The 72,089-nt window shown below is 36.3% G+C and overlaps 7 protein-coding genes across 8 annotated transcripts in view; 4 read left to right on the forward strand and 3 right to left on the reverse strand.

The window, feature by feature from the left end:
- The window catches only part of LOC110451710, an 8,160-nt gene extending 2,292 nt beyond the window's left edge, over window positions 1-5,868 (forward strand). Inside the window, exons 3-6 of the mRNA XM_021499850.1 lie at window positions 586-785; window positions 1,260-1,347; window positions 2,186-2,386; window positions 4,436-5,868. Coding sequence (XP_021355525.1) covers window positions 586-785; window positions 1,260-1,347; window positions 2,186-2,386; window positions 4,436-4,599 — 653 coding nt within the window. The 3' untranslated portion in view covers window positions 4,600-5,868. The remainder of the gene's footprint in view (window positions 1-585; window positions 786-1,259; window positions 1,348-2,185; window positions 2,387-4,435) is intronic.
- Window positions 5,869-7,435: 1,567 nt separating this feature from the next.
- On the reverse strand, window positions 7,436-12,887 carry LOC110451711. The gene is made up of 3 exons (XM_021499851.1): window positions 12,768-12,887; window positions 10,733-11,659; window positions 7,436-8,240 (listed from the first exon to the last, which is right to left on the reverse strand). Exons 1-3 carry the CDS (start codon window positions 12,795-12,797, stop codon window positions 8,052-8,054), a joined length of 1,146 nt encoding a protein of 381 aa, XP_021355526.1. The 5' UTR covers window positions 12,798-12,887; the 3' UTR covers window positions 7,436-8,051.
- A 30-nt stretch (window positions 12,888-12,917) lies between these two features.
- LOC110451712 (C-factor-like) lies at window positions 12,918-19,050 on the forward strand. The gene is made up of 4 exons (XM_021499852.1): window positions 12,918-12,976; window positions 14,334-14,729; window positions 15,514-15,691; window positions 17,671-19,050. The coding sequence occupies exons 2-4, from the start codon at window positions 14,403-14,405 to the stop codon at window positions 17,949-17,951; spliced, it is 786 nt and encodes a 261-aa protein (XP_021355527.1). The 5' UTR covers window positions 12,918-12,976; window positions 14,334-14,402; the 3' UTR covers window positions 17,952-19,050.
- Window positions 19,051-23,683: 4,633 nt separating this feature from the next.
- On the reverse strand, window positions 23,684-41,014 carry LOC110451714 (endoplasmic reticulum-Golgi intermediate compartment protein 1-like). Of its 2 annotated transcripts, none has more exons than XM_021499853.1 (9): window positions 40,932-41,014; window positions 35,462-35,596; window positions 32,810-32,901; window positions 32,245-32,375; window positions 31,144-31,263; window positions 30,218-30,272; window positions 29,054-29,154; window positions 25,927-26,049; window positions 23,684-25,478 (listed from the first exon to the last, which is right to left on the reverse strand). In XM_021499853.1, the coding sequence occupies exons 1-9, from the start codon at window positions 40,949-40,951 to the stop codon at window positions 25,371-25,373; spliced, it is 885 nt and encodes a 294-aa protein (XP_021355528.1). In that variant the 5' UTR covers window positions 40,952-41,014; the 3' UTR covers window positions 23,684-25,370. The 2 variants fall into 2 exon arrangements, with proteins under 2 accessions (XP_021355528.1, XP_021355529.1); XM_021499854.1 differs by lacking the exon at window positions 40,932-41,014 and adding an exon at window positions 37,615-37,785.
- A 5,840-nt stretch (window positions 41,015-46,854) lies between these two features.
- Window positions 46,855-52,938, reverse strand: LOC110451752 (beta-1,3-galactosyltransferase brn-like). The gene is made up of 2 exons (XM_021499922.1): window positions 52,255-52,938; window positions 46,855-46,965 (listed from the first exon to the last, which is right to left on the reverse strand). The coding sequence occupies exons 1-2, from the start codon at window positions 52,936-52,938 to the stop codon at window positions 46,855-46,857; spliced, it is 795 nt and encodes a 264-aa protein (XP_021355597.1).
- Window positions 52,939-59,669: 6,731 nt separating this feature from the next.
- LOC110451782 (beta-1,3-galactosyltransferase 5-like) lies at window positions 59,670-61,468 on the forward strand. Its single transcript, XM_021499955.1, has one exon. The coding sequence runs from the start codon at window positions 59,854-59,856 to the stop codon at window positions 61,042-61,044; it is 1,191 nt and encodes a 396-aa protein (XP_021355630.1). The 5' UTR covers window positions 59,670-59,853; the 3' UTR covers window positions 61,045-61,468.
- Window positions 61,469-69,302: 7,834 nt separating this feature from the next.
- LOC110451753 lies at window positions 69,303-71,371 on the forward strand. The gene is made up of 2 exons (XM_021499923.1): window positions 69,303-69,342; window positions 69,765-71,371. Exons 1-2 carry the CDS (start codon window positions 69,303-69,305, stop codon window positions 71,369-71,371), a joined length of 1,647 nt encoding a protein of 548 aa, XP_021355598.1.
- Window positions 71,372-72,089: the final 718 nt, after the last annotated feature.

Consider the following 72,089-nt stretch of genomic DNA (forward strand, 5'->3'; position numbering starts at 1 on the left):
GCAAGAACATCAACATACCCTGTCTCCTATGGAGACACGTCCTTAAATGACCTTTGCTGTTGATAAGACATTGAAAAAAAAAAAAAAAACAAATTGTGAAAGAGCATTTTTTGGTTTACCCACATCATTGCATTTTTTATCTATTCTGGGTTGATATCTTGAATGCCTGAACAGTTTTTTAAACGTAAAGTGTAAAGATGATAAGGAACATGCGGCCAAGTGAAATATTAATTCAGTTGAAATTTTTTAGTTTAAACCTTTTTACACTGACCAATCAGAACAGCATTTATTTTGAGAAAAAAACAATCATCAAAGATTTATGATTTGATGATGAAAATTGTGTGGCCTGACATAAATTGAAGCCCCAAATTATAAAAGAACATTCAATATATAAGTTTTGTCATTTCGGTAACATAACATTCTGCAGCCAAAGTACATGTACCAGACAATTTAAAAAACAATTTTTAGGTTTGAATGTTTTTAATTTTAATTGATATGTACAATTTACAGGTATCAAAAATGTTCTTCAGATCATCTGAGGAAAACCAATACATAAAATGTGTATGAACTATTTATATTTAACAGGTGGCAAAGTTTTCGGAAGTTCTGCACAAAAAAAGTTGGTGACACCCCGGAGAGCTCTAGGTGATGTCAGCAACCGTGGTCTGAGCTTAAACTCCAACTCACAGGGCCTCAAACAACAGAAGCCAGCTTTCAAACCACCATCATCACAACAGAAAAAGGGTTTGAAGCTTCAAGGAAACAAACAGAGTAATGTTTTACAGGTCAGAACATCATCATTGGAACATTTTTCTTCTGGGAATTTGTCGGCGCTATTAAAACAATTCCAAATGATATATTTTTTTGGTCAGTTTGCTTACAATTTGATACAAAAAATATCCAAACAATATCATATTTTTCTGTAAAGAACACAATTACTTTTGTGAAGCTTTGACCTACGTTATCCTCAGAAGATGAAACTTGCTCAGTATTGGCGACTGCTTAGTGTAGAAGACATGAAAATCTCAACCCAGGGAGATATTTACTGTCATAATCAAATCTTTAATTTTTCAAAACTTGGTTGGTTTAGATTTTCCTGTCATCATTAATCGTCTCGCTCTTACATGAAATATTTAGTTAAGTTCTTGTTCAAGATAATCGCCTTGCCAGAAAAAGTATTGTCAACTTATGAAAAAACTGGTAAAGATGTTAGACAGGGTTGTTGTGTTTCTCCAAGTTTATTTACTCTTATTTTACAGACAAAGACTGTGACCAAGGAGAAAGCCGTCCCCATCGAACCTCACTATGACGAGATTGAACACATGCATATTCCAAAGAAAATTGAAGGTAAAGTGTTGATATACTTCCCCTCACCAAGATAAACTGGTTGTGGGTATATAGGAATCTGTCTGCACATACTCGTCCATAATAGCATCACTTCTCTACAGATTTTGTTGCATTGTATATATATCTGATTGTCATGAACCTTCATAACGTTTACAAATATGACCTCTTGCCCAAGTTCACTTCTTGACAATTATGGGTCAAACCAAGGTCACTGTTGCTATGAATTTATTTAAATGAATATGATGATCGAACATTCCTTACGTAGAAAAAAGTGGAAGCGTTCTTGAGCGGATCCGTTGGTGGATTCGCCAGAGCTCCTGACTATAAAAAAAACAATGAAAATAAAGGATACTCAACACCATAAGACTGGTTTGTGATCTCTTCTTCATGTCTACGTGTTTAGGCCTGATATATACATGTGGCCATTATCAGAACAACAATTTGTAATTAGACGAGAAGTAAAGATTACAAACTGCTATTGTGGTGTTGAATATCCTTTATTTTTCATATAAATTATATATATATTTCTGTTGTCATTAATGCAGACTTCATTTCTCATCTGATTGTCATGAAGCTTTGCATGCATGTTCACAAACATCACCCCTTTCCTGAGTAAAGTTTTGATCTTGGGTTAAAAAAAAAGTTTATCTAACTAGAAATAGATTTTTTTGATGTCACTGCTTTAAACACTTCATTTCTTATAAAAAAATTGTCATGAAATCTAAATTACCAGTTTGTCACTGGCCAACCCTTCATGATCTTACCCTAGAGGCATGTTGAATCTCTGATATTTGTAACATGAATATTATATTGAACATAATTATAACTGCATGAACAGATGACGATTTTGAGGACATTTGGCCAAAGTCCGAGAGGATCAGCACATACATTTCACAGCTGATCAGCTGGCGCCCTCCATGTCCATTCAGCCATCTGCCAGAGTCAGGTGACGAAACTGATGAAGAGGAGGAACGAAAGAAACGAATGGAGGATTTATACAATGTCTTGGATAACATGCCAAAACCTCTACCCTCTGTCTGTGAGTAATTCATCCATGTCACTCTAACCAGCATCATATTTATATTTGGAAAATCCAGTGTCATTATGAAAATATCCCAGACAAAACATTATATACATAACAAATTTAACACAGCTAATGCAAACTCCAATAATATGTATAAAATCAGGAATTTTCTTTTTCAAATTGAGAAGACAAAAGTGTGATATATGAAGAATAATTCATATTATATTTTTAATGCCCAACATTGAATGGGCAGAGAAGAGTTCCTGTCCCGATTCAGTGTCATCCTTCCAAAATTCTTCATTTCTTCAGAGATTTTTAAGTCACCGGAGACAAAGTCTCAAGTGACCTATTGCGATCGCCTTTTGTCCGTCGTCGTGCATCCGTAAACAATTTACATTTTCGACTTCTTCTCCAAAACCTCTGAACCAATTTCAATGAAATTTTGCAGAAACCTTCCATGGCCAAAGGTCAACAAAAACAGTTGCCGGTTTGGTCCCCGGCCTCCAGGGGCCTGAGGGGCGGGGCCAAAAAGGGTCAAATTGACTAAAATTTCAAAATTCTTCTCAAGGCCCAGATATGGTAAAATCAAATACTCTTAATAGATGGAAGGGTCTTAAGGTGCTCTACCAAAATTGTGAATTTCATGACCCTTGGGTATCACGTTTCCCACTGGGGAGGGGGTAAACTTTACTATAGTTTATATAGGGAAATCTCATTTTGGACCAACATTTGTTTAATTTCCATTGGAAGTAATTAAATTTAGGTTAGCATTATCAGTATTGGGTAGCAGTTTGATGGTATGCACATATGAGCCCTGACTGACCCCCCGGGGCTGATGGGAGGGGCCAAAAAGGGTCGAATTGACTTAAATTTCAAAAAATTTCTTCTCAAGACCCAGATATGGTAGAATCAAACAGGTGCTCTACCAAAATTGTGAATTTTATGACCCTGGGGTCTCACGTGAACCCCTGGGGAGGGGGTAAACTTTTACTATAGTTTATATAGGGAAATCACATTTTGGACCAACATTTGTTTAATTTTCATTAGAAGTAATTCAATTTGGGTTAGCATTATCAGTATTGGATAGCAGTTTGATGGTATGCACATATAAGCCCTGACTGACCCCCCGGGGCTGATGGGTGGGGTCAAAAAGGGTTGAATTGACTGAAATTTAAAAAAAAATCTTCTCAAATACCCAGATATGGTAGAATGCAACACTCTTTATAGATGGAAGGGTCTTAAGGTTTATGACCCTTGGGTCTCATGTTTCTAACCCCCTGTGTAAGGAGGGGGGGACCCCCCGGGGCTGATGGGTGGGGTCCAAATGATACTTTGAATACATATTACATGTTAATAACTTGATTGGAATTATAACCCTGAGTTGACAGTTTGATACTTTGAAAATTTTGAGCCAGCCCTACCGCTAAGGGCTGTAGGGTGGGGCCCAAAGGAGTCAGTGTGCTAAAATTTCTTCATTTTCCTTGTTTAGAATCAGAGGTGCTAGTTTCAAATACTTTTTAGTCTTAAATCTGTATGCTAGATATTGAATAAGGTGGTTTTATTGTTTTTCTGTCACTGAATAATATTTCTGTTCGTGTTAAAAACAAAATCAACAGGTGACCGTTAATAAGGCCCATGGGCCTCTTGTTACTTAAACAGGGGTAGAATTAAAAAAAAGGTTACTGGCCCAAAGGTTCAGTTGAACTAACATTTCACTGGTCCTGTTTAAATGCACTCGTCCAGAAAACAAGGGCCTGAGCGAGCATCAAAGTAGTTCGGGGGGGGGGGGGGGGGGGGATAGTGAAATTTATGAGCTCTGTGGTGCATTCTGGGCTTAAAACAAAGCTTTTTAAATCTGCTGAAATTTTTGATCATTTACAACACATCTATAGCTACTGGCCTGGCAGGATAGCTTGTTGAAAAACCTTCTTGTCTGCCCGGAAAAACCAGCAGTTAATTCCGCCCCTGCTTAAACTTAATACATTGTTCAACTATGAGAACAGTTGGGATGAGTGTGTTATTCAGGGTTTCACCAGTAATTTCTCCAACATATGTTTTTGATAGGTGATTTACCAGACCTGGATGACGACAACATTTGGGTGCCTGAACCTGTGGAAGCTGTTTCATTCCCGTCTAGTGTGGACTTTTGTGAAATATCTTTACCTTTGGACGATTCCTTGGACATTCTTCCTTATGTTGGAGAGCTCAGATTACATGAGACACCTTGAGTTAGCATCAATTTGATGCGGTTGGTGTTGACTTTAAAACATTTGTTGTGAATCTCTAAGTCAAAGTTTCAGAAGCTAGATTTTTTTTTTTAATTCATCTCATTTAATTTACTGGAATTTGAATGTGAGTGCAAATTTCAAACCAGATTTCACAGATTATATCTCATTTCATCAAGATTCCATTGTCAGAACAAGGTGTTCTATACTACACAAAGTTAAAGTTTGATACTATATATACATAATCATAATGCAAATCATGTACTCCATGCCACAGCAGGACAGCTGCTCAAAATTGAAAGAACCCAAAGGACATACATGTACTCATGAATGTTTTACATAAGAAAATAATTTGATGTACTCTGACTAGCATTATGCATTAAACCCACATATCACTGCAGCACCTCTGTACACAGCAGTTATAAAAAGGTAACTATTACATTGGATTCATTAGCCAATGTTAATATTCTATAATACACTGAATGAAAATAGTTCTAATGTTCTAAAGTTAAAAAAAAAAAGTAAATCTCCCAAAATTGGGGATTATGCAGTTAGATGTAAGAAAAACACACCGAAAAACACACCGAAAACCAAAAGATTTGTAGTAGGTTGTGCAGAAAGTGTGATCTGAGTATACTACTGTCAGTAATGCTTTAAAAATGTTTACTGGGCTTCACAGAAACTTTAATACAAAAGCAGCTACCTATGTACCTTAATGTATTACAAGCTTAGTGTCAGTTACATTTCATTATACTACCTGGTAGGTGTTTACAACAATACTGAATTGTGTTTTCTGATATGGAAACTAGTCTGCATGAAATCCCACTTCACATCAGTAGTGTTGTATACTGTTTTCATTTTTATTTGAAAAAGTTTTTGACTAAAACTTTTCCCATGACTAAATACTGTTTGACAATTATTGATTGTTGAATTGTCAATGAATTTGAATGTACATGTATTTGAAACACTTCTTTCTGTGGAGCAAATTTCTAATAATGCTTTGCGATATCTGCACTATTTTGACCATTGAGAATACATCACATGTTTCAGTTTCCCAGTTTCTTTGATGCAAATTCAGAATTCCATAACAACAAGAAAAGAAATATCTCCAAGGTCAGTTTAAATCGGAATTTTAACACAAGAACATGAGAAAGGTTTAAACGGTGTGGAGTAAAATTGCAAATTTTTTAATAGAGACAAAAGTATAATTGTATAAATTGTGTTGTTTTTTTTCCAATTATTTTCTCTCTCTTTCTCTCTCTTTCTCTCTCTCTTTCGCTCTCTTTTATTCACTTTATTTATACAAAATATTATGAAAAATATAATATAAAAAAACTTTAAAAACAAAACTTTACCATTACATGTACCTGGTAAATAATTCTGTAAGCAGTCTTGAAATATTTACATCTATTTAATGTGATTTCAGTGCATTTTATTTTTATTTTTAAGCATTGTTATCCTGATTTTCATTTAAGGGATTGATAATGGATAAACAAATTAGGGGATGAATATACAATGTAGGATAAGCGGATTGAATTTTGATATGCTCTAAAATCCCATCTCCTTAGAGTAGACAGTTTTTCCAGTTGTAATGTGAATAGGACATATTTTTGTTGCATTCAGGCACTTATGATTTGAATTTTATATTTTCTGGTTAGCATGTTTAAAATTTTGTATATAGCACAGCTTTTATAGAAAGTTAAAAACTAAAACTTCAATGATTCTGGAAAGATATTCATAAGTGGAGTACAAATTAAATGTACTAACTGAAAATTGCAAGACTCTGTCTGTATAGGATAACCTATATTATAGGAACAAACAAAATAAGCTATTAAGATATATGTATATCAAAAAGTTCGTTACAAATGAAGAGGTAATAAAAAAAAACACGCCTTAAAATGGTCCTTTCATCTCTTCTGGGAATTTTTTTTAACGTCTTCTCATTCTGGACATGTAATTCGAAATGCCTTCAGTATCATAGGTATTGGATTAAACATGATGCAGTTAATTTTGTAATACTTATGTACCCTCGGTTGCTTTGGGCATTATTTACAGAGTTATATTTTTTCGAGTGAGAGAGGAAGAGGAAGTAGTCCGTGTGTAGTGAAATAGGTAGAATGTTATGCTGGCTTGTTTGTTTGTTTGAATACCAATCTGTTTGTGAAATTGTTCAACCTGTTATTTTAAATCAGTTGTGTGCATGTCATTTTGTTTTAGTACAGATATTATGTTTATTGTAGTCATATTTTTAAAAGATTTAAATCTGTAAATAAAACTATTGAAAACATTTAGATTGTGGATTACATTTTGTTTCATTTACAATCACGACATATACTAAATACCAGCACATAATAAATGTAGTTCACTTTGGGGTACAAAGGTCAATATCATTTTTCTGGCGTTACTAAGCTTTGATAAACCATTTCTGATAAAAGTAGACCTTCAGGACTTCAAAGAAAAATGATAGATGAAATGAACAAAAAACAATCAACAACAGTGTTTTGATTGTAAAATTATTATCAAATTTAATAGACCAGGATTTGGACCCTGAACCTCAAATTGTTATACTATTGTTATACTGTATAACACTATTGTTATACTGTATAATCCTATTGTTATACTATTGTTATACTGTATAATCCTATTGTTATACTGTATAACACTATTGTTATACTTTTGTTATACTGTATAACACTATTGTTATACTATTGTTATACTGTATAACACTATTGTTATAACCAACTGATCTAGCTAGTCAATGAAAGTGTCTTTGCCCAACTATGCTAGTTATATATATATCAAACAAAATTAGGGTGACATGATATATATGAAACTAGAGTGCAGTGGGACAGGGATCCTCAAACAATGTATTCTGGACTTGAGCTGCGAAATATTTTGACTGCACTTTAAAAAATCCTTTACCATGTAATGGCCTTGGGTTGAAAAATGTTGGGGTAAGTCCGTTCGTCACAGGTGTGTAGCACCTGGTATTCATCTGACAATGAATATCGTAAAGAGCACAGAAAAAAATTCTGTAATGAAGTAATAAAACTTTAATAAATAGAAACAGATTTTACAGGATGTAAACAAGCTAACAAAACAAAAAAGTATGTAAAGAAGAACTCCTTTTCAAACACTCTTGGTCATTTTTCAATACCAAAATATTTTTTAATGTTTTTTACTTTAATGTTTATAAACAAATCTGAAAAATAAATATTGTATTTTATAGCAGAACATGATATTTTCTTCAAGTTTACAAAAATGTATATCTGGAGATTGCTTTTGCTTTGGTTATTCTAGAGAATTTTTGTCAACACCTTAAGTGAGTGACCAGCAAAACAAATTCAACACAATATGATTGTGTGCTCAAATACACAAAATATCAATTTAGATTAGTGTATTCAAATTTTTTCATCCCGAAGAATATATCATTAATCATTACTAAATAGTTAAACTTATGATTCAACTAGGAAAGTTTCATCCTCTGGGTTGAAATGGACAAGAGAATGCTCAATCTGTAGATGGTCAATGAGTTGTGTGAGAGAGGGTTTAGGATCCTGAAGTTTGTTGTGTAGGACAATCAAAGCTTGTTGACTGGTCATCCGCCATTTACTGACCAACACACCCAGGCTGTCCAGGTCATTCTGTATTGAATGAAAAAAAATACATACTTTTTTTACAAGAATATTTTTTAAAGATAGCTGTATGTGATGGGTAATACAACAAGAGGCCCATTGGCCTTAACGGTCACCTAATATATTTATACAGAGAGTTGATTTTTGTTTTAACATGAACAGAAATATTATTCAAAGTAGCAATAAAACCACCTTATTCAATATCTAGCATGCAGATTTAAGACTGAAAAGTATTTGAAACTAGCACCTCTGATTCTAAACAAGGAAAATGAAGAAATTGTATTTTAGCACACAGACTCCATTGGGCCCCACCCTACAGCCCTTGGGGGAAGGGATGGCTCAAAATTTTCAAAGTATCAACTTAGGGTTATAATTCCAATCAAGTTATCAACATGTAATATTCAAAGTATCATTTGCCATTGTTTAATAAACCATAACAAATTTTGCCCCCCTCCTTCCCCAGGGGTAAATGTGAGACCCTAGGGTCATAAAATTCACAATTTTGGTAAAACACCTAAAAACCCTTCCATCTATGAAGAGTATTTGATTCTACCATATCTGGTCTTGAGAAGAAAGTTTTGAAATTTCAGTCAATTCAACCCTTTTTTGCCCCAACCATCAGCCCCGGGGGGTCAGTCAGGGCTGATATGTGCATACCATTAATCTGCTATCCAATACTGATAATGCTAACCCAAATTGAATTACTTCCAATGGCAATTAAACAAATGTTGGTCCAAAATGTGATTTCCCTATATAAACTATAGTAAAGTTTACCCCCTCCCCAGGGTCATGAAATTCACAATTTTGGTAGGGCACCTTAAGACCCTTTCATCTATGAAGAGTATTTGATTCTACCATATCTGCATCTTGAGAAGAAGATTTTTGAAATTTTGGCCATTTTTACCCTTTTTGGCCCCGCCCCTCAGGCCCCTGAGGGCTGGGGACCATATAATTCACAATTTTAGTTGAGCTTTGGCCATGGAAGGTTTCTGCAAAATTTCATTGAAATTGGTTCAGGGGTTTTGGAGAAAAAGTTGAAAATGTAAATTGTTTACGGATGGACGACGGACGCCGCCGGACAAAAGGCGATCGCATAGGTCACTTGAGACTTTGTCTCAGGTGACCTAAAAATATACATAAACATATAAAAAACAAGCTGAAGCCATTGGATACTTTTAGATAACACATAAGTAAATAAAGTCAGCCAAATTTATTGTGCCTACAAAATTTTACTTTTTAGAAACCATTTAGTTACTGTTTTACGGGGTAAAACCTGATGGTCTGGGTTTTTCAGGTTGGAACAATACCAAAAATATGGACAGCAACCTCATAATTTTATTAATTAACAAGTCATTCGGGTGACCTATTGCGATCACTTTTCCATAAACAGTCACATTTTCAACTCAGAAACTGGCAGTCATATGTTGATGAAACTTAGTGGGAACATCAGCCTGAGGTGCAGATCAGAAACTATACTCAAGATTGGACTGACACCCCCAGGGATCTGAGGGGATGGGGCTAAAAGGTCACTTAGACTAGTGCAAAAACCTACAGAAGACTTCCTAGATGGGAAACTCATATGTGGATTTTCACCAAGTTTTCATAAAATAATGCTCAGATGTTCAGGATCAGAATGTATACCCAAGAAGGGGCTGACCCCAAGGTTGGCTCATATGGGGTCGCTTAGTTCAAAACCAGAAACAATCGCTAACAATTACATTTTTGACTTCTCTGGTTCCAGCATGCAGACTTCAATAAAATTTGGTGATATAAAACCATCAGAATAAATATAAGGTGGGGGATTAAAATGTATACTTCAGATGGAGGCTGACCCACCAGGAACATGGCCATAAGGGGTGATGAACTTAAACTCAAGAAGGAGCTGACACCCCATGGGAGATAACTAGGGGTCACTTGGTGCAAAAAATGGAAACAATCATAGTTTTTTACATCTCTTCAAAAAGTCTCTTTTTAATTTCAATAAAACATAACCACAAGGTGGCATACCATATACATCAGTGACAAATTGACATTATGTGTCATTATTCATCATTGACTGATACTTAATTATGTTTCAACATTATTTCAATGATTAAAAAATTACAGCGTGAACTAGCATTTAATTTGCAGAAATCTAATATGTGACCCCATGTCGTGACCTTGACCTTGAGGTTACAGACCTGTGCAATATGAAACACATTTTCTTGTCCAAATACAAATCTCTGAAGATTCACAACACAATACGAAATCATAAGTTACAGCAGTCGACAAACATTTTAGTAATTTGACAGATTTCATCGTCCAGACAAATGGACAAATTTAAAGTTGCCACTGTACAATAGTAACATGTATATATCTACCTTGTTTGCTATAAGAAAAAATGCCAACCTGGGTGTCATAAACTTGATTTTAAGGTCTTTTGGCTCAGATTAACACTATACTTGTGTCGCGATTGATGAAAGATAATCCAATTACCAATAGTTTCAAGCTTAAATTCTCACCTTAGTTCTGTACATTTTGACCATGTTTAATTTCCGCAGTTCTTCTTCCTTCTCTGTCAATGTATTTTTCAGTCTATCATATTTTTCCTGAAGCATTTCTGTATCATCAGTAGAAATAGACTTGGCTCTACTATTTGTCTCTTTTGCAGATGTGATTTGGAATCCAACTTGCTCTGTCGGTTTACAAGCAGCTGAAGAACCCTCGGTATCATTGTCTATATAACTGCTATCAGACATACCAGAGAAATGTAACCTGCTTGGTTTACATGATGACACATTTCTAGACCGGATAGGCGTCCTTTCATATCTTTGTTCAGATATTATTTTATGTCCGCTTACATCTTTTGTGATGTTTTTCTGTACAAGATGTGTTGTATCCGGTGTTAACGAACAGAGTTCTACTTGCCTGACTCCCTGCGATTGTCTTTTATTATAGCTGTTGATCCCATCAGATGCAATTGGGCTAGCTATTATAGAAATTGTTCTACTTATCTCATTACTTGTTGTGTCTCTAGTCTCTGGTGACAAGCTTGAATCTACAGTAGGTGTTTTAAGAGCATGTTTTCTATAGGTTGCTTTGGAAATATTCACCATGTTTGAACATTCAGATGGAGATGTAAATGCGCTGATGTTTTCGCTTTTTGCAGAGGTTGTAGAATCAATTTTCAATTTTTCTGACCTCAGTGGTGTAGAACTTGGGCCATAACTTGTTCCCATTGCCTCATCAGTAAACCCTGCAGCCAACCTTACTGGAGATAAAAGATTGTCTTGACGATTGTCTCCCTTTGCGTTGGTTTCTGTTGATACAGGTGTTTGTGGTAAGGTGCTATCTGGGTAATAGATGCGTTTCTTTGTCGGAGGACCAATGGGAGAAGAATGGTAACGCCCACATCTCTTTAGCCTCTCTTTCAGACTGGAACTTAGCTTCTGTGAATAAAAAAGAATAACTGGTTTATTGTTGCATAGCACATACATCATGCAGACATAAGTTTGCTATATATAGACAAAAGACCTAGATGCATTACATATTGATATTAAATGATATATTGCTAGTATACCGTATAATACGTCTCTGCTATAGATGATTGATAATGTTTCATGAGAATATCAACACATAAATGACTTCTTTATATATTAGCAGGAATTTGCTAAAAGTCATATTCATACTGAGCTAAATTAACGTGTTTTAACGTAAAAATATTTATTTAAATTATAATTTATTAATTTCTTATATTTACAGTTTGAAAATGATAATTAAAATCTTTTCTCAGCTTGAACTGACTATTGGGTAAATATTTTTCCATTACATTTAACTTTGTAGGATAGTATATAAGCCCGAGTTTCCTGTGGCCGTAACACCAGACTTGGACATATAGATGTCTAGCTGCTAGTGTTAGGGCCAGAGGAAACTCGGGCTAGATTACTTCATGTATTACAATTGTTATTGATTTATATTATTTGTCTCTATAATAACACCTTTGTTAATGTTTGACTTCGGTCAGAAAAATGAACTATACCAGTAGACTACAGGGGTTTTAACCCCTGTTAATAGACTGTACATATATATATATGTGAACTGGATTGCCAACTGCTGAACTAGACAAACTTCACAACTGCTTTAGACGTGAAACAATAAACAAAAACAACTATCGATACTATTTCTTTAATGTTATGTAACTGCTGAAGTATGGACAGACACGGGGAACTGTCAAATACATAGACCCAGAAGAAGCAGAATCGTATGTTGCAGTGCCCAGATTGCCCCAACCACAGGTCCCCATTTTTGCCGAAAATGATAAAAATTAAACAAAAGTGCCGAACTGACGACCGAAAAGATGAGAACGCTTGTACTTCTACTTCGAACGAAAAAGTCATACAAATAAAGTAGACGCTTTGAGAAATGCAGACTTATCCGTCAAAACGGGTGATGTTGACCAAACACAATGATGTTGTTTACTGTTATGTGCATCGCATACTGGCACTTAATTACCTAGTTCCAGACCAACCATACATACTTGGGTGCACTTCTACCAACCTTTTGTGCCGAGCTAGCACATGAAGACATTCTATTCCGTTTTCACAACTTTTTCTCCTCCGACATCATTTTGTATTCCCCGCTAATATGGTCAGCGTAGTTTGAACGCTTGTGTTATAATCCCATCCAAAGAATGCGTTTTGGTGATCGAATAATTCGAAACTACTATTCAGGACGAAACCGGACTGTAAAAGTTACACAACAAACAGGTTTGTAAGATATTTCCCATGAAGGAATCCAAGTTATTCTTTAACTTTGTTGCGTATCTTGTATACAAGATTCCTACATCAGTCATTTCAAATACTGCTAATACAGTCGTCAGCAACAGATGAAGCGTATACAGACTAGGGTCTACAGAACCCATTTTCGTTGTAGCTGGCACAGGGGCATGGATGGCTTTACTTGTAATATTTAAAAAAAAGGGTCTCCTATACTAATATGTATATATTAGTATAGGAGACCCTTTTTTTAATATTACAAGTAAAGCGATCCATGCCCCTGTGGTAGCTGGCATTTTATATTGATCTGGTAAGACCCCCAACCCCTCCAAAAAGAGAAGAAAACATGTATGTTACAGGTAACATGAATGACAAAAAAATAGGGTAGATAGTCCGCATTTTTTAAAAACTTTTTTTATGGTTTGGGGCTTATTTGAGAAATTACATAAATCACCAAGCATACATTTTTTAGTTCATTAAAATAATAATATTGGATTGTTAAGATCGGAGTAGCCCGAGTTTCCTCTGGCCCTGACACGTACCAGACTTTAAAGACATTTTGACAGATAGATGTCTGGTTAATCATATACATCTCTTTGAAATCGAGTGCCTCTTATTTAAATACAAATGTTTAATTATATTTCAAATATAAATTTATGTAATTATACAAGAAATAGACTATCCCCAATATTTTGTGAAAGTGTAACATGCGGGCGATCACCAATCCAACTACTGACCATGCTCCACGTTGCTGAACTAGTGAGAGGGTCCTTGGGTTATACTGAAGCAAAAAGCTTACCCGGGGACCCACTCACTAGGTTATTAACGCTGAGCATGATCAGTTGTTGGATGGGTTACCACCTGCACGTTACATTTGGTGGCAGCGGTGGGATTCTGTGTGATCATGTAAGGCCAGTTCCCGGTGGTTAGGGAATGTGCATTGATACACAGGGAGCACTTGCGGGATTCCCCAGACCAAGTCTCTGGACGAGACTTCTCGGAGGGGGGGAATATTGTAAAAGCTTACATATATAAGGGGTAAAAATACTGCCTTACTGGCAAGTTAGCTTTTCCAGTGATGCCCTATATTACCCAAGGACCTGCTCACTAGTTCAGCAACATCTAGCGTGGTCAGTAGTTGGATGGGTGATCACTGTTACAAAAGCTAGGCCACATTGAGTGGACAGTCTCTGGACTTTAGCATCAGGTTAATACTTTTAATGAGTAATGAATTGTATAAAGATGCATTACAAATGGAAATACATGTCAATATTACTTGAAAATACAGAAAAACAGCAGGAACCTTTCTGTGATATTGACCATACACAATGTACCTCCATTGTTTCAGATTTGCAGCTGAGATTCAGATATTTATGTGATCTTTTGTAAAAGCAAGATTGCATGTTTGCCTGGAAGTATGGCTCCGGTTGTATCTCTTGTCCAGGGAGCTAGTCGAGGAATAGGGCTTCAGTTTTGTAAGACCATACTTCAGCGTCACCCAAGCAGTGTTGTCATAGCAACATGTCGTCAACCAAACAATTCCTCAGGACTTCAGGAACTGAAAGCCCAGAATCCAGACAGATTAGATCTGTGTGTGCTAGATGTCACCAAAGATGAACAAATCGAAAATGTGGCAAAGTTCACCAAAGAAAAATATGGAATGTTAGACTTGCTCATCAACAATGCTGGGATGCTTCATACTTCTGGTAAAGGGGAAACAAGTTTAAGGGACGTCTCCCGGAAGGTAATTATATATTCCACCACAGATATCGATACTACCATTGGTTTAATTTGCGCTTCGTCAGTCCTCACACAGTCAGAATGTATCCCTCTGTATAGGACATTATCTTATTATCAGATCTAGAGTGAGTGGCTATTTAGACATGTTGTCAAGTCTGAATAAATATGATAAACTGAATTGTGTTGAAAGTAATATATTATGAATATCGTGTACTGTAATGCCCCTTATGAATTATTTGGAAAATTCCTAAATAAATGGCTTTCATATGGTTTTTTACGTCTGTACATGTAGAAATAAAACTAACTTCATTGATCCTTTTTTTTGTAGAAAGTAGAAATAAAACTAACTTCATTGATCCTTTTTGTTGTAGAAATTTAATATTTAAAAAAAACCACGTCAGCTACCCGGAGACAAGTAAAAAAAATATATGTATAAATCATAGTAGTAACATCACAATCATGATCAGTGTTCTCATTAACTTGGAACCAGCTATTTTTTCACAATGTGTATAGGTCAACTTATAGCATGTGAACAACATTCAACCACCTGTTTCAAAAGTTAGTTTGATAAATTTTGTACTGAAGCAGAATTGTATCTACTTGAAATGCCTTGAAACAGACTGTATCACAAATTTCTGAGTTAACAAAATCATCTGTAGCTATAGTAAATCCTGCAGGTACTATATATATATTGATATTGTACAATGTTATTTTAAAATAAAAATTGCTTTTAATCCCTAGAGAAATTGTTTTCATAACAGTACATGTAAAGTAATTATTATATTCAGGGTCTCCTGGAAACCTTTGATGCAAATACCGTTGGGCCACTATTGATGGCAAAAAGTTTTGGCCCACTCCTCAAATCTGGGACAGGTTATTTTGGAATGAAGTCAGCCGATTCTAAGAAGCAGCACGCCTCAATTCTAGTCAACATGTCTGCCAAAGTTGGATCCATCACTGACAATCGTAAGTAATTCCACAAAGTTAGAATGTTGGATAACAGACACGACTTATATGTTACATTCATTCGGTCAACAAGAATCCTTTACCATATTCATGAAACTGTTCTCATGCTCAAGTATGGATTCTGTGCTCAAACCGGCCCCAGCTTTCTTGTAAACCCCTTAAATCATGTCAAACAATCAAAAGGTCAAATGTAAACATTGAAAACAGTATTCAGCTTTATTAAAAGTATCTTCAATTTTTTTTCCAAATCATTGACAAAATAGAGTTTTTATTAATTTATAACCGAAACAAGAAAATTAAAAAAACAATGCTTGAGCATGAGGACTGTTTAATGAATACGGGCCAAGGATTTGTTTTTTAGCCTGCTACAGGAAAGCTGCAAGAAACCTATCGTATGAGGCGACTAATTTGAGATGCCCTGGAAAATCTGAGGCTTTCTTCTGTTTACTTTGATTAGGGGAGATATCAGAGAGATCACAATCTGATTATAACTTATCATCAGGTTTTTGTTTCAATTATTTCCAGTCACATGATGAGTATCATGTGTCAACAATTTTTAGCCACAGGTTGTACATGACTTGATGTATTAAATATCCAGAAAGTCATAATTTCTGCTTACATTTTATTAGCTCACCTGGCCCGAAGGGCCAAGTGAGCTTATGGCATGGTGTGGCGTCTGTCCGGCGTCCGTCCGGCGTCAACTTTTTACTTTAAACAACTTCTTCTGAATAACCAAGAGGCCTACGATGATATTTGGCCAGTAGCATACTTGGATGAAGGGCCACCAAGTTTGTTCAAATAAATGACCTTGCCTTATATTCAAGGTCACAGGGGTCAAATATGTTAAAATCTTTTAAACAACTTCTTCTGAATAACCGAGAGGCCTAGGGTGATGATATTTGTTCAGTAACATGCTGGGATGAAGGGCTACCAAGTTTGTTGAAATAAATGACCTTGACTTATATTCAAGATTACAGGGGTCAAATATGTTAAAAACATTTAAACAATTTCTTCTGAATAACCAAGAGGCCTAGGGTGATGATAGTTGGCCAGTAACATGCTGGGATGAATGGCTAACAAGTTTGTTCAAATAAATGACCTTGACCCACTTTCAAGGTCACATGGGTCAAATATGTTAAAACCTTTAAACAACTTTTTCTGAATAACCGGATTAACCGAGAGGCCTAGGGTGATGATAGTTGGGCAGTAATATGCTGGGATGAAGGGCTACAAAGTTTGTTCAAATAAATGAACTTGACCCACTTTCAAGGTCACAGGGGTCAAATATGTTAAAACCTTTAAACAACTTCTTCTGAATAACAATTGGCCTAGGGTGATGATATTTGGCTAGTAGCATGCTGGGATGAAGGGCTATAAAGTTTGTTTATATGAATGACCTTCATCTTTTTTCAAGGTCACAGGGTCAAATATGTTCTAAACCTTTAAACAACTTCTTCTGAATAACCAAGAGGCCTAGGATAATGCCAGTAACATGCTGGGATGAAGGACTACCAAGTGAATGACCTTCGCCCATCTTCAAGGTCACAGTGGTCAATATATGTTTAAATGTTTAAGTGATTTGTTCTGTATAACCAAAAGGTCCAGTGTAAATATATTTTTCCAGAAGCATGCTGGGTTGGAAGACTATAAACTCTGTTCAACCTAATATCATAATGTCCTTGTTCGACATTCAAGGTCACAGGTGTCATATGTTTAAATCTTTTAATAGTTTGTTATGAATGAAACACTGATATTTTGCCTGTGGCTGTATTTTAGTCCACTTTTAAGATTACAAGTGTGAGATTAATACCAGGTGAGCGATGCAGGCCCATTGGGCCTCTTGTTTTAACAATTAAATAAGAATGGACTTGGATGATTTGAAGTACTTTTCGACACTTCAGATAAGTTCTGGTTAAAGTGCTGATTAAGTATTAATTTAAATCAGAATTTCAACACAATTATTTTTCAAAACTTTTCAGAGCTTGGTGGATGGTACAGTTATCGCTTGTCCAAAGCGGCCCTGAACATGTGCAGTAAGAACCTCAGTCTAGAACTAGGTCGTGGCAGTAAACCTGTGTTATGTGTTTCGTTACATCCTGGGACTGTTGACACGGATCTGTCACGACCTTACCACAAAAACGTGCCGAAACTGTTCACCACAGAGTACAGCGTCGACTGTCTGCTGGACGTTGTGGAAAGTCTAACAATTTCAGACACTGGAAAGTTTTTCCTCTATGATAGAACTGTCTTTCCTTTTTAGGTTGAAAATATTGCCTAATCCGATACCCTGTCGAACACAATATAAAAGTCAATGAATTAGGCAGGATACCAGAATACACAGGTCTTTCATTTGGTAGTGCTCAATAGACATTACAGAATTATGTTGGATTACACATGGTGTTGTTATACTCAGGGGTCAGATTAGACAGATGTCAGTGTGTAAAAGTAAAATTTAATTATGCGGGCATGGTTAATCCTGTGTGGTAGAAGTGTGTTATTAGACTAGTAATAAAGCACTTGTTGGGTTAATTACTGTTAAGCATGAATGTGTTATTTATGTATTTATTCCGTAGTGATATTTGGTGATTTTGGTGCATTGATTTCATTATGGAAAATAAATTGTAAATTGAAATATTTTTTGCTTAGATTTTTATACAATATATATTGGAATGGTCATTATTTAGTGTACCTTTCATACATAACATCAAGATATATGTACTATGATAAACCAGCAATAACTATTACTGCCAACTGAAGGACTCGCATGTACAGTGGTCAATATTGAGATGATGGAAGGAATGGAACTAAGGCCAATTATAAACTGTTCATCTTGATCTTTCTATCAAAATTTTAACTCACCTGGAACAAAGGACAAGCTAGGCGAATGCTGTAGCCAATCGTCTGTCATCCATCAGTCAACTTCTCAGTTAAAATGCTACTTTTCCAGAACAGCAGAGTGAATGTTGAGTACTTTATTCTGGAGCATTGTAGAGCCAAGGGGGACTCAATGTTGTATTAACAAAGAATGTGCCTCCCTCTGACTGGCTTTGGCATTTGTTACTTTTTCTGAAGAACTACTGAAGCAACAAGGCAATCCATAGTCCCCCACCGGTAGTGATTTCTATATTCAACAAACAGTACACTTATGTCAGGATGTACCTACTGTTAGGAAAGTATCCCAATACCTAATGCAACATTAAAGGCATATCGTTGTAATGGTAAAATTAATTTTTGCCAACAAAAGAAATTTGCAGTATGGTTGTATAAAGAATCAAGAGCGATACATTCTGATGGCTTAGTTTGGGAAATGAAAAAGAAAAAGTGAAGAAAATTGTTTTAAATCAATGATATTTCCACCAAATCTGGTTACAGCCGGTGAAATAGTATAAAAGATATGCCCAGACAAACTTTTCAAAAGGTAAGGTCAAAGGTCAAAGCATAGGTCACAGTGAGGTCATAGTGACCTACTTCTTGCACTCCGCCATCCCAAGATGTCCTTGTACACCAAATCTGATTATCCCAGGTGAAATAGTTTAGAAGATATGCCCCAGACTAATTTTTGAAAAGTCAAAGGTCAAGTCATATGTCACAGCGACCTTCTTGTGCTCTGCACTACGTCATCCCAAAATGTCCTTGTACACCAAAGCTGCTTACTCCGGGTGAAAAAGTATAGAAAATATGCACAGGACAAACCTTTTCAAAAGTGAAGGTCAAAGGTTAAGTCATAGATCACAGTGACCTAATTATTGCACTTTGCACTCCGCCATCCCAAGATGTCCTTGTACACCAATCTGATTATTCCAGGTGAAATAGAATAGTATCTGCCCCAGACAAACCTTTTCAAAAGTTAGGGCCAAAGGTCAAAGAATAGGTCACAGTGAGCTTCTTATTGCACTCTGCAATCCCAAGATGTCCTTGTACACCAAATCTGGTTACTCCAGGTGAAATAGTATAGATCATATGTCCAAGACAAACTTCTGGGAAGGATGGACGGAGTGCAAACTGGAATCTGTGGGGGACTAATTAACTTTAAGTTGATACAAGTATTCCTCAAGAGATCCTGACCAAGTGTTATATTAGCGGTACATTTTGTGCCTATGTATAAATCCAAGATGACTGCCCTTATGAAGCTTAGTCTTTGTATATTGTGCATGCTTATCATGTTTTATCAAAACTGAATGATAGCAACGCAAGTTATAATAATCTAGCAGAAATCAAAGTATGGACAGAACAGCTGACGGGCATTCCTCAATTCATCTCCTGTCAAAAGTTTGAGAGTCGTACAATGTATAAAAATACAAAATCGTATAATTCTTTTACCTTTTTTATTCAAACAAAGCTGTCAGCATTCAACAGCTCATGAGCAATGCAATAGATATTTATAATGACATTATACTATGAGTAATATGCAGTCCAACACCATGGAGTAACAATAATAAAGACTAAGTACTGTTTGTACTCAAAACCTACGAATTTGTAAACAAATGAAAATAGAAATGATGAGCAACAACGCCACTGAATCCAGTACAAAATGTATTTGGGCCAAAGGGAGGCCGTCTTCAGAGCACAGTTACATGATGTTTGCAACTGATGTGTAAACAAATGAAGGTATCTTTGATGCATGAGTTTTCAAAGACTCTTGACATATTTTTCTCTTGCTAAAAATTGAGTTCTGATTTATTTATAATGAGGTTTATAGATTATAGACCTATAAGAATGTTAAGAAACTCTCGCAGAATGTCGCAATTGCTAGATGTTTTTTGGAAATAGACAAAAGGTGCTTACATGTCACAACTGATTATACATTTTCATATCAAAATGAATCGTGCCACAAGGATTGGACAAGACTCTGCTTATTTGATTTACATAATTTCTTGTCACATAGTTTGATAATCGATGAGACTTTCTCTTTTAAAAAAATACAGGTTTTGGTCACGAGTTCCAGTACATGTATACAGTTTGTCATGGAATGTTACTGAAGTACACATAAATCACATTTTAAATGGTACCAAGATGTTTCATACTTAAAAATAAACAATATACTTGATTACTAATCCTGGTCATCTTAATTCAACATATTAGAGAAAGAAAAAGTATAATTTTAGTAGAAAACCTTTAATAAAGACAACTTTAGGAACAAAAAATGAAAATCATCCGAGTGTTGAGGAACATGATCAATATATCCAAAATTGGTAAATCTCCAATAAGAATTGCCCACAAAATTCAATCTGAAAAAGGAATGTACAGTAAAAAAAATTTATATTGCCACCATTTGTCAAAAGAAATATTGGCATTATAAAGAGGTTTGGCAATAAATTGAAGGAAATGTACACAGAGAAAGAAAAAAAACATACACTGAAAAAGAGATAAACGAACGTTGAAATATGTTGGCAGCAAGCCAGATCGCCATATGCAGCAAGAGGGGAAATATATCCACGTTTAACTTTAATAAGGAGAAAGTTTTCAATTATGCATGTACAGTATTTCAAACTAAATGTAATTTTTCGAAGAGAAACCAAAAACACTTGGTAGATTGTCCCAATGTCTTAAAACCCAATTCATAGAATGAGAGAAGATTCATCTACAAATATTTGATGGAGCAGAGCAGCAGAAATGGAATGTGTGTTCAATATTTAATACAAAAAACTTGTATCACTACATGATTTGTAATTGTCTTATGCAATAGCAGCGTTGCTTTCAAGGGTTTGATTTTTTGTTTAAAACAGGTCGATAACAATGATTGAAAATTAAAAAGTAATGTTTCAAATATTAATTACAAGGCTGAAGCAGTGTTTATGTAAATTAAGGGTATATGTTACCTTCTAGTTGTGATTGTGTTAGATTTATCTCCCTTCACTTATAATTACCATTATCTAATGATTCAGTCTTACATTGGTATAACCATTGTCAACTTTGTCATTAATTCATTAAACCTGTCCAATTCACCATCTATAAAAGATGCTTCAATTTAAAAAACAATTTTAAAGGTTTTCTGAAATACGGAGCTCTTTTGAAATAGAGGTAGCGTGTAAAGAATAAGATAGTATATATCCTTAAAGCAGTAAAATAATGAAGCTATGAGGAATATTCAAATACATTGTGTTGCATACAAATGTATATATATATACACACATAGCGTAAATACTTTGAGTACATTTAAATTGCCGATACAGGGCAATTGATTTTGACAATATAGGTACATGTATATGAAAAGTTCTGGTAAAAACTTTGAGGTGTTGATGGGTTAAAATGTTGTGCTAATTATTGATATATTTATTATTATTACCGATTATATTCCTTATGTACATGTTTATATACGAATACTTTTACTAGTTAAGATTTTCATCAGCATTTTCTTGGGAAAAAATAAGGGCTGCCATTGATAAAATAACTTTTATTCTGTATCAACTGAAATATCTGGGACACAATTATATTGATTATCAAGGGATATAATGTACTAAAAAATATCAATATGTTGCACAACCATCACAATATTTGGTTATCTATTGTGAACAATAAGTTCATAGTAAATGATTAAACGCTATAAATATCACAAGATGTTTTGTTTTTAACATGTACTGGTTAAATGGCTAATGATCTAGAAATTTATCTTAAAAAATGTCAGCGGGTATCAATAGTTGAAAATTTGAAGAAGAATATGTGTATGATCAAAACTTGTATATTGGTGGTACACTGATCCCATGGCGAGGTAGATATGTAGTGATGAATGCTGTGGCAGGTTATGAGACAATGAACTAAAACACAGGGTATGATAAAGCTGTTTTAATAGGATGCACTTAATAGCAATGAAATATACAAAGAAAAACCAGGAAAAAGCAGAAAAATAACATCAATTTAAATATAATATATTTCTCAATTTATTAAAAGTAATTTTAAAATAATATATTTTTCATTGTACTGTACATGTATGTGCATTATCATTGTCTCAGCTTGAAAGTATATAGTGTCTGTGACGCAGAGCATGATAGGGAATGATTTAAAGTATTTATCCAACAACCTAATTATTTTTATCAAAAACAAACAGGCTACTTATATTAATGGGCGATTTTAGAAACTCCAAACTCCATAAGTTTTGACACGAGTTTGTGATATTTGCAGTTTTTATTGAAATTTGTCATGTTCAAACTTCTTCAAAATTACAGAGACCAATTTTAAAATATCCTTCTTTCTTACAAAGGCCCTCAACCTATAATTGCTTCTGTATGACTAGAGATTTTAACAAATTCAAGAAGGAAATCACTTTTCAAGGCTGCATGAAGCAGAGCTAGATTGCATTGTTAATCTCGCTTAAAAAGAAAGAACGAAGTGAAATGTTGTGCCAGAAGATTTGATTCAGATGGTCCAATAAAAACATGCTTTGTTAGCATTTCACCATCAAAGCTCATTTATACAGGTAAAAGTGAAATAACTATGTTCACATACATAGCAAAACAAATACATTTATATTCTCATAAATTGATTAAATAAAATGTTTATACAATGTACAGTAAAATAAAATTATTGTGAAGGAGGCAAGATTTATGGTTTTATACAAAGTGGTTTAACTTAATAAAAAAAATTGCAGCTGAGGCAAGAAATACCCAAAGAAAAACAAAGATAAGGAAAATAACAAGGGGAGGTAATCTGATGGTACAAATAATTGGGTATTCATGTTAGATGCTGTAAGTATGCCAGATTGATCATAACAGATGTTATCAGCCGAAATGAACTTGACATTTAGGATAATATAAACATGGAGTGTCAGATGTTATTGAAAAAACAAGAGGCCCAAATGGGCCTGCATCGCTCACCTGGTATAAATCTCACTTGTAACCTTAAAAGTGATATAAAATGAAGCTACAGGCAGTATTTATGATTAAAAGTCATTCAAAAGAACCTGTTGAAAGATTCAAAAACGTTTCACCCCTGTGACCTTGAAAATCGAACAATGTCATTATGCTAAACAAATTTTATAGCCCTTCATGATCATCTCAGGATGCAACTCGCAAAATATCACCACCCTATCCTTTTGTTTATCATAATTAGGTAATTTAAATGTTTATACATAGTTGACGAAATGTGACCCTTCGGCCAGGTGAGCTAAAAATTACAACAAAAATACTCCCTTTATCCATAAATATGATGTGTAAAAAGAATGATCTATAGCAAAGAAAAAATCTTTAAAATGGAAAAAAAAACTAGAACACACTTCTTGAACTATGAGCCCACAATTATCACATTTTTATGCCAAATAATCACTAACACTGAACAAAATCCATATATTTATAGAATTACTCATCAGAACATCAAGTACCACCCCGAAATAAGTAACAGTAGCAAAATTTAAATTCCTACTTTTCCAAACTATGCCTGATGAACGAACACGAGTATTCGTCATATGAAGTTGTGTGAATTCTGTCACTGAAACAAGAATTCCCCTGAACCATAGAAGATAAATAAATATGAAGATGAATATATACATCTGTGCCATTAAATGTCTTCATTATAAAACTACAATGATATTTTCATGATAATCATTTATATCAAAAACACAAGGCAACTTCACATCATTAACATTCTTTACCAATTAACTTACTTGTAATAAAATTCCAATTTACCCTTTCACCACTGAAGACCATAATGGAATCATCCATATCAATGTGTGGTATAGTCTACTGAAGTTACATAGGGGTGAAAGGGTTAAGAACAAGCTTAAGCTGCATAATAAAAAAAACAAATAAAAAAAAAACCACATGTGGGAATGAATTATATTTCATGTCTTTACTTGCTAAAATGTGCGAGGAAAAGACTGTCCATGCTAAATTAGCAGGACTTGGAATGATGATTGTATAATGTGGGCTTTTTTTCAGACCAAATTGAAAATCTTAAATCTGTGATATTGCTCCTTAAATATAAGACTAGACAGACACTTATTAAATGTATAATTTTAGTATAGAGTGAACCTCCCTTTAAGACCACTTACATAAATAATCTGTTTATATAGACCACTCATCTATAGAGATCATCTGTGTATAAAAGTCATCCATCTCAATCACCTGCCTATAAAGACCACCTGTCTATAATGAACACATGCTAACAAAGATCATACCTTTATAAAGATCACCTGTGTAAATGGAATACATGCCTAGAAAGATCACAACTGTATATAGATCACCTGTCTATAACGACCACCTGTGTATATTGAATACATGCCTAGAAAGATCACAACTTTATATAGATCACCTGTCTATAAAGACCACCCTATGTTCCTATTAATACAATTCATGTTATAAATCACCTGTGCACAAATCAACCTACAAGTCTGTTTGAGATTCAAAATGTTAGAAATAATTCTACCCTGTCTATGTCTAGGTGAGGAGTGAATTAAACCTGTGCAATCTGAACACCAGTTACCCAGTAAATGAGGTAACTAGTGTATCTGGATAATGATGGTTGGTTTAGACAGTTTTTCACTGTATTAACACAAGAAAATGTCTTTCCAGTTGTCTCAAATGAATTTTATAGAAATATAAAAAAAGATGTATCCCTCTTTAAAAACTAAAATAAAGGAACTTTAAAAAAATGCTGAAAAAACTGGAATGTATTTTTGAACAATGTAGTAACTCCCAACTACAGAACAAGGATTGATTGTGAAATAAATTCCTAATAATTTCTAAAATCAGCTCTGCTTCCCGATTTCAAATTTTCTAATGAGTTCTGATGCTGTAAAGATGCAGGAGTCTAAAATACCAGCTACAGTGAAGGTTCCACCTACGATTGCACAAATCTACAAAAAATAATAAGAAAATTAAAAAAAATGATCACAAAATAATTCATTTGATCTAAATCAGAACATAATAATGCATTTTTCTTACAATTTCAAAAAATTCTAAAAATAAATATGTGGAATTTAATATTGTTGAAAATGTGTTTTTATGCTTTGATACTTTGTATCTTGCAATAAATCTTTCAGGCCTTGATGTTGAGTCTGAGTTATCTCCCTTATTTGAGCTAGATATGCATTAATAACATGAATCTCCTTTCACAAAAATGTTGCTTTTGGAAATGAGATTTAGGTATTTCACAATAAGGTAAGGTATTTCCTTCACATCAATGGTTTATTTATCAAAAACATTGGTTTAAAAAGATTCAATCTAAACAAATTAATTTTCTTAATGCATTGGAGTCAGTTATCTAATCTAAGATACCTTATATGAAATACAACGTATACTTACAGTGGTAAGGAAAGTGTAGAAAGGTTTCCTTTTCTCCTTGTAACGTACTGTGATTGGACTGAGATCATATCGGAACCAAATAGCTGGCATCACTCTACCACCATGTCCGTATTGTAACATGTCCTGTAAACATAGAAACAGGCAGTGAACTACATGTGTAGCCGTAGAGCATCCCTCTAACAGGCAGTGAACTACATGTGTAGCGGTAGAGCATCCGTCTAACAGGCAGTGAACTACATGTGGAGCTGTAGAGCATCCGTCTAACAGGCAGTGAACTACATGTGTAGCAGTAGAGCATCCGTCTAAACAGGCAGTGAACTATATGTGTAGCGGTAGAGCATCCGTCTAACAGGCAGTGAACTACATGTGTAGAGGTAGAGCATCCGTCTAACAGGCAGAGAACTACATGTGTAGCAGTAGAGCATCCGTCTAAACAGGCAATGAACTATATGTGTAGCGGTAGAGCATCCGTCTAACAGGCAGTAAACTACATGTGTAGCTGTAGAGCATCCGTCTAACGGGCAGTGAACTACATGTGTAGCTGTAGAGCATCTGTCCAAACAGGCAGTGAACTACATGTGTAGAGGTAGAGCATCCGTCTAACAGGCATTGAACTACATGTGTAGCTGTAGAGCATCTGTCTACACAGGCAGTGAACTACATGTGTAGCGGTAGAGAATCCGTCTAACAGGCAGTGAACTACATGTGTAGATGTAGAGCATCCGTCTAACAGGCAGTGAACTACATGTGTAGAGGGAGAGCATCTGCCTAACCGGCAGTGAACTACATGTGTAGCTGTAGAGCATCTGTCTACACAGGCAGTGAACTACATGTGTAGCGGTAGAGAATCCGTCTAACAGGCAGTGAACTACATGTGTAGAGGGAGAGCATCCGTCTAACAGGCAGTGAACTACATGCGTAGCGGTAAAGCATCCGTCTACAGGCAGTGAACTACATGTGTAGCGGTAGAGCACCTGTCTAACAGGCAGTGAACTACATGCGTAGAGGTAGAGCATCCGTCTAACAGGCAGTGAACTACAAGTGTAGCGGTAAAGCATCCGTCTACAGGCAGTGAACTACATGTGTAGCAATAGAGCAACCGTCTAAACAGGCAGTGAACTACATGTGTAGCTGTAGAGCATCTGTCCAAACAGGCAGTGAACTACATGTGTAGAGGTAGAGCACCCGTCCAACAGGCAGTGAACTACATGCGTAGAGGTAGAGCATCCCTCTAACAGGCGGTGAACTACATGTGTAGCGGTAGAGCATCTGTCTAACAGAGAGTGAACTACATGTGTAGCGGTAGAGCATCTGTCTAACAGACAGTGAACTACATGTGTAGCGGTAGAGCATCTGTCTAACAGGCAGTGAACTACATGTGTAACTGTACAGCATCTGTCTAAACAGGCAGTTAACTACATGTGTAGAGGTAGAGCATCCGTCTAACAGGCAGTGAACTACATGTGTAGCGGTAGAGCACCTGTCTAACAGGCAGTGAACCACATGTGTAGCGGTAGAGCATCTGTCTTACAGGCCATGAACTACACATGTATTAGTAGAGCATCTGTCTAAACAGACAGTGAACTACATGTGTAGCGGTAAAGCATCCTTCTACAGGCAGTGACCTACATGTGTAGCGGTAGAGCATCCGTCTAACAGGGAGTGAACTACATGTGTAGCGGTAGGGCACCTGTCTAACAGGCAGTGAACCACATGTGTAGCGGTAGAGCATCTGTCTAACAGAGAGTGAACTACATGTGTAGCGGTAAAGCATCCTTCTACAGGCAGTGACCTACATGTGTAGCTGTAGAGCATCTGTCTAAACAGGCAGTGGACTACATGTGTAGCGGTAGAGCATCCCTCTAACAGGCAGTGAACTACATGTGTAACCGTACAGCATCTGTCTAAACAGGCAGTTAACTACATGTGTAGCGGTAGAGCATCTGTCGAAACAGGCAGTGAACTATATGTGTAGCTGTAGAGCATCCATCTAACAGGCAGTGAACTACATGTGTAGCGGTAGAGCATCCGTCTAACAGGCAGTGAACTACATGTGTAGCTGTAGAGCATCCGTCTTACAGGCAGTGAACTACATGTGTAGCTGTAGAGCATCCGTCTTACAGGCAGTGAACTACATGTGTAGCTGTAGAGCATCTGTCGAAACAGGCAGTGAACTACATGTGGAGCGGTAGAGCATCTGTCGAAACAGGCAGTGAACTACATGTGTAGCGGTAGAGCATCCGTCTACACAGGCAGTGAACTACATGTGTAGAGGTAGAGCATCCGCCAAACAGACAGTGAACTACATGTGTAGCGGTAGAGCATCTGTCTTACAGGCCATGAACTACACATGTATTAGTAGAGCATCTGTCTAAACAGACAGTGAACTACATGTGTAGCGGTAGAGCATCTGTCTAACAGGCAGTGAACTACATGTGTAGCGGTAGAGCATCTGTCTTACAGGCCATGAACTACACATGTATTAGAAGAGCATCTGTCTAAACAGACAGTGAACTACATGTGTAGCGGTAGAGCATCTGTCGAAACAGGCAGTGAACTACATGTGTAGCGGTAGAGCATCTGTCTAAGAGTTAGAACCCCGGTTTGGCCATGCATTTACCCGCTCCTACTACATTTGGTGCCGGACCAACCTTTGTTTCAAGTACTAGGTGAATGCTTGACAAGGGGGAACCCAAACTTGGTTGTAAGTAGTGTTGTCTTCGTACATGTAGCTCAATTGGTAGAGAGTCCATCTAGAGCTACTTGGAGGGCCCCAGGTTCAAACCCTGGTCTAGCCTTGCATTTTTCAACTCCTACTATACAGGTAGTAGAACAATGTATGAAAAGACCTAGGCAAGATGTTAGTAAAATATGAGCTTCAGATAGGAATGAATTATCCAACATTACACTGTAAACATAAATACTTCTTCTCTGCGTTGATTTCATAACTTCAATTACTGTACTCTTTTTATCAATAAGCATTTTATAATTATCTGCCGCCATTTTCTTCCAAATATGAACTTAGTACGGTAAAATTTGATACGATTCTTCGATTGGAGTTTCAGTATCAATGTTGTGATAACTAATGCTTTGTTAATTTTCACATCATACGTGTAATTATACTTACTCTATGTGAATACGTATACTGGTAGGGAAAATGAACATTTCCTGAGATGTCTTCATACACAGTGGGAACAATCTTCACAATGTAGTCATGGGTGTGAATGGCTGTAAAATCAACATTGATTAATTCAACCATAGTCCATCAACACAAACAAAATCCAATTATTTGCCATATTAAGTATCCTGGAACAGCGGATGCTTTAAAATTTAGGTTAAGTGGCAAAGATGAAAAAGGTGTTATATACCACACAAAATGACATCATCTTTCACATTTGTCAACAAAGAATCGAAGGTACTGAACATTTGAACTCAAAAAATGTGTTTCTATGTACCGTTACTTCCTAGTAAGGATTCATGAAAAATATTATGTTCTTTCAAAACTGGAGGTTATCATGTGTGGGAATAAGAGTACATGTCTTTCTCCTTTGGGGCAAGACATGTTTGGGGGATCTTAACCGAAGGTGGGAAACTCTTCAGATGTCAAACAGGAGGCCTAGGTTTGCGAAATGTTTGACAACCTCTACATTTTTCCTAAGGTTGAGATCCTCTTTAAGATCCCAAGTGGAGAAACGACCTTTTCCTTATTCTGTTGGCCCAGTCATATAATATACTATGTTGACAATTTTTTCATGATCGCTGTCCGACTGCAATATTGCAGTTTTTCGTAAATATAGTTACCTCCCCTTAACTTCATTTAAGATATCCAGGTATAGCAATAGCATAACAACCTGAACTCCAGCTTTCAAATCTTGGTTTATGAATGGTGAATATTTACACTCAGAACTGTTGTTGATTATTTGTTGTTTATTTCAATTTTCATCATAGTCCTGTCCTGCAAGGCATGTTTTTTTTTTAAGAAATGATTTTTCAAAGTTACAATATATTCCATTCCAGAAAAATCTGTTTTCAATCTGTACTTACAATTTTTTGTCAGTAGAACAGGAATCTTTAATGCATATTTAATGTGACATCATATTACATTTTTTTTTATGACAGGAAAAATCCCCTTGTCTCAACCTAATTAGGGTAAGGGAAATATATTTCTGGTAAAAGTGAAGATACACCTGTCAGGTTTCAGAAAAGGATTTATTAGACATGGACTTCACACACAGTACATGTGTATTCTGCATAGTAAGTCATCTATGCGTGTGCTTGGTAAATTACTCACCGTTGGCTTCTCGTCTGTCAACATCTTCTAGAGGGTTAAAAGAACCCCTCACAGCCTGTCAAAGAAACAAAAACAAAAATAGAATAGAAATTGAATATGTTTATACAAATGGGAAGTGATATTAAGCGAAATCTACTGTAGAACTGAAATAAATCGTTTTCATTTTTTTATGAAAAAAAATCTGCCAACCACATTAATCTCAATTAAAAAAAAATCTGCACATCCTTTTTTACTATTTTTCTAATCATCAATGCCTATTTGAGTAAGTCTTTTGAATGTCATCGGCCCAAGAAATACCAAAGATCTTTTTACTTATATTTATATGTAAATTGGTTCTCCTTTATGGAGAGAATCTGTATTTCCCATTCTCTTGAAGGCGGCCATGGTAATTTTTATCAATGATCAAGGACACAAAAAACGATCAAAGTCGTGTGACTTTTTAATATTTTCACGATGAACCCCATATAGCTACATACAACTGGCTGACAAGTAACAATTGACTGAAATCTCCTGCCATCAAGTCACTTCACCCTTACTATGCTCAACCAACAAATGTGTGTCTGGATATTAAAAATTCTACTTGAGACAACTATCTTTTCAAATTTTCAAGATAGGTGAATTACTAGCACCCATGTTTTGCTACAAGACCTTATATAGGCTCAATTTACATGTGGGTCTAAAACTTTATTCATTTTACAACAATTATGAAACAAGTTCTTTCAACTTATATTAATCAGTCTTGTTGGCCCGGATGTTAGCGCGCGGGGGGGTCTTAGTGTGGGGGGGGAAACCGGAGAAAACCCACGTGATCGGGCAGGTGACCCTAAACCTTTTCGTGTCTGATCGGGGAATCGAACCTGTGGGTTACTAGCTATAGGCTAGAGATTTACTTTTTAACTTTGTGACTAGGATGTGTGCGAACCTACCTTGTCCGCCTCAATGTCAATGTCCATCCCGAATCGGACCTTTTGGATGATGTGTGTCATATCTGGGTTCTGAGGTTGAACTTTGGCTGAATGTGTCGACACATGAAAGTTTCCAGGAATCTGAATTAGAGTTGAAAAAATTATCAAACTACATTAAAGGAGTGAATATTTTGTGAGTTATACATAATTTTATGAACCTATTTATCCCAGCAACATACAGATATGACATTACAAAAATGTATTTCCACTTTGCTAAATTTCACAGTAAAATGTACTTGTCTTAACTGATTGGAAATGTTCTATCCTTAAACGAATATTTATTTATAGATAATACAGATTATAGATATAAGGATAAATAGATTTTAGAACTATTGCCAATGTGAAAAAATGTCCACGTTGCAAAATGATTTTAAAGGGTCACGATGCAAACATTTCCACAAGTGAAAATTTTCGCTTTCAAAGTACTTTAAGATAGATATCATATTACCATAAATAGATAATGACAGTTTGGACATGTAAAGCAATACAATTTTGCTTTTTAAAAGATATCTTGTCGCAAGCTTTTTCCTACTGACCAACAGATGCACACATGCATCCAAAAAGGCACTAACAAAGTGATAGCTATAAACCCTCTCCACTAAGGGGGGGGTATAACAATATAATGCAATAACTGTCTCTTCAATTTTAGGCTATCTGAAAGCTGTTGGTCTTTTTAATAAAATTTAAGTCACCATAGCCACAATGCATGTTCAATTTTACATTTCAGTTTGGTTTGATGTTTTTATTTAGCATTTGTTTTTGTCGACCATTTGTTGGCCCTAATGACATATATATCCTGTGTTGATGGGCCATTAAGCATTGTTAATGATATATCGTATTGTTTTGTTCAGATATTAATTAAACTGAAAATCAAATGTAAATGTGAATCAACCTCTCGTTACAATAAATTTCAAATACCACTGATACAATCTATTATAATTTATATGAAGCATTAAAGGTGACGATGGGGACACATTAATTGTCAAGTTATCAGAGTGACCTGCTCATTTATCCACACAACACTAATACTACAGATATAAACAAGGGGAGGACAAAGTTTACCTTATTGACAAGAAAATGGGATTCCATCCGACAGCCTTCACCACTTTCCGTCACCAATTCAAATTTCTGTGTGTTGTCCTGGAAACCCACCTCGTGTCTCCCCATGTCATCCTGAATATCTAGTCCAAGATCTGGAACAAAGTCAGCGTTCGTTTGTCAGCAATGTCTAGTAAATTGAACGGCAACTTAGTAAACAGCATGACTTAAGAGACAAAAAAAAATAATTTAGTTACTACCATTTCTCAATACTGAAATTTATAACAAATAGATAAATAATTTACATGAGTTTTTACAGCATTCATATTCAAACTAAACTTTTTTCATATTCACATTTACATTTTCACATTTACATTTTGTATTCACATTTACATTTTGTATTCACATTCACATTTTGTATTCACATTTTGCACTCTCACACATTTTGCTTTTAACATTATAACATTGTGTATTCTCACACTAACATATTGAATTTATATATTTTGTATTCACATTTACTATTTGTATTCAAATTTTGTAATCACATTCAAATTTTACCATAATCACATTCACTTTTGACTGTACTTACATTCACATTTTAGGTTGGGGAGAGTAATGTTGAGAAATACAGGAATCTTCTCTGAGTGTTTTACTGGATCTTCTACTGTCAACTCACTTGTCCTAAGATATAAATATGGCAGAGGTTTGCAGGACAATCTATATAATCCCAACGGTAAAATGGGCAAAAATGTTATTTTTTGCATCAATCCTCATAGCAGACAATAACAAAATATACTTGCATACCATATTATTTTAATAGCTTCAGGTGAAATAATATACATACAAGAGGTCAAAATATAGGTCACTGTGACCTACTCTTAGTGTGCGACACCCTGCTATCCCTTGATGTATCAGTATCATAATAAGTACATGTTAAACAGTACAGATAGCAGATACTAGCTGTGAGAACTGTAGCCCAAGGTCTAATCAATTTTTTATTATTTTGAAATTTTCCAATAATCTGAAATTCTCAAAATATCTAAAATTTAAAAAAAAATGATTGGACCTTGAGCTTGAGTTTCCGCAGCTAAAGAGATACTGACTGCATGAATACAAATATTACCTACAGGTGTCACATGTGTTGGACTGCTACCTACCAAACCACAAGTCTCATTTGTCTATAGTGACATGCACCTGTAATAATAGATCTAGACTGTCTTACAGGTGAGCAGACAGACAAGGCTAGTGCCTGTGATCAGGAATTCAGGAATCAACAAGAATAAAGTTTATCCTGTATATGAGTTAGTAAAGGCAAAGTTTAATCTATTTGACAGCTAACTATGAAATTTGTCCAGTTTAATGATAATTAATGAAGGTTTGTTTGAACGTGACTGTGTACTGGGATTGTAGAGACTAGTTGCAGAAACACATGATAATATTCCTGGGGACATGCATGTCTCTCGATAAATTGACTGTAACCACACACTGCTGTAGAGTTTAATATATATGCAGACCCCCCCTCTTATTTGGCATCATTTCCAAAGCTACATATGTATATTCAGAGTTGACTTGATGAATTCATCATTGGAGCAACAAAAAAGCGAAACTTCTCTAATCTGACCTTTAAATATTCCCACATCAAGCCTAATATGAACCCCTGAGTATTCTGAACTACTGTTATATATATATAACCCAGTACATTCTAACATCCTGTCTAATCTAGCACCAGAGTATTTTGACATCCTGTATAATCTGACCCCTGGATACTATCCTAAATATTGAAATCATGATTCCTGTCTAATATGACACCGGAGTAATCTGACATGTCTTATCACACTCCCAAGTATTCTGTCTAATCTGGAACCTGAATATTCTGACATGTATTTTAATCCAACAAAATGAAGTAATCTAGTCTCTGATAAAAAGTATTATAAAAGACTTGTCTTATCAGACATCCTGCATAATCTGACCTATATAGACATTGACCGATATGGTGTCATATTAGACAAGTTTCACTGCATACAGAGTAAAAGCTCTCCTTTCATGGTATCAATTCAGATATCTTAGACAGGTGGTTTTTTGTTGGCTTAGGTATATTTAATTTTGTGAGCATATGAAAGTATTTAAAACCATTTTTCTTCATTTTTTATCCTGTGTTTTCAAAGGTTTCATAATATCTAATGTTAATCTAAGTCATCTTGTTATAAAACATCTTTGAGGTATAAAAGAAATGAGTTGGTTTCCTGCAAGGGTCAAAATCACCAAAAAAGATTATTTATAGATTTTAGAGTATGTTATTCTTTCTGTTGGGAGAAGATACTCTAATCATCAGAATGTCTGCCTGAAATATAAAAGGCAGGAAAAACCCTGCCATGCAGACCCATTTTGAGAAATTATTTTTCCTTCAAAGCAAAACATATAGTTTACTTGAACTGAACTTTATGCAAATATATCTTGTCTTAATGAATATTTCAGCATTTTGTTGCCTTAAAAAGCAAACCAGCAATAGAATACATCAATGGACAAATAATACTTTTCTCGCACCTCAGACAGAGATATCCCATGTCATACCCCATGCTAGATTTTTCTATCTCGTCCGATCTGTCTTGTACCTTTACGTGACATTTCGCGGAATTTTTACACTGCGATGTATTCATCCACACATTAACTGCTTGATATTGACAATTTGCATTACAAATGTCCTGTTTTGTCGTTATATGTATAGTTTTGATGTTGTTAGATATTTGATTTTGTAGAAAAATATAATCTACACTGTGAAATACGTTGTAATCTATGTAAGGGCGGCCTACATTTTTACGCGGTAGCATTCAAATGTAGTGTTAGTAGTGAAGAGGTCATTATCATTTGAGGCCCAAGGCGGGATACTTACAGTTTTAAGCAAAATTGAATACATGTAGTTCTTTTCAAACTAATAGGTGCGAGAAAAAAAATCAATTACCTGTAACTGAGCAAGATCGGGTTTTCTCAGTCTCGGGCTAAGATTCTGTAACATCTCAACCTCGGCTATCGTCTCGGTTGGGATTTTGTTACAGAATCTTAACCCTCGACTGAGATAACCCGATATCGCTCAATTACAGGTAAAAGGTTTTATTAGTCCAGTTCAACAATATATACTTCAAACGAGTGTCTAAACACCTGTCCAGTATACTTCACAACAGCAAGGGAGTACATACTACATACCCGGTAACTGATTTTAGTATTTTGCATGCATTATACTCACGTTTCCACGCTTATAAACAGTGACAGTTCCGATAGAAAGAGAAAACATATAAATAGAACGCTGCTGATGGAAATACAGGCTCCTGTTAAGGTCGGCTGGGTCAAGTCCTTTGGAACCTTCCGATAGATGTCAAACCTAGAAACAAAACAGAAGGAAATCTGTCAGTCTCATCCCATTACATCAATACAAATATAAGCATACATTAGTATGTTCTTTTGGGCAAAACAATTTTCATAAGAAGTATGGGTGGGGGGAGGAGGTGGAGGAAGAAACACTTTCTATCCGTCACCTCTGGTCTTTTGAAAAGCTATAATACATGTATTTAGGTTGATATTATGAACCCTGTTACTAGAATACTTACCTGGAGGTAAATATATTAATTACTAGAATCTCCCCCTAATTTGAGGGTATGACACATAGAAACTTCCAACTAGAGGTGTGATTATGTTTGGTTGTCTCTCAGAAGGTAAGACAACCTGTTACCATATAATCACCCTGTGGTAAAGTTCTGCATGTTAACTCTGTAAAATTTCCTCCATATCTCGGAAAATGGTGAAGACACTTTAAAACATATAACGGTCATAGAAATAGCATAATGTACTCCAAAAGGAATTATTTACATTTTGCTATATTTGTAATTTGCCAGCTAGCTAGTACCTGCGTAGTGGTCAAGGTTAATTACTGATGTTTCGAGATACATGTTCTGTATAGGACACATGCCATTCGGCACACCTCGGCAGATCTACATCTAACGATGAAGGGTTCCGAGGTTAGCCGAATGGGGCACATGCAACATTTATTCTGGAACTTCTTCTAAATTAAATGGACCCGATTCCAAAAATCTCAGCATGAAAAGGTTTGATTTTACACAGTACACCGACATTAAAATTAAAATATGTTGACATCAATTGTTCCACAGATTATAATATCTGACAATAATGCTGAAATAGTGAGTCAATATAATTCTTCTATGCATTTATTTTCAGGGTTTTTTCAATGACAAGAAACTCCACAATGACAAGATTTAACTTAGTTTTTATTTTGATGATTGACAGCTAACATGAAATGTGTATGTAATTATAAATGATACTGGTCATTTATTGCAAATCATGAATCATAAATAATGGAAGCCAAGTTTTGAGCGAGTTTCATGTAGGTGTGTTTGGGGGATGTTAATCAAACTACACATTTTAATTAACCCTTTCACCCCTATGTAACTTTAGTAGACTCTACCATGCATTGATATGGAGGGGTCCATTATGGTCTACAGTGGTGAAAGGGTTTTAAACCAGCTAGTGGCTACACCACGGAAAGGTGCGTTCAATTTCTATGCAGGGCTCTGACCACAATTAATTTCCCCATATGTTCTTTCAAAAAAAAAACCCTTTAAATAATGTTATATAATTTTGCTCATATCAATGTCATATTGTTAATAGCATCTTCCAGTTTATATATAATGTTTGACCATTTTACCCCTCGGTAACTTAAGTAGACTTTAACATACATTCATCTGGATGAGTCCATTATGGTCTACAGTGGTGAAAGGGTTAACGATGGTGGCTAATTTGTGCCATTTCATTGTTTTGTATTTATGCCCCCAAAAAACATGATTTGATAACTTTTAATCTTGTTGCTTTGTCTTTTTGGGGTTAAAAGAGGAAAGAACAAAAAAAAGAATTGTTCATTCTCGTCTTTTTGGGAAGAAAAGATGAAAGAACGAGAATCAAGGTTTGTTAATTATAGTCTGTTTGGGAAAAAACAGACAAAAGTACAAGAATCAAGGTTTCTTAGTTAATTTTTCGTCTTCTTGGAAATCACTCAAATCAGCCACCATATTTATCAAAAACATGTTTTCTCAATAAACATCTATGAACATATGTATGTATAAATATTGGTAGTATGTTTAACAGCAATTTCTTTTTTAAAACATCAGAATTCCTAGTACATGTATTAATATTTAAGCAGGACCTGGAGAACATAAACAAATGATCTAATGGGAAAATGGCATAACAAGAAAGACTGTTGGCAAGTCACTGTATATCAAACATGTCACACGTTTTACATTTAAGGCACAATCTAGTTATGTTACATTCATCAGTGAACTTAAGGTGTTGACATCTTCCAACAATGATTAATTTTGAAGTTTTACTGACCTTTTCAACATGGTGTTCAATCTCCCCTGGCTTAGACTATTGCAACTAGATAATACTCTTCACATCTGTTCAGACACTGGGATAACTAAGATCCAAGTATGACTGCCCTAGCCTATAGCACTTACACTTCTTGAGAAGTATATCCTATAAAAACTATAACTTCATGTTAGATCTCAATGTGAATGTTTGACATCAACGCCAGACAAACAACATTTAATATAGTCTCATCAAGTTCTTCTCCTATGTCAAGGCCAAACAAAAAATACCTGTTCAGGTTTATTAAACTATGTAAACTACAAACAATTCTCTTGTAATGACTCTGAGGGTCCTTTTTCACACGTGAGCTTGGTGTTAAATAAAGGCAATTATCTGAACAAATGTTGAAGAGGTTTCTTCAGTGAGCTTCATTAGTATGTAGCTTTAGTACATGTTCATATGAAGTGGTGATTTATAGGTCAAATTTAAAACCAATCTCTTAAAATACAACACATATGAAAATACACAGTGTTTCTATCAATATCATGCTTTGCTTTACATTTTTAGGCAAAAACAAGTTCCATGTAACAGGACTGAAAAAGGGTATGATGGTAATGTTTTATTTTTATTTATTATTTGCTTATTAAAGAAAATTATTACAAAAATGATTAATCATAATTCTTCAGACCAACTTGTATTATTTTCTAATTGTATTTGTAAGTCTTTTAAATAATAATACGGGATTTAAATTAAAACTAGGGCCGGTTGGGGTACGTTAAACATGTTTTTTTGCCCTTATCACATTTTCTTCTTACACATAACATTAAGTAGAATCTGCTTTATGTTGTTTTGTTTTATTTATTTTTTTACCAGTGTAGTATTGTGTATTTGAGTTTATCACAGGTGCTTATATCAAATCTGCACTCTTCACTAAAACATCCTGGACATGACAAGTCAATAGCAGCTTGTAGAAGTACCAATAGTTGTATGGGTATCTTTGAGAATATGTTTGTGTTTCGTACCATTATAAATTTTAAAAAGATCCATTTCAATCCATAGTTTTACATTCAAAACGGCAAAGACAATACTATGTCGTCATTCTTTGAAGTCATATTCATTTCAAAATACATTTCAAAGAAACTGTTTTACCTATTTTGTAGAACACATTTTTTGCAGAAACAAGATTAATAGAATCTCTCAACCCCTTGGGGGTGACATAGGGGAATTTCAACCAGAGGGAGAAGCTTCTTAAGTTGAGAACTTAACTTAAGAATCTTTTCCCCGAGGGTTGAGATTCCCTTTTCTCACCCACAAGGGGTGAATGATTCTTTTTCTCTTACCCTGTTCACCCATTGTGTATCATATACAAAATGTAATGATAACGCTACATGCTAAATTCAGGGTTGACGTGACGTTGATGGATTTTTGATTTGACGTCATTGTATTGTTGAAGTGACGTCATACCATTGTTATGAATAGGGTGATCCCCCCGTCTCGACCCTAGGGTGAGACAAGGAAATCTCACACCGGTAAAAGTGTGGATACACCTATCCAGGGTAAGAGAACATGTTTTCTCGCACCTCAGACAGGGATATCCCATGTCATACCCGGTGTACTAGATTTTCTATCTCGTCCAATCTGTCTGGTACCTTTAAGTGAAATATTTTGGAATTTTTACACAGCGATATATTCATCCACACGTTAACATGCTAAAAAAGATCTGTAACACCCCAACCTCGGCTTACACGACCATTGGGATTGTGTCACAGAATTTTAGCCCTCACCTGAGAGAACCTGATCTTGATCATTTACTAGTTATTAGATTTTATTATTCTTAAATTGTTACCAGTTCCGTCAAGAGGCCAATGTCAAATGAAAACCATTCGTGAATTTTTGTCAAAAAGTTGAATTAATTATCACATCATGATTGGTCCCAAATTGCAGTGTTGCAAAGACCTGAACAGTTTCTGATCGGCAAAATATTCACATGTTATAGTTCATGTTGCTATAAGGTTATATCATTAACATTTTTGGTTGGTAGGTTTATAATATTTAAGTACTGCACAAAGAAAATATAAATATTATTTATGAACTGATTGAGCAAAGTATAAACAATTGATAATCATGCATGTTTTAATAAGGGGAAAAAAACACAGTATCTAAAGTCAGATTATCCCCAATCTTATTCAAATCAGCTAAATTTTCCCATCAAAAGAAATGATAATTTTTAAATAAGCTTTGAAGTTAATTTTCTTCAAAATCTGGATCACTCTAGATCTGTCGCAGATATGGAGAGATCAGGAACGATTCAAAGTGAGGCAGTCTTACATTGGCCTTTCAGGGTCACACTATTGTTCATGATGTCATCAAAAATCAATTCCATGAGGTGTCAGGGTCATGCAGGGTCACTGACGTCATTAACAATTCTGGGCTTCATATGCAAATGAGAAACTGGCAGACAGTATATTTTGGTTATATCATTGCAGATTATTTTGCTTGAAGAATCAAATGTGGTATTACATATCACAGGTACATTAACAGATGTAAAACTGATTATTTTACTAGGATGCAAATTTATCGATTGTCAAGAATAATTTCTATTTTGATAATCTATTCTAATGATGAGTATCTGATAATAACACAGTTTTGTAAATTTTCTGCTTTAGCTACAGTCCGTTTTAATACAGTTCCACTGATCATGAGCATGTCATGATAATACGGTTTACAAGATTTGCGTGGCATATATATTCAGTTTTGTAGGCTTCAATTTCTTCCTTTTATTACTTATGTTCTTGTTTCCACTCTACCATTGGAGAGAAAAAAATACGAATTGAAATGCAATTTGTTATGAATTTTTTTTTATTCTTTAAAGTAATTTTTAAATGTAGTCCTGTAGGCTTTATGCAGAGACGTTAATAGGTCTCTGCTTTATGATGTGCAATCTAAGATTATCTGCCATTGATCAACATAATTCATTAATTGAAATTATTAATGTCGCCATATGATATAGATGATTTATTAAACAAAATCAAAAACAAATAGGCCTAAACGAGAGACATGATGATGGAAACGTGAGTTATAAAGAAAATTTGATTCCCGGGTCGTTATAAATATTAGCATAAATCTATATAGATGCATCAACAAAAAAAAGTCTGTCGTATATTGTCGCATTACATGTAGCTATAGCCAGTCGGTAAGTAACACGTATGCAGTACGAGAGCGAGACATATTCTTGTCAACTTGCTGTGACAGTTCAAGACAGTTCCGGGGTCTCAGCTTCAATCTCGATCATTTACACGTATATCAGCAACGGCACATGTGGAATTTCCTGTAATACATACCTCCGAATGTCGAACTGCATCTTGTACGTCAATTTTATGTTTACAGCTGGCAAGTGAAAATGTGCCAACCGGTAGACGTAAAGCGGAAGTTACGTAGTTGTCTGGCGAATTCGATTGGCTTACATATAGAAAACGAAAGTAAGAGTGAGATTTTGACATACAAATGAATATGCATCTACTGTATTGTTAAAATATCGATATAGCCTATCTATATGTTTAAAGTAGTCGAGCTTACCGACAAGAAGCCAAATATCAAACCGATACAAATACAAAAATGTATTAGCAGGTTCGCGTTTATTTATTTTTGTTTTGTAAGAGTTGTCCCCCTTTGTTCTCCTGTATTCTTTCACAATCGCTTTTACCGGTTAAGCGGATTAGGAAGCTTAAAGGCCAAGGACGACCTAGTTTTAAATCCGTACGGATTCTTATCAGTAAGAGACGGAGTCGAGCAGCTCTTAACAGCAAACTCCCTAGCAGCAGCAAATTGTAAACACATACACGTGGGCATACATGTGCCAGGCCACTAGCTCATAACACGTCTTGGAGATCGCATGCTAAAATAAGGTCTACTTACTATATGGTGTGACATAAATCCCAAAATCATATTAATTTAGTTCTACAAACACAGAGTGATAACTCATAAATAAGACACAATCTTCATCATTCTGTTCCATATGTTTGATATGTAAGTATAGCTCAATGCACTATACACTTTTCCCCCTTTTGCTGTTCTTCATGCATTGGGAATGTTTTTCCGATCGAGAGATGTGTATTTACGGTCTACATTGGTGTTCCAGTGACACACTGCAATAACAGATCGTGTTTCATATTGTTTGTCACTAAATGAAATCCGTTTATCATGAAAAATGTTCATCACGTTGTTAAAACTTTCAACATAAAATGTGTCTCGTGCAAGGACAAAATCATGTGGACTCTTATACAACACATAACTTGTTAGCACTTTGAATAGGAGTTTTATGGCGACTGCATCTGAAAGAATTTGTCTAGATGGTTCATCATTTTTATCTTTCCTGCATCTACTCTCAGCATAACACCCCGCGTGATTTCCTTTGTAATGCTCAATGATGTTGAGAAGGTTCCGTTTCAGGATCTCAGGGTTCCCATTACAATTTTTCATACACCAGAACGCATGTGTGAGTGTCGTTTCAACTTTGTCCTGAAGAAGAGGTGACCAAGTTTCCCTTTTTGATATAGCGGCCCTGTTGACACATTGTGCAATGCCTTTTTTCATGTTCTTTGTTGCATGCCAGCTATCGTTTTTGGTTTGTTGAGTGTCCTGTTTCTCTGACATATTTGTTGATTGCCATGTTTCTGTCGTGTGTGTGTACATTGATGGTGACAACAATTTCATTCATTTCTTCATAAAATTTCACAGTGCCAAAATTTTTCGTGTCGCTGGGATACTGGGTCATTTGCTTTTCTAACACAAATTTGCAACAGGTTTTGAGAACACTTTGCATTATTTATTACATAGAAATATGGTATTTCAAGAAAATCGTTACAAAGCTGATAAAAAACATGGTCAATGAAAAAAAAATCAAATAAATATATACCAATTCAACCTGACTGAATTTTAAGTTTGCAAAGTATTAGACATACAAGTAACATATATACATTATATCTGTTACTTTAAATATACTCAATGGATTCACAAGACATTCCTTATTTTACGCCCGCTGAATCACCAAAGGAAAAGAGTAATCTCTATATAAGATAAGCCCGAAACTGTACGTCACGACGAAGACAATAATCGTATAGTAAAACCTCGTTATACTACTGCCGACATTTGTCCAAAGAAATGTTGGCGCTATAAAGGGGTTTTGCGATAAAATTAGGTAAATGTATAAGAATAGTCTAACAAGATGAGAAAAAGGGGACGTTGAAATAGGTCGGCGGTAGGTGAGGTGGACAGTTAAACGAGGGGCATTATATCGAGGTTTTACTGTGTTAAGTAATCAAACATAAACTCGCGAAATAAGTATTGGTAGAAAATGTTCCTCTCGGATCAAACTCTTGCTTTGTAGGGAAAAAAAGAGTTGTCACGAATGGAGAAAATTCCGGTAATTAGTGGTATTCCGCAAGGCTCAGTGCTAGGACCACTTCTTTTTCGTAATATATATATAAATGATGTGCCACCTGTAACAAGCATGGGAACGGATACTGATCTTTTCACTGACGACACGAAAGCGTTTAAAGTAATAAAAAAATAAAAAGACTGTGCAGAGCTCCAACAGGATATACTTTCACTATAAAAATTGTCGGAAATCTGCTAACTACGTACGTTTCCACCCCGACAAATGCGAAATGATGCGTGTGGGAAATATTCAAATATACTCTGGATGAACGTTTGCCGTCATTACTTTTTGTGAATTAGGAAAGGGATATTGGAGTCACCATAGATGATAAACTAGCATTTGACAAACATTTATGCGAAAATCTTAATAAAGCAAAATCTAGTATGTGAGTATTGCGGAGAAAACTGGAATATATCAACATTCATTTTTTTTTATATATATAAACATCCTTAGTAAGACCTTATATTGATTACGCAAACCAAGTCTGGTGTCTTGATTAAAACACCCTTTTAATAGGAATTGAAAATGTTCAACGTCTAGCGACGGAACAAGTACAGAACAGCTTAAGAAATAAAGATTACCAACATTAACGTATTCCGTCTTTGCGTATTGCAGAGTTATCTTCTCTTGAGAGCAGGTATTGATTGTTAAGTCATTTGTTTGTGAGAGTACACATCCCTGCACGAACCAATGGCGTAACAATCAATACCTGCTCTCACGAGAAGATAACTCTGCAATACGCAAAGACGGAATAGAAGATCACGTGGTGATATGAAAGAGGTGTATAAACTAATTTCCGGAAAATATGACACAGAAGTCGCAAACTTATTTACAATTAAAGAAACCTCAAATACAGGAGGTCATAACCTAAAAATAGATATAAAGAGTATACGAGGTTAAATATTAAGTACTCGTTTACACAAACAACTGATGACAACTTGAACAACCTCCCGCCAGTGGTAGTAAAACAGTTAAACATTTGAGTACGATATAGATGAACATTGGAAAAATCAACCACAAAAGAATCGTTTTAAAGTAAAAAGAAATAGTTTAATTTATTAATTGAAATAGTTAATGATATAATAACGGGTAAAATATTCCGCAAGATTATCTAAGCAGGAATGTACAAGGGTGATCAGACCAAAGTTTGTTGAGTCTGTGTTTACCACCTAATTTGACAGACTATTCCAGGCCTCCACAACCCTGTTGCTGGAGCTGTTACTGCTGATTTGTCTGTGAGTCCCCCTTTTGAACAGTTTCTTGTCATTCCCTCTTGGCCTGGTATCATGGCTATGGGTCATTGTAAACATTTTGCTATTGTCTATATTGTCTTTCCTTCTAGGATGTTGTATGTTTGTATCATATCTGCTCGTCGTCTTCTATATTCTAGAGTCAACAAACCTAGATGGCGCAGTCGCTCTGGATATGAATTATATAATTATGTCGGGACTAGACGTGTTGCCCTTCTTTTTACGTTTTCCAACGTTTTTATACCTTTATTGGGAGTGTAGACCAAACCACACCGGCAAAGTCAAGGTGAGGGCGGACTAGTGATTTTTATAGTGTATGTGCTCATATATTATCCACTTATTAAAACGTTCTGAAGATGAGGCCTACAGGTTATTTTTTTGCTTTGGCTACTGATGTTGATATGTGGTTTTCAAACTTCTCACTGTTCTGTCCATAATAACCCCCCAAATTCCTTCATAGTCTACAGATTGAATGGTGTATAGCTGACCTACCTGTTTGAAAATGTATTGACGATGGTACTTTATATGTCCGATCCTGAGGTGTTTACATGTATCTACATTGAGTTTCATAAGACATGTTGCTGTCCAGTCACAGATCGCGTTGAGATCTATCGGAATATATTCTACGTCTTCTGTTTCTCCATTGTTGATTGTTTTGTAGATTTTTGAGTCACCCGCAAAAAAAGTTTTGAGGTACTGGATAATGTGTCGGGGAAGTCATTTATGTAGATAAAAACGTACCGGTCCTAGTACGCTCCCCTGGGGGACCCCACTTGTGATATGTACATGTACTATATTGGACGCTGAACCATTCATGACCACCATTTGATCTAATTATGGGTTTCTCTTTGTTCACCAAATCTTGAGAGTTTGTGTAGCAGCCTTCTGTGTGACACTTTATCAAAAGCCTTGCTGTAGTCTAGATAAATAGCATCAGTTATCTCCCCTTTATCACTTCTAGTAATTTAGTAGTGCAGGTTTATATGTAAAGACGGAAAAAGTAACGCACTTTTTGTGGTAAATTTCGCAAAAATCATCGGAGATATTTCATTCGAGTTAAGTTTAACAGTTAACTGCACCTCTTTTATATGAAACAGTTTATGAGAAAAAATGACATTGAAACACTAGACGGCGGCGGTGTCTGGAATGACGTCACCCATCCCCTATTCTAGTGTCTATTCTTGACCGCGTGTGTCCTTCGTGGGTGAAGATCATTGCCCTTACTCTTCTCACCATATAAAGCTCATCAACCTATTTATTCTTTGAACCAGGATGCCATTCTTTTCCACCAAAAATGCCGTGTCAGTTTGGTGACGTTTTTTTGGGCGTCGGCGTGTTTTCTAACCCGCCTGTTTTAAGTCCGTCCCACAAATTCCCAATGGTGAGAAATATATGTACTGTATGGTGACCAATCAAGTACTGGAACATTGTTTTGTGGTAAAAAAAAAAAAAAAGCACGACACCCCCCTGCTAAATGTAGCCTGGCATTGTCTTGCCATGAGGTTATATGATTCCGCTGCATGACGGATAGGGGGAATGGCGATCGGCTGGAGGACCTGATCCGCGGTATGTAACGGCTATGAGATTGACATGAATGACAACGAAGTGAGATTTAACACCAGTAGAAATTCCTCCCCAAACCAAAACAGGCCTTCAAATCGTTCACCGCGACGTCAGTAGACACGTTGGCGGCCATCGGATTGGAAAAGCGTAAACCGAGACTCGTCAGTAAACAGGTCACGACTCTAAACGGAAAACGGTCCCTGGGGTGAGGCATGCGTATTGTTCCGTCTTGACGTTACGACGTTACGCTAATATATCCACGTTTGGGACGGTCCGTTAATCGTCCAGTGTGCATAAGACGACTGACAAAACGGGCAGTAGTTCGTGCATGAACACGTAACTGCTGGACGACGTGACGTTGTGATGGAGCTTGTACATTAGAGCAATACCCCAACCTCTCTCAGCGCCATACGTTGGAACATTTTGGTTTTTACTGGTTTTGGATCGTCAGAAAACGTGAACGTTATTTACACGTTGACTCGTACAAAATATCACCAATACCCATATGCATTATGCTGCAGCTGTCACAACTTTAAAACAGAAAGGGATTTAAGGACACGTGAAGTTACACGAAGAAATATGACTACCGTGCAAAGACAATACAAACCTTTTGTTGAATCATCTGCACCAAACTGACGTCTGTCTGTCTGCAAAACGGCAGACCGCGGTAACGACCGCTCGGAAAAACCGCCATGTACGGTTATTTCACAGGTGTATTTTCATTGTTCCTGGAGAGAGACCGCGAGGACTTCACTTTGTCGTCCTGCATTTTCCCAAACTATCAAAAACCGCATAAAGTATCCCAATTAAATATGTAGAGCTCTAACAAAGTCCCATCCTGACACAACGTCATCGTAACAACCCTTTGTTAAAAGGACGATAAACATAATCAAACCAAAACCAAACTGTAAACCAGATTCTATATTTTTTTTTAAAGGTGACGGGATGCTTTGAGTCTGAAGACGTTGGTGCGAACGCTTTGGGAACTGCTGCGTAATTGACGGGACCGTTTTGTTAGCGGAAGTCTGATGGTACGAGATGGTCTTCGTGGTGTAGTGGAACTGGACTAATTCGATGATTGGCGACCAGGTAGTTGCGTTCGGAGGGTCCCGGGTATTCCCGCTCCTGTTACAGTGGATTTTACCATTCATGATGTTCTAGTGACTAGGAATTTGAATGAGCTGCGTTATCGAGACGAAATTTTGACGACGGTGGTATTCCTGTTGTTACAGCGTCATCGCGCTGGAGCTAATTTTCAACAAGATTATGCACCAGCGCATTCCAGTCGCGCCTGCATGAAAAACAATGTTCATGATTTGCCATCTAACACGACATGTCACCCAAAGGGCACGCTTTAGATAATCAAAATAAGGCATCTATAATACTATATAACCGAATCGTTGACCGAGGAAGGTAACATGTTCTCCGCTCAACTTCTCAATCGACTGACAATTTCAATGCAACGACGCTGCAACACTGATTTCGGCACAAGCTTAGGTCATACACTGGACTGAATTTGTGACTTAGGAAACTCGACTAACTCTTGGTTTATGTATAAGAAAACTATAGCAGCCATTAAGTAAAGACTGTAAGGAAGGACTTGTACCGGCGAACTAGAAATGTTGCACTGCACGAAGAGAGATTTCAACAAAGACAAGACACCAGATTAAGACTCTGTTGCTGTCGAAAGGAATACTCAAGTTTTCTTTATCTCGATATCTGCCAAACGACAATGTGGAGAACAACGTCGTCCAAACCTCAAGCATTATCAGCCAATTGATTAGAGAAGCTAAAGAGAATAAATACTACTGCATTGAAACATATTTTATTGACACTGAATAGTCGAAGGGGTTGGGCACAAGTTCTTACAACTTACTAGGCCCTATCCCATACAACTTGACAGTGGCATGATCAGACAGTACAGACGCTTGTGGATCCGTACCATAAAAATTGAACGAGGTATAGTAGCTCTGGAATATTACCACAATACACATCACACCCTGAAGATAGCAATGAGTTAATTCGGACGCATAATTTTGCGGTTCAAAGTTTTGGAGAGCTCTACAATATGAAAAGTCTTTGAAAAAGGGAGCGACAGAGTAAACAATTCAACAATAATTTCGTCCAGGGAATGAGTATCACCATCAAGGAAGTAGCCAGAGAAACATGAAGACCTCGAATTGAGTATTTCATCTATCAACAAGACAGCAATGGCGTCATGGACAACATGACAATCACTACAACGACGCATGTCCAGGCGGATGTCGTCACGCTGGGGGAGGTTGTGATATGGGCGTAGATGCAATTCAAACATCGCACATCACGATGTAAATTTTTACAGAATGGTAGGCTAACTCGGCAGTACATGTCCAGCATGGAGAAATACCATTCATCCCTGGAAATTACATCAAGTGTCCACAGGAAAGATTTTATAACGAAATCGGCGACAACTAACATGGACTAATGTACTAGTATGACTTATGATATGAATATATGGACAATGATCTGAATATAGAGGCAACTATGTATGCGTTCAGAATGAATAAAGAAGCTAAACTAAGTTAGAACCAATGAAAACACAGAACTAAGTGTACCCGTGGATGGATAGGTTTCACAAGCCAATACGTCCAGGGAAGTACACGATATCGGTATACCAAAATGGCATTCTGGTAGGGCTAACATGGCTGCTGCGGTTGTATAAGATATCAATGTAAACAGTGGGAAGCCTCATGGAGCGGTAAATGGGTACATGAGGAAGTGACCTGAGGTGCTATCAAGCTTCATATCGGTCCTCGTGATCGGTAGAACTACAACTACGGTGGAGATCAGTAGTTGAGTAGTTTTTAGTAGCGGAATGATGTTGATGTCGCTAGGGGATTCCAAAGTTATAAAGTTCAGCAAAACATGACACATCCAAGAAGTGTTCAGGGAGTATTGTGGTGGGGAAAGGTTATAATATAGTGGAGTTGAGGGATTTCATCGGGAATACATGTGTCACACGTCAAGGAATGCGCTCTCTCCATTTTCGGCACCGTGAGAAGGCCGTGGACGGCAAAGAAAAATAAATCAGAAGAGTTGATGAGGAAAGAGGAAGAGAAACTCTGTGAAACTCGGCAAGCAGTAAGCTGGGACCAAGTGGAACCTCCCGGAGAGGAATATGACATGGGCTTCAGCCTTTAATAGTTCTATTAGGTCTGGCAGTAGATCCCTGCTGTAAACTATGTGGATTAGGGTAGACCTAGACAGGAAGATTCTGGCCCAAAGCCTGATATTGTATTATAGTGAGAACAAGCCAGACCGTCATCACCAAAATCTAATTATAATCGTACTGGGAGAAGAAAGACTGCGAGAGTAATCTCAGCTAAGTATGATAATGTTGTTTGAAAAACGCACGTTTCCATTGGAGGTTGGTTGAACATGTTTCCCTGTACAATCGCTTTTGCAAATGGTTCCCGTTGACTGTGGTATCTTTAAATTCAAAACTATAGCTATCAAACGATCGGGAGCAGTTGTTAAAGCGCGTCATGCCGACTATGACGCCGACGAAAAGAACCGTTATTTAATGCTGATATAGACGAGTATTAGTGTGGCCACCACTACTAGCCCACCAGCCGCAGGATGTTGCAAATTAGTCTCAAAACACCAGAAGTGGGCTGGTTACCAACTGATGACGTGATAGGAGGTTTGTGTCCAGACTAATGTAGTATACAGCGTATATTGACTTAAACCTCTGCAAATCATATACTAAGCATAAACTTGCACCTCTTGCACGTATTAATATGTCACAATGATGAACCATGGGATCGTTTCCTTCTGACGTTGCGGGGGAAATGTTCCCTTTAACATACATTGTAGGTAGAGAGCTGGACTACTAGCAACAATTCACAGTCTCTGATGTCAAACTCCTAACGTGGGTACTTCTAAAAACTATTCTGGGTTACGAACAAACTGACAAACACTTCAATATAATTTGACTTGCATTGTTCAGTAAAAAAAATAAAAAAATGAAGAAGGTGGGATGCAACTTGTACTTTAACAATATTTAAAATAGTCCGGCATGTCAGCATACATATGTACGTAGGACTTGGTCAGCCATTCAGCGCATTCATTATACGACCATATCATTTCGACAAAATACGTAGAATCAGGAAGTATTTCCTTTTTTGGTGAAATATTCTATCATAATTATCTATCATTTAAGTACCTTGATAACAGACGGAGTATCTTTCTTACTCATGAAAAACAAAGTCCATGGTATGTAGTCGTAGATTATCTAGGCCAAGGTCAGGGGTCGTACCAGCTGACACTGGATATAGTGGCGACCCAACGACAATTTGTTAAATTTTATGAAAACCCGTTACACAAAATCTAAACTTGGACGTGACTTACACTTCAGGGGAGTACGTGTCCTTAATGGACCCCGTACGTTACCTGGCACACCTACGACATTCCTTGATTTACCCGAATGATCTGCATTTTACGCGGGTCACAAACTGTGCCAAATGAAGTTGTCATGAAGCTAGCTAGTTTTACTGGGTTTCTAGCACTGTTACATCTACTTGGATAATAATGTTTGGCATAGAAACTGCACGGTATCATTAGGTTGGTATCAATCTATAATGTTAATTTATGAACTGAATCTGTAGTTACTACTGCTTGTCAGATTAATCTACATACTTTAGTTGTCTGGTTTCGAATACGTCAATATATGTTTTTCCTCGTTTTTGAACGTTATGTAACGAAATGCCTTTGTGCAGGAGGAAATTTCATTTAAAACCTCTCATATAACTCAAACAACACTTATGCAAGCAAAAAGGATAATAAAGGTAACACAGGTAAATTAAATGTCAAAAAGGAACAACCGGAAAAGGTGCGATAAAACTAAAACCCTGTCTCGAGGTAACAAATCAGTACTTCCGCAGTGATTCCTTTGAAACGAATTTTCATATTGTTTATGTGGTAAAAAGACAGATGGAATGTCGACACATTCAATCACGGAGCTTTATGCTTTGAACGGGTTGTCCCTTACAATGTCATGTTATCAGCTTTCACGTGTAAGCAAATTGTTACGGTGTGAAGTTATGAAAAATAAAGACAAATACAAACAGAACTTTTTATTAACTTTTTGAACATTTTAAACGATATGTATTTTCATTTTAACTGTTTCAATATATTTTATAGACCACTTGGTTCAAAGAAAGTATAATTGATTTTAACTGATAACTAATGTCTACATGTGATACGCCTCAGTGACAATATTTCGTTCTGGTCAAATCTGAACCATATCAATAGTGTTTGATATTTTTTATTACCTTATAATAATATCCTCCTGCTGACCTTAAGCTAGTGACATAAATACATGTACAAGTAACTTTGAATAGAAGGTCAACTTTAAATGCTAAGGCCCATGATCATGATATTTGGCCAGTAGGTACCTAGGATGGTATCTTCAGAACCGTTTAAGTGATGTTAAAATGTTTTGTGTTCTAGTTACCAAATTTGGTCCTAAGTTACCTATATGTCAGTTTCATGTAACATTGATGTATAAGCTTTAAGTTATCTGTCATCTTACAATGGTACATATTTATGTAATATTTGATAATTAATGACACTTGCTACACCCAGCAAAACCTTTCATAGATATAAATTGAAATATGAATAGTTAGAAAATAGATTCGGCCGAGTCAGGTCTCTGACACGAGAAGTTACGCTCGGACTACCGGTGTACTCCTCTAAGATATTATATATACTATCTGTATAACATTTTGTTATATTGTACTTAATCTGTGGAATTCCTGAATACAAATTAATCAATTGGAACAACAACAAGCATCTCTGGGTCATTCATTCGACCATCCGACAACCCAGACGATTTTATTAACATTTTTCAAAACAATCGTCGTTACAAAATGAACTCATTGCATGTAACTTTCCGTTGAAAATGTACATAGCCTACATGAGAATGGATCAATAAATAATACGAAGAAAATGAATATCAAACATATTTTTTTATGAAAAATTAAAAAGAAACTATTTAAAAACCGTATTCAAACCATTATTTTTCAAAAGAATATGACATTTCCAAGCATTCCTTAAATCTGCTGGACGGGAATACCCATGAGCCGTAAGGGTATTCCAGAATTGTCGATTCCAATATTCCACCTTCCCCGTATAAAATAATTTGTTGTTTACTGGGACCACACCCATTTTATTGGCAACAATAGCCAAGAATACGTCATCAAAAACAATATGTTTCGTAAACTGACTTGCAAACATAAAATCCCGAACGAAATTAATTGACATCACTATACTTCCGGCGCTGACGAATGGTGGGTAAATGTCATACGGGTAATCTGTTGATGATATATACCACTTACTACTTTTAGATCTAAACGGAAACGACCGCGGATTTACCCATCCCATGTATAGAGATTCATTACTGTTTCCGGTCATCTCTAGTTGCTGTAGTAACAGATCTGTGGCTACGTAATAATCGTCATCAACCAACATGACGTAATCACATTCTGTACACGAGTTCCCGGCCCAGATTAAAGCACCACGTAACTTCCACGTGTTCATGTAGTAGCTATCCTCGTAGTCTATAAGTAGTATATCCTTGTGTGTCTTTATTTCTTGTTCAACATCATTATGATACACCTTTGTCCTTCCCAATACAAACACTCGTTTTATCCCGAATACACTCTCCTCATTTGCCCACGTGTCACGAATAGCTTGTCGAGCTCTTTTGTTTTTTGGTGCTGATTTGATAACAAACAACAATTTTGTACTGTTTGTACACGTCACTTCCGGTTTTGTGATAAACATATATGGATACACATTGATCATTTTGGGCGTTGTATACTGCGATCCTTCTCGATGATTCCTCACAAATTTCCTCATGTCGATATTCAGTGGATATGAAGTATAGTTTGGGTTATTATAAAATGGTATCGCCACTTTCACCTGTTGCTCGATCTGTAGTTCCGATCGCCATCTTGGGTTTTCTAACGAGTACAAGGTCGAATTGAACCCTGATAACGCCTCTGCGGCTATACATCCATTTGGCTGAACACTTGGTCCAATATTTAAATAAAACATCGTTAAAATGAGAACAGATACAACGGAAAGTAACGACAATGCCATTAGAATTTGCTTCGGAAAACTCATCATCATGTGGTCAAAAGGCCTAGGTCTGCCTGAAAACGCCCCTCCCTGCCAACATGGCGTTCGGTCAAAGATCTGTTAACAGGGAGCTGATAATGATAACCGATGGCCCTGGTAAGCCACACTGGAGATAAGTGACTGATAAGACTCGAGGTCGTTAGTATCGCTTGCTAAAGCACGGTTCTTGCAAATTATAAATCCCTATATTTATCTATCGTTCAGTTTATCGTACTGGCTCGTGACAAATGTGAGTTTGAATGAATAGTTTATAACGTTAAGGAATTTATTTGCATATTTTTTTTTTCATCATACTTCTAGCAGGTGTTTCGATACATGTGCTAACCATGCTTTGAATGTGATAATGTTATGTTACAATCTTAACAGGAGGGGGCAAATATACAGCGAGCCAATCTCCCAAAACTAACAAGGCGTACACATTCATGCATCTGCTCTTTATCATAAACGCATGGGTCGTACAATATTACGTCCTATCTTCATTAACGCTGTATGTATTGGAAACACATTTTATTTTTGAAAATCCATTTTGCTCTGACTCGTGTCACTTACTTTGTGGATTAACGCTGTGCATACCAGATTTTCGTTTTATATTCATGTGGGTAACCCGACAAAAAATTGTTATAAATATAAAGCTAATAATAGGCAAACGTATATTAAATGTACATATTGCATCTCTTGCACCAAAACTAACATTTTATATCAATATGAGGACGTCGGTGACTCGGGAAATTACCAGGAAGAATCGCAGCATACCATCAAAACCGGAAGTTAAATGTACAAACAGTCGAACCAAACAACAAGATAATTCTGTCAAATATATTGTTTTGATGGCGTGTTTTTTGGCCATTGTTTCCAAAAAGCTGGCCATTGCGACGATAAACAACACATTGTTTGATATAGGGCCGTGGCTAACGCGTATTTGTTTAACGAACATATTTTCCCAGTAATATTTTGTAGATTTGTGAGAGAACCGGAAATGAGATTTTGTCTGTGGATATAAAGGCAAAATCGGATCATGAAACCATGAATGAGACTTTCTGCACACAGTTCAACACAGCGTGGAATATGTTTGAACGGAACTTTGTTATATATCTTAAAACATATTAAAAAGATGCATTTCAATCCTTATTTTTGCGTTTAAAACAACTAAGAACATTCTATTTTATCTTGCGGTGAGTTGTTTTTTCTAAATTGTGGAAACACCGTTTTCGTGAGAACGAGGTTTTTAGTTCAATGGTACAAGTTCCGTCGGGTATTAAACATCGTGCGGATTCCACTCGGGAATGTCCGTCAGAATGAAACGTCATGATTGATTCCCGATCAATCTAACAGTATGACGGAAAGACTTGAAAAGTTACCGACTGGAAAGAATTCACGTGCAATAGTGAAAATTATGTCATTTTTAGATAAGTCATTGGCACAGCTATTCAACCGTAAAATCGTTTTCATTTTAATTACTGACCTGTTGGATCATGAAAGTTGTTTTGTTTAGGACATCTCTTTTGATGGCCATGAAAGTCATTGTAAACTGATCGTTTGCAATTCGTTTTGAATCTGAATTTAAAATATCAAAACGCAAATGTACACAAGCAGTTTTTGAAAATGCTTTATAATATAATTCGTCAATTTGAAGTGTTAAAATATGAATTAGAATCTGTAATTGTTTTTGAAAATGCTACGTAATATGTTTTTTGAAGTTGAAGTGTTAATATACATGAATTAGTATCTGTAATTGTTTAACCTTTGGTCTCTGGCAAACACCCTGTACACTAACCCCTCCACACTCCCCTACACCTCCCTACCCTCCTGATATATAATGTATGGTATAGGCTCACAACGATTCAGCATTGGTATTTATCTGATGAAAATAGTACTAAAACTTCTATGTCTCTTTTATCTTTGTCTTTCTTTTTCTCAGTCAGCCACACTATCCCACATCCTCTTTTCAGTTAATTCCAGTCAATTTATTGTAGATTGGCTTTTCTATGTGTATGACATGCAAGTTATATTTGTGAACCAAATTTGGCATTAATGATAAACTGATTATTAAAAAAAAAAAAAAATACGTGCGAAATTTTGGTGAGATACATCTGGAAATGTAATACGAGAGGAAACCGGAGTACGCGGAGATAACCCGTGTAGTCGTGACTCAAAGCCTTTTCACGTCCGATCAGGGATATGTTCAAATCAACATAAGTCGAAAATGACAAAGTTTGCGATGGGCCATAACACAACACAACCAAGTAATTGGTAAGTGCAGAATGTAAAATACATCAAACTTTTTCAATACACAGGGATCTGAGAATTTGTTACAGCTATATTTGGACCTAAACGAAGGTGCTCAGAGTAATTATGTGTCCCAAACAAAGTTTGGGGACATATTGTTTCTATTCCGTTTCTTGTTTGTTTTTTTTTTTTTTTATTATTATTGTTCTTATTTCTTCCACTTTCTTCCGCCGACGAGGTTTCCGACATGTTTCTCGAAAACCGTATGGCGAAATTCAACGAAACTTTACATGAGTGTTCGTGTATGACAAGCGGTGCGCAAGAGTATTTTCGTTTTTCGATCGGTCATCCGACTGGTCAGCTGGACAGTGGCCGCTGATTGGTCGAAATTTAGACATTGTCCGGTTTTGATGAAATTTGGTATATAGGTGTAGTATGGCACTACCAAAACAACTGCGGTGTTTGTTTTGTGGTTAAAAAAATGGCTGCCATTTCCTGACCTCTGAGAGGTCGAAATTTAAATATTGTCGGATTTCGATCAAATTTGGTATGCTCGGCCTCCATTTCTTGTCCTTTGATTGGTCGAAATTTGAATATTGTCCAATTTTGATCAAATTTGATCACTCGGCCCCCATTTCCTGGCCTCTGATTGGTCGAAATTTAAATATTGTAAAATTTTGATCTAGTTTAGTATGTAGGTGAATCATAGGACAATGATCACTTCCATAGCTTAGATTTCACATTTCAACAAAATGGCCGCCGTTTTTTCCTCTGATTGGTCAAAAGTTAAATACTGTCTGATTTGAATTAAATTTGGTGCATAGGTGTAGTAAGGCACTACGAATACAACTGCGGTGTTTGTTTTGTGATTGTACAAAATAGCTGCCAATTATTGGCCTCTGATTGGTCGAAATTTAGATATTGTTCGATTTTTATGAAAATTGGTATATAAGGGGACTGCGAATAAAACGGCATATAATTTGTTACTATAGCAACCACACAGAGGATTCTGGTTGGTCAAAATTTAGATATTGTTCGATTTTGATGACAATTGGTATATAGGGGTATTAGGGGACTGCGAATTCAATCGCATAGGTTTCGTTACCATAGCAACCACATAGACATTTCTGATTGGTCGCAATTCAGATATTGTGCGATGACACTTAAAGAGGTATGGCGGAAAACTGCCCGTATTTCCCTAAGTCGCCTTCTATGAAAACGGGGAAAAAATTAAGGAGAAAAACATTTCGTGTAGCAAAAATGCATACAAAAGATACAAAACCAATTGAATATGAATTTTTAAACTGCTGAGAAATTAGGTATTGCTAATATGATACTGCAAATATAGCCATATACACTATATTTATGAGAGTGATGGGGTTTCCCGGACTTAAAAAAATATTTTCAACACTTTCCCATCCGAGGACCAACTTTTGAATAAACTTTTTGTGACCGTAATGTAATATGCAAAAACAAATCGTATTACGGAAAAGTGGTCCTCCTTTGGGAAAGTGCTCAAAATAATGAAAATCAGGGGTGATCAAGTTTCTCTAAATTGCGACCGGTGTTTCTCGGGTTAAATAAGTTTGTAATTGCCTATATCTATATGTTCTATGTAGCCGAATGTATAACGTAGTTTACTTGCGACTAGAAAGTATACGGTGCAGGTTCGAATCCTCCTTCAGTGTTTTTTTTTTTAAATATTTAGGCATGTGATCATTTTCCTTAATAAGGCAATGGTGTTTTTTAAAATCGATGGAAGATTTTGTTTACATTTTAATAACATACCTATTGATTTATCAGTTTTGTTAGTAACAATTTCTTTACTATTTAGTGCGACATACTTCTATCGAAGCATGTCAACAAATCCCTGTTCACGTGTACAGTACAGCTACGCTTTGTAGGTAAGACACTATTTTTGATGAAATTTATGAATTGTTTTACCCTCCAACTGGCAATAGTAATTATATCAAGTGCTTAAACACCAACAAATATTGCCGAAATACCAAATATGTGGTCTGTTTACAATAATCTATTCTTTGACGCGGGATTCCGATATTGCTACCTGTATAAAAAATACCCGAGGACGCGTCATAACAGTGCACTGTTGGATGCGCGCACTAGCGTGACATAGCTTTGGGGAAATAGGCATAGCAACCCGCCATATCTCTTTAGTATGTATATTGTAAGTGTAGTATGGCATTGCGAACCTTTTCTGATGTATCTTTGCGACTATGGGGGCATTTTGGGGGACATCTGTAATGGTCCCCCATTACAATTAGTACTTGTTTTACATGTTTTAGGGGTTAAGATCGACTTTCGGTAAAAATGACACCCCATTGATCATATATACGAGAAAGGAGGAAAACTCTCGTTGTCGAAAAGTCGACCCCACAAAACAACATTTCTAGTTAATCTACGGAAAAATGCTTAGTACCCGTTGGAAAGATGGATAATTTTTAAAAACCTCCTATATGCACGTAAAATGTATTCTCCTTCCGCGGACATGATCTCCGTTTCCTCCAAAAACACACGCCATTTCAGAGTTTCAAAGTTTTTCGCAGTCATCGTGCCACATTTTTGTATATTTATGAGGTTGACGTCAGCCTGGTTTAGCGAAACAAGATGCCCAATGGGCCTGAATCGCTCACCTGGTATTACTTTCACACGTGTAATCTTAAAAGTGGAGTAAAATACAGTTACAGGCAGAATATAAGTGTTTGATTCATAAGAACCTATTAAAAAAATATAAACATATGACGCCTGTGACCTAGAATGTCGAACAAGAACATTAGGTTGAACAAAGCTTATAGTCTTCCAACCCAGCATGCTTCTGGGATTATATCAGTACCCTGGACCTTTTGGTTATACAGAACAAGTCATTTAAAGATTTAAACATATTTGACCCCTGTGACCTTGAATATATGTCAAGGTCATTCATTTGAACAAACTTGGTAGTCCTTCATCCAGAATGTTACTGGCCAAATATCGTGATTCTAGGCCTCTTCGTTATTCAGAAGAAGTTGTTTCTAATTTTTAACATATTTGACCCCTGTGACCTTGAAAAAGGGTGAAGGTCATTTATTTGAACAAACTTTGTAGCCCTTCATTCCAGTTTGCTTCTGGCCAAATAGCATCATCCTAGGCCTCTTGGTTATTGAATGCCGCGCGGCAGTGGCTATTGACACCTGGGCACTAGGGTGGTAATACCATTCCATATAAACACATATGCAAAAGATACGAGGAAGGAATATCTTTAAAATATGTTTAATTCACTAAAGCTAAAAACTGTTGTTTCGAAATAAATAAGTCATGTTTATCTCAGCAGCCAGCACTGTCGATTTATAACACAGAGCAGCCTTCTGGTAAAAAAAAAAAATCCTTGGTCAAAGGTTGACACACCCTTTTTAACTTTTGAAGTCAGAATTAGAGTGGCCCAAAATTACATTGAATATTTTAATTTATTAAAAAAATACTTGTATATGCATTCCTGAAGTATCCATGTTTTCACTATAAACGAGAAAAATGTAAGAAAATGCTTCAAAAAGAATGATTTCATGTATTTTCATTGGATATTTTACAATGATACAAGTCAAGCCAGATTATCTGAGTGAGAACTTGAAGGTGTTTTGAATGGTGTACAAGTAAAATCTCACTTGCTTTACATGCTTTTTTCCAACTTCAGTCAGCCTTGTTGACTTTGTGCTTAGTTATGATTTATTCAATGGAAATATATAGCATTAATCTGGAGATTTGACACATTTTCTTACATTGTTCTCGATAAAAGTGAATACACGGGTACTTCAGGAATGCATGTATAGGTAATTTTTTTCATTAATTTCATTATTCATTGAAATGTTTAATGGCGTTGACATAACGTCCGGAAACGAAAGTAAAAACACTGCCCTCTGGTGATGGTAATTTTAAAGTACTGTGTTTGACCAGACTCTTGAATTACAAGTGATCAATCGTCTGGTTAAACGAGACTACCATAAAACGCGTCTATTCGTATGGATCGAATTTACCACATATTTAAAAGGTGTAATGTATAAAGTATCAGCAGCTTAACATAATGCAATCAAATATCAAATCGTTAATCAAAGGTTTATTCCTTAACAGTTCCGAAAAATTCTATAGAATGTTGCGTTATAATAATTGTCTCTTTAATCATTCTTATTTTTATTGTGAAAATATTTCAATATCTGTTGCAGTATCGTCGATTAAAAGTATGTTATAATTTTTTGTAAATTGATACAGACTTGAACCACACAGTACCCGAACCCTATAAATACACGTATTCATTGTTAGAACTGGCAAGTGCGTGCATGTTACCCGCACTGGCTATTCTTGTACAGTCAAAAGAAATCTGATTGCATAAAATAGAATGACATATTGAACACAGTCGAAGGGTACAACAGGACACATACACTGGGGGTTTAACCTGATTGGAATCCACGCCTACATCGCAGAGGACAAAACGTTTAAGACAGGAAGTGACGTCTGTGGTGTACAGTTATAAGGAAATGCGATGTTGCAAATGAAAGAACAATACGACGTTCTTTCGTCTTAATTTAAGCAACAGTATACAATAAAAAAAAATATCAAATGGCTATCTCCGGTCGAAGAATTGTGACATTTGGACTGATCATGACAGCTGTGTATATTTTGATTAACGTCTGTGGTGTGTCAAAGCGTGTTAAAGACCCATCCGACCCAAGATGCATTGCGAAAGGAAGTGCAACATTTGAGGAATTAGATTCAATGCAACATTTCTCACTTGATTATCCATCAGGATACATTTACTCGAAAGAAAATACAAAATGGCTTGAAATCTTGGAAAAAAGTTTGTACCAGCCCGGAAAAGAAAGTTTAAATGTGTTTAACGAAACCTACCCTTTAAACATGAACATGCGAGAGCTGGTGAATACGTACAAGAATGGAGGATACGTGAGCCCCCTCAAGGTAAACGAGTATCCGTTCCGTTTTTTATGGAACCCCACCAAAGTGTGTGAAAACGGACAAAAAGTCTTTCTTTTATTTATCATCAAATCCGCCATACGCCATTTTGACAGACGACAAGCAATTCGCCAGACTTGGGCCAATCAGGAGCTTTATAATAGATTTGGAATTCGACGGCTATTTCTGACAGGTATAATGCGTGGACAGACTCGGTTTCACGAGTCTCTAAGGGATGAGATAATTTACTACGGTGATACTCTTCAAATTGATTTCGTTGATATGTATTATAATAACACATGGAAAACACGTGGGGGAATTAAATGGGCGGTCAACGAGTGCAAACAAGCGGAGTATGTCATGTTGGTAGATGATGATTTCTATGTTGCTTCAGATCTCCTTGTCCAACTGTTACACACGGCCGGCAGATCACGGGATTTCTACATGGGATGGATGAACGGGAATCCGTTCCCAGTCCGCAATATGCGAGATAAATGGTTTGTCTCCAAACGGGATTTTCCATACCCAGTGTATCCCGATTTTATCAACGCTGGAGCAATTGTAATGTCGATGGATTTCGTTGTGGACCTCCATATTGCTAGTCAGTACACGAATCACTTTAAGTTTGATGATGTTTTCGTTGGAATAGTGGCTTCCAAGCTCAAGGTCACACCTGTCTCGTGCAATATCTTTACTATGGTCAAAATCTTATTCACGGCCGACCGTTTCTGGAAAACGCTTGTATCACATGAATACAAACCGAAAGAACTGTTGCAAGCATGGAAATGTCACGTGCTTATTAGTAAACATGGATTGGACAGTAGCATCGATACGTCCTAGTTTAGTGTTCAAATACTATATTGCTGTTAATTCTGGTTTTCAGTGGGGACTTTAAGATACGGAATCCGACAATCCAGTTCACTTGCGTTCCGGATCCGACATGTTATATAAATTGATTCTAAAGGACAAACATTTCACCAATTATACGATAAAGACACCTGATTACGTATACATAGGTAACACAAGTTATCTATGTGTTCGTTAACATTCAATGTAGAGATTGTATACAGTAAGTAGATTTAAATTGCTGAAACGTAAGCCTGTGCACAATAGGATATAATATCATGTGTGTGACGAATACGTAACGAAATATAAAACCCTGTATCAGGAACCTACGTGGGGCAATCACCAGATACTGGCCGTTGCTAGGTCGGTGTTTTTTCTCTGAGAACTCAGGCTTTTCTCCACCACCAAAACCTGGCACGTTCTGAATTCACCATAGCTGTTAATAGGACGTAAAACACAAAGAAAACTTAGTTGATAGTTTTTTTTGGTATAAAAGTGATTGTAAGCCTTTATTTTTGTTTCACAATTGTAACTAATACTATTATTCATATGTTGTAAAGCGCTTTAGAGTTATTTTACAAATTATATAGGGCGCTATGTAAATGTTGTATATTATTATTATTATTATTATTATTATTATAGTTTCACTAACGTTCCTTAACTAAAATATTCTTTCACTAAGTTTTTTTCCTCATTGGAATGCATTATTGGAGTTAACGAAAAATCTAAAGACAAGACACTCATGCTACCAGAATTGGCTTGGATGTCCAGCCCCAACCATGGAGGCTTACTCCATTGGTCTGATATGAAATATTTTTGATTCCATCGTATAACCATATGTATATGATTTTTATGCATGAAGAGACGAATACTTTAATGCTTCCAGGATTGGCTCGGTGGTCCAGACCTGACCCTGGGGATTATTCCTGGGTCATAACATGGAAATGGTTTTGATACCCACCTCATAACCATATAAGTCAATATCTGACCAAAGTGCCCTTACGACGTCGCAAATGAAAATGGAGAAAAAAGGAAATTCCGCAATTGCGCCATTCTGAATAGCTTCATATTTGTCTTAAAAACTTCCAAACTTTCATACACCACTGTGACGTCCAATAGTAACACAAAGCAATATGTTTTGCCACTGATGTATTCCGTATTTCTTTCTCTTTAAAACAACATCAAAATTACAAAATCGAATGTTATATAACCTGAGGACCCCATTGTCAGATCTTGACTAACACACTGCTGGACATGAGTAAGCGAATGTACTATGTGTATACCTATCGTCTACCATGAATGTCTGTGGTGTTTTTTCCGCCCTGGGGATTTCGTACTTGTCACAGATTGTATTCTTGTACTCTTTTGGTAAACGTGTATGATATTTAACAGAATGTCGGCCTCTTTTATGAAGAGCATGGTTGTACAACCAGGTGTGACAAAAAGTGTGCGTGCATAGTTATATATATGCATTTGTTTACGACACCCTTCAAGCGCCAAATCATCTTTCCGACTACACAGAACCACAGGGACATGAGTATTTGTTACAGCTACATTTAGGCCTAAACTAAGGTGTTCAGAGTATCTTAACATGTTTTACATGTTTTATACACGGTTTATATGATCATTGGGGTGTCCTTTTTACCAAAAGCCGATCTTAACCTCTAAAACATGTAAAGTTACTCTGAACACCTTAGTTTAGGTCAAAATGTAGCTGTAACAAATTCTCAGGTCCCTGTGCACAGAACGACACGGTTTGCCATCTTAATTCTTCTTTCGAACATTTCTTCTACCCAGCGATTGAAAATATTCTTCCTGAAGACTCTCTGAATTACTCTAATGTCCATGGCTACGTGGTAACACTGAAATAGTGTTTGGTATATATGTAGTAATTTATTTCATTTTGACAGTGTTATATATGCAATGTAATGAACACCTACTTTGAGTGTCAACTGTTTGACAATGAAAGGCGTATTATGTTTCGAAATTTGAATGCCTTTTGTATAGAGTTAAATTTAGATCTTATTTTATTTGGCAGATCAGATCTTTCAAAGCTTTTGTGTTGTGCATAATTATCTACTTCATGTTTAGGCCCGTTATTAGTGTAACAATGTGAAACTATTGATGTTTTTATTAAAGGCTTTCATAAAAAGATTTTTAAATTAAATTAATTGTTGCGCTGCGTAGATCGTGCTGTTTGCGTACACATGTGCTGTGTATCTGCTACAAAGGACACCTAAAAATATTCATTCTTTCCACACACAATAACACAATGGAATCTCCTACCCATAGCAGCAGTACAATACACAACACTAGAGGACTTCAAGGCACACTTACCGTATGCAGCCCTTGAAGCCCTCGTCACACTCTAAAACTTACCCAGCTTTTATCTTTTATCTATACCTTGCACAAAAAATCACAAAAAAAGCACTAATCACTGTAAATAACCCCTTTTCACGCCTCTGCAATAGGACCCCGAGGGCATAAACGTCACAATTGACGGAGCCCCCGTAACATAAAGAAGAAGTACGATCACTGTGCCGTTTACCTGTGTTGTTTTTGTACACTGTTGTCACTTGTCTTACTTTGTTACCTCCATATAAGGTAATTGTTCTAAATATAGGTGTTACCTCGTTTTGATTTCAAGATTTTCAAGATTTTTTTTATTACGCTCTGACACACAAAGTGTGTAACAAGAGGTCAAACAAAATAACATCAATCAAAATAAAACATGACAGAGAGAGTAGATTACACATAGATAGATTCAGCAATATTTCTTAGATAGATTCAGCAATATTTCATAGAAAGATTCAGCATTATTTCATAGATTCAGCAATATTTCACATTGTTTGATGTACATATGTATCAGATGTATTGTTACAAAGTAACAGTAAGGTTATACATGAACAGATTCAACATTATTTTCTTACATGTGAAACAGTAAGTTTACGCATAATTATTTCATACATGTGAAACAGTAAGATTACACATCCTCATTTAATACATGTGAAACAGTAGTATTATACAAGGACAGATTTAGCATTATTTCACACATGTAGATTACATGTGAACAGATTCAGCATTAGTTCACACGAGTGAGAGTAGATTACACATGAACAGATTTATCAGCATTAGTCATATATGTATTGGATACTCAATTTTCACAGCAAATTATCTTCACTGCCATAATCATAATGCAAAGTATAGTATTTTTGACATACTGATTTATTTCAATTGTTATTTTTTTATAATTATTTGCAGTTTTACAAGAAATGTACTAGCCCTTTTGATTGATCGTTTGTTACATATTGTGAACATTCATTTCATTTTATCAACATTTGGATTGGTGTAATAATATTTTGGAATTCATTTTTCCCTAATCTGGCGTATGGATTCTTGTTGACATTTAAACAAATAATGAAATTCATCTCCTGTTTCATTTCTATTACACAAAGTACATTCTCTTTCCTCTCGAGGAATTCCTATCCAACGGCCAGTTTCCAGGGGCAGCGGAAAGTTTGACGAGCGAAATTTGCAAAACACAACACGATCCCTCTTGTTTAATTGAGTTAAGTAATTTTCAAAACCAAAATTAGATTTAAATAATAGATAATTTTGTCCTCTACTACTTTTTTCGATATCGGCATACCACTTTTGAATAAACTGGTCAGTAAGCTTTTGTGTGATAACATGTTTAAGTTTTTGTCGTTCTAGAGTAGTCACTTTTTGAGATGTCCAGATATATGTCAACCCTAGATCATTTAGTGTAGTTTTGATAAAATTTAGCCACTTCGAGTGAAATGCGCCCGTTTCGTGCATTGCATGTATAATATTATATAACTGACTCGATACTTTACCATTTTCTGTTATTAGTTTGTGCCAAAATAAAATCATTCTATTTTTAATAGTATTTTCTAAAGGAAAACGTCCCGATTCTCCATATACCGTATAATTAGGCGTAGATTTTCTTAAATTGAGAACTTTTTTTATAAATTTCAAATGTATCGTTTCCAAGAGGGTAATATTTTCGAATCCCCATATTTCTGACGCGTATAACAGTATAGGCAATATTAATGTATCAAAAAGTTCAAACTGTAGGTCTACTGGTAAATTGATATTTCTGATTTTCCTATATAAAGCAAATAATGCTTTCTGGGCTTGTTCAGCTAGTTTCTTTTTCGCCTTACCAAAGTTTCCAGTATAGTTAAACAATAACCCAAGGTACGGATAAGAATCTACAATTTCAATTTCCTCTCCGCAAAGCATAAATGTACTATTGATTTTCGATTTTCGTTTTGAAAAGACAACTATTTTAGATTTATTTGTATTAACATGTAATTTCCATATTTTACAATAATCGCCGAAGACATCTAAAGCTTTCTGTAGACCCTCGGGCGATTCTGCCAGTACAACAGTGTCATCCGCATATAACAAAATAAACAATTTTAGGTACATTCCAATACAATTTTGACTAAGATTATCAATATCTTTGAGACATTTCACCTCATTATTAGACAGGAACTCCTCTAGATCATTCAAGTAGATCGAAAATAAAAATGGCGATAAATTTTCCCCTTGTTTTAAACCGATATTGCTCGTGAAGAACTGAGTCTGCTCGTTTCCATTTTTTACACATGACTTAGTATCAGTATATAAGTTATAGATTACATTTAGTATTTTGCCATTGATATTGCTTCTCAGCATTTTTTCCCAAAGTCCAACCCTCCACACTGTATCAAAGGCTTTTTTAAAGTCAATGAATGAACAATATAACTTTTTATTATAGGAGAAATACATTGATATTAGTGTTTGCATTACAAATATATTTTCTGTAGTAGAATAACCTTTCCTAAAGCCAGCTTGGCTTCCATGAATAAGATTTATTTGATCAGATAATTGATTCAATCTATCATTTAGTATAGATGTAAAAAGTTTTCCCAAACACGATACTAAAGTTATTGCTCTATAGTTGTCAAGGTCATTAATGTCGCCCTTGTTTTTGTATATTGGTTTAATTAGCCCCACAGTCCATGACTTAGGTATTATACCAGTATCTAATATTGTATTAAATAATTTGACATATATATTTATAAAAGGCTCTAAAGAATATTTTATATGTTCATTCAGGATCTCATCGTTTCCACATGCTTTATTATTACTAAGATGTTTAACAGATTTCCTTATCTCTGTCTCAGTTATTGGACCATTTAAAACATGGTCATACATATTTTCATCTAATGTAGGTAACTGAAATTCTTCCACATCACTGTTATCAGTATTAAGATTTTTAAAATAATTGAAAATTTCATCTATTTTTTTATCTACTTTGATATTTTTCCTCGTACAATCTATTTTGTTCAAGATATCCCAAAACTTTTTAGGATCACTTTTTGAGGTTTTTCTTATTTCTCCCTCCATTTTTTCTTGGAAGTTTATATAACATTTTTTCATAGTATTACGATATTCTTTACCTTTCTTTTTCAACCTTTTCCTATTCAAATTATTTTTTATCATTTTATAGTGATGCTTAGCGATATTAAACTCGCGTCTTTTCTTGGCACATTCATGTGAAAACCATTGTTTAGTGTTTTTGTCATTATTACAAGGCGTGTATACATTCTTTTTAACACCAAAAACGGATTTACAAGTATCAGAGAAAATATTTCTTATTTCATGTACAACATCATCCATCTCAGATTGGTTTGATATATCATTCATCGTTTGCAGTAAACCTGCCAGTCTAACAGTTTCATTTCCTTCAGTATGGTTTGAAAATTCTTGCCTTTTGTTTGGCTTCCATTATACAAAATCGTTGCATTCCATGGTTTTGGAAGTGGTCAGTCCAGGTGACTTTGTTAAATGTTTTGGCGCGGTTTTTAGTATTCATTCTTAGACATCCGGAAGTTTGAAGTCTTGAAGTCTTTCTCCAGATCTGGTATATACACATATAGATGTGACAAAGTCTTATTCTGTAATTGTTTTTTGTTAAATTATTATATTAATGAGATTTTGGATGAAGTAGCATTAATTATATTGTGAAATTGACCTTTTTATATAATTATCAGAATCTTGATCTTACTTACACGTATATTCAATCAATACATAGATAACTCTTTTTAAAGTGATGTATATATGTTTTTTATCAACATGATGTAAACTGTGATTTACGTGTCCCTTTTACAGAGATAATAGAGTTTTCGATAGAGAACGGATACAGATACAGATCTGCATTCTGTGTAAACCCCGGCCCCGACCCATAGTTGGGGTAGGTATTTTAATATTGTATATGAAAATGTAAACAAGTGCTAATTGATAAGGATAATTGTATTCAATATAATTTGTAAGTAATTTGTGTAAGTAATTTCAACTATTGACAATGATGAAGTCAGTCACTGTAAAGTTAAAGTATTATCCCTATTTTGAATAACCTATTGTGTATGAACGTATCAATATGTATGCACTGAATGTACATGTAAGGAATTATAGGTAAGCTCTGTGTTTCATTATGTAATCAATTGTATTGTGTCTTTGTAGGGTTTTGATTATATTCCACATATTGTGGAAATAAACATGTGAACAAGAAATCTGCGTCGACCTTGATTTACATTCAACTTTACATCAGTGTTGTCATGTAATTGTAAATGTATGACGGGAGATGTAATAACTTGTGCCCAATCCCTTGTTCAAAATAATTGGCGTAACGCACAATGAATACGACACCATCAAAAGGATATAACTAATTGTATAAACATGACCTTCCTCAAAGCTCCATAGGTTACGCCCTCCTGTGTTCTGTATGTAAATCTGACCCCTTGGAATACATACTCAATTTTGAAAGAATATTTTAAATGTTCGAAGAAACACGACGATCTTCAAGGTTCACAGCGAAACTGGTAGGTTTTCGTTGAAAATAGAAATTAAAACTCGAGTTGTAGTTTTTTGGCATAAGCTCCAATTGGTCAAGCGATTAAGGCGTTTGACGGTCTGCTACCACTAGCCCTTCACCATTGGGTCGTCGGTTCGAGGTCTGCGTGGGGCATTCGCCAGCTACTGGCTGTAGGTTGGTGGGGTTTTTCCGGGAATGCCGGCTTGCCTCTACCACTAAAACCTGGCACGTTCTTAAATGACCGTAACTGTTAATATGACGCAAGACACGAACAAACAAACGATCTTAACTTGCAGTATGAGTATTTGTGTTAACTTGTTGTAACAATTGTAATGTGCTATGGCTTCTTGTTGCACACAGAAGTGTGGCCGAGTGCCTTAATAAAAAGTGAAATCTGAAATTTCGAATATGACACTAAGTCAGATTACCCCGGACAGAGACGTATGCGTCTCTGCTAAGGGATCAGTTTAGACAGGTGTCACTGTTTATCTTATGTAATCAAATCTTGTATAATTAACTTAATTAAAATATTCAAATACTAAAAATTTCTTTTCAATAAAAAAGAGAGTTGTTTAATGAGGCTCGTGTGTGTTCTTGTTTACTAGTTTAGTATTTTCGGATCATAATTGCTTAGACATTCTGCTGACGAACTATTGTATTCACCATGCGAGTTTTGTTAGTTAAGAAACGATTACGCTGTAGTTATAAATGTGTATGAGAGAGTTATATAGCATGGAGTTCCAACTAATGTTCTTACTTTTTTTGTTATAGGAGATCGAATTTCCCCCTCAACAATCTAGCCTAGCTCTGTCTAGACTGTAATATTTTAATAGTTTGTAATTTGAAATATTTACCTTTAGTATGGCATTGTCACTGTGTCGTTGATGATACTTTAATTACCATGCAGCACGAGACACAGTTCTTAGCGTATTAAAACATGACGGCTGTTGAAATATCGCTGGGCAGTGTGAGACTTGACAATGTAATTGTAAATTTACGTTCAAAAGAAAATATAAAAAAAATACTTTTATTACAACAAAAACAAAACGAAGGTCTGCAATATCGTACAACATGCACATCGGTTGAAATCACCAATGCTGGCAATATGGAAACAATTTTAACACTCATGTAATTTATCAGAAATATCGTCTGTTGCACTTCACTGATCAACAGGGGTTCGTTACAAATGTCTGAAATACACATATTCTATAGACCTACTGCCACATATGTTACAGACCTACTGATATGAGTTACTACACACATAACTGAACATTTCAGACATTTGTAACGAACCCCTGTGCTCCGTCGCAAGATTACTCACAGTATCACGCGTCTCGCAGCCACAGTTTCCTCAGTTTCTGACGACATGTCAAATAACGAGGCTGTTGTAGAAACTACCGACTGTAGTTAGATACCCATACAATTAACAAATAAATTCACGCCTGGATTCTTCACAAATTCGAACTTTTCTCTCTGCTATTTTAACTTCCAAAAATAACTCACTCGTGGAGGTCAAGGTCGGATTCACGGTGTTCACTGTATTTATCAATGCGTGAAATTTGTTCCGGGGAAAAATCGGAACAATTTAAAATCTAACTTTCAGCTCAGATTTCTATTGATAAACTTAAATAACCCTATATACATATCACGCAATTGTATTGATTCTGAATTGTGGAATAAAATTGAAGTGTTTGCCAATCAGCACGCGACAATAAGCTGTTCAAACTATTGAACGAAATTGTGTGCCCTGTCGATAAGGCGGGCATTTTTAATTTTAAATATAAATTATAAGTTGGAAAAGAACATAAGAGGCAAACAACGCTGACAGGAGCATCAGCAGAAGTAAAGTGCCAGTGCGGAAAGGTGTGTAAGAACATCCGGGGATTGAGGATTCATCAAGCAAGGGTGAAGTGCAGACTTGTCGAGTTACAGACGCAGCGCTCAGAAGTAATTTCTGGTGAGACGCAGGAGGACCCCAGCCAGGAGGCACCCCATAGTGTTGGGGACCTCTCTGCTTCGGTTTCGTCACAGGTCAGCCATTCAGACTTGAGTGATACAAACCACGACCAGGGTGTTCAAGCACATCCAACACAGCCAGCACGAAGGTTGAGGATAGAGTGGCCAAAGATGAACAACAATGAAGCTTGGAGAAGTTTAGATGCTGACTTACATACCATCCTAGAGTCGGCTCTAATGGGAAGCGTAGAAAGGAAGGTTGAGGCAATGGGAACTATCATCTACACATTCTGCAAGGAACGATTTGGAGTAGGAGGAAAGCAGAGAAATCCTAAGAACGTAATTATCCCGAATAGAAGACAGGATAACATCCAACGACTCAGGCGAGAACTGAAAGCAGTCACACGACAGTACAGGAGGGCAAGTGATATAGAGAGGATAGGATTACATCAGCTGCGGGACGACATCAGGGAGAACTTGGCAAGACTCAGGAAAGCAGAGCAGGTTAAGAAGGCAAGGAAGGATAGAGCAAGGAAGAGGGAGTCCTTTATCAAGGACCCTTATTCTTTTACAAAGACTCTGCTGGGAGGGGAAAGATCAGGCCGTTTGAATAGTTCAACAGCAGATATTGAGCAACACCTGAGGGAAACGCACGGAGATGAAGATAGGGGCATTCCACTTGGGAACTGTCCACGGATAGAAGCAGAGGAGCCGCCAGAGTTTCCGCTTGACACCAAGGAACCAACTTGGAAGGAGATCCAAGATGTTGTTAAGAAGGCAAGAACTGGTTCAGCTCCAGGCCCAAGTGGAATTCCTTATAAAGTGTATAAGAAGTGCCCACGGCTTTTGAGGAGACTATGGCAGTTACTGAGGAAAGTGTGGAAGAAGGGGAAGATACCACCATGTTGGCAGAAGGCAGAGGGATGTTTTGTTCCAAAGGAGAAGGACTCAAAACACATCGGGCAGTTCAGGACAATTTCCTTGCTGAGTGTTGAAGGCAAGATTTTCTTTGCAGTATTGGCAAGACGGATGACATCATACATGACGACCAATGGATACATTGACACATCAGTACAGAAAGGAGGTATCCCAGGCTTTTCAGGTTGTGTGGAGCATACCAGTGTGCTCAGCCAACTAATCAGAGAGGCCAAGTCCAGCCGAGGGAATCTGACAGTAGTGTGGCTAGACATGGCAAACGCATATGGATCAATACCACATGAGCTGATTGAAGTAGCCCTACAACATTACTTTATCCCGGAGCATATACAGGGAATAGTACGAAGCTACTTCAATGGAATCCAGGTGCGCTTTACTGTCGGGGAGGATACAACATCCTGGCAAAACATGGAGAAAGGAATAGTGACAGGATGTACCATATCAGTCATTCTATTTGGCATGGGGATGAATCTTATCTTCAAGACAGCAGGACGGAAACAGGAATCTACCAACCATCGAATCGAGGTTTTATGGATGACCTGACTGTGACTTCCACCACACACGTCCAAGCAAGATTGGTTCTGTCTGCATTGGAGGAGGTGGTCTCATGGGCGAGGATGAAATTCAAGGCAAGAAAATCAAGGTGCATGATAATGAGGAAGGGACGACTGACACAACAGTTCAAGCTGAAAGTACAAGGAGAAGAGATCCCATCAATTGTGGACAACCCAATCAAGTGCCTATGAAAGTGGTTTGATGTATCACTGAAAGATACCAGCAACATCAGCAGCATGCAGAAGCAGGCAATTGAGTGGATGAGGAAGATTGACAAGTCAGGCCTAATAGGAAAGTTCAAGGCATGGATATTCCAACATGGACTGCTGCCGAGACTCATGTGGCCCCTAATGCTATATGAGGTTCCTTTGACAACAGTGGAAGGACTGGAAAGATCCATCAGCAGCTACCTGCGGAGGTGGCTTGGAGTCCCGCCCAGTTTCTCCAGCATTGGGCTCTACAGCCGGACATCATCACTGCAACTCCCACTGTCATCGTTGGTGGAGGAGTTCAAGGTAACAATGGCCAGACTAGTGATGACGCTGCGACATTCAAAGGACGAGAAGATAAGAAACGCAGGAATCCAGACTAGGACAGGAAGGAAATGGTCTACAAGCCAGTCTGTGGAGCAGGCCGAGGGCGCTCTCAAGCACCTGGACATCGTCGGAGCAACCTGCTCAGGCCGGCAAGGGTTTGGGACAATGAT

Source organism: Mizuhopecten yessoensis, unplaced genomic scaffold, assembly GCF_002113885.1.
Source record: "Mizuhopecten yessoensis strain PY_sf001 unplaced genomic scaffold, ASM211388v2 scaffold6169, whole genome shotgun sequence".
Taxonomy (NCBI): domain Eukaryota; kingdom Metazoa; phylum Mollusca; class Bivalvia; order Pectinida; family Pectinidae; genus Mizuhopecten; species Mizuhopecten yessoensis.

What these genes read in the sequence shown, in the direction of transcription:
- LOC110451711 (XM_021499851.1), bottom strand. Translation starts at nt 12,797, where the DNA reads ATGTCTTCATGTGCTAGCTCGGCACAAAAG. An exon ending in GTGCTAGCTCGGCACAAAAG is followed by an intron (nt 11,660 to 12,767) that starts GTTGGTAGAAGT and finishes TTTTATTCACAG; the next exon opens with AAGCTAAGTTCCAGTCTGAA. An exon ending in TCAAAATGTACAGAACTAAG is followed by an intron (nt 8,241 to 10,732) that starts GTGAGAATTTAA and finishes CATTCAATACAG; the next exon opens with AATGACCTGGACAGCCTGGG.
- LOC110451712 (XM_021499852.1), top strand. Translation starts at nt 14,403, where the DNA reads ATGGCTCCGGTTGTATCTCTTGTCCAGGGAGCTAGTCGAGGAATAGGG. An exon ending in TAAGGGACGTCTCCCGGAAG is followed by an intron (nt 14,730 to 15,513) that starts GTAATTATATAT and finishes TATTATATTCAG; the next exon opens with GGTCTCCTGGAAACCTTTGA. An exon ending in TGGATCCATCACTGACAATC is followed by an intron (nt 15,692 to 17,670) that starts GTAAGTAATTCC and finishes AAAACTTTTCAG; the next exon opens with AGCTTGGTGGATGGTACAGT.
- LOC110451714 (XM_021499853.1), bottom strand. Translation starts at nt 40,951, where the DNA reads ATGCAGTTCGACATTCGGAG. An exon ending in CCCCAACCTAAAATGTGAAT is followed by an intron (nt 32,376 to 32,809) that starts GTAAGTACAGTC and finishes ACTTTGTTCCAG; the next exon opens with ATCTTGGACTAGATATTCAG. An exon ending in TGACAGACGAGAAGCCAACG is followed by an intron (nt 29,155 to 30,217) that starts GTGAGTAATTTA and finishes TTGATTTTACAG; the next exon opens with CCATTCACACCCATGACTAC.
- LOC110451752 (XM_021499922.1), bottom strand. Translation starts at nt 52,938, where the DNA reads ATGTTTTATTTAAATATTGGACCAAGTGTTCAGCCAAATGGATGTATA. An exon ending in AATCTCTATACATGGGATGG is followed by an intron (nt 46,966 to 52,254) that starts GTAAATCCGCGG and finishes CCACTGTAACAG; the next exon opens with GAGCGGGAATACCCGGGACC.
- LOC110451782 (XM_021499955.1), top strand. Translation starts at nt 59,854, where the DNA reads ATGGCTATCTCCGGTCGAAGAATTGTGACATTTGGACTGATCATGACA.
- LOC110451753 (XM_021499923.1), top strand. Translation starts at nt 69,303, where the DNA reads ATGTCAAATAACGAGGCTGTTGTAGAAACTACCGACTGTA. An exon ending in TGTAGAAACTACCGACTGTA is followed by an intron (nt 69,343 to 69,764) that starts GTTAGATACCCA and finishes CAACGCTGACAG; the next exon opens with GAGCATCAGCAGAAGTAAAG.